The sequence below is a fragment of the Salvia miltiorrhiza genome, chromosome 6 (assembly GCF_028751815.1).
Source record: "Salvia miltiorrhiza cultivar Shanhuang (shh) chromosome 6, IMPLAD_Smil_shh, whole genome shotgun sequence".
Classification (NCBI taxonomy): Eukaryota; Viridiplantae; Streptophyta; class Magnoliopsida; order Lamiales; family Lamiaceae; genus Salvia; species Salvia miltiorrhiza.
This window is the reverse complement of record NC_080392.1, coordinates 11,109,353-11,181,441: the sequence shown is the minus strand read 5'-3', so window position 1 is coordinate 11,181,441 and position 72,089 is coordinate 11,109,353. Positions and strand designations below refer to the sequence as shown.

The window sequence follows — 72,089 nt, the reverse complement described above, 5'->3', positions numbered from 1 at the left end:
TTAGAATAAACTACAAGACTATAATTTTTTTATTGCGCTATATTTGTGGGACGAATGGAATATGTTGGGTCCCGGAAGGTCTGGAATAAGTGTATGGGGGGAGGAATACACATATAGGCTATTTTTATAAAAAACAAACCAACACAACCTATGAACAGTGAAAAAGTCAAGAAAAACTTCGGTTGATGATTGATACTGAATTTCTCTTCAGTAAAGAGATATCAGTTAAGTCCAAGACTTTAACTGATATGCGTTAGGCTTCAGTCAGGTTTGTAAAACAGATGAGTGTTATAAATCTTACTAACTATCCGAAGATTTATCAGCTAGACTAATAACACTGGCAGCGGAAAACTTTTCTTTTGAAATAGCCTTTGTGATAAAACACGTTGTCAAGATTTAGTTTCACTTTGCAGTTAATCAATTTCAGTTAAGAAAGAGTTTGCGCACATATAAGAAAGTAAAGACTGAAAGCGATAAACGACAAAGGGATTTTTACGTGGTTCGGAATCCAATTACTACATCCACGGTCAGTTGATCACACTGACAAACACTTTGGGCTTGTGTTTACGGGTGCACAACAAACCTTAACAACTGAAAATCTAATCTTCAGTACCAACACACTGGGTTGGATTTCTCACTCACTCTTAGCTTCGCTGAGACAAAACTATGTCTACCCTGCGACTGCTAATATCTCTTGGAGTCAGAACACTGGTCTGAACTCCTCTCGGCTCAAACACTATTTTAGGTCAGTTGAAAGGAGGTTCGAAAACTTGCCAACTAGATCACAGAGAACAGGCTCTCTATAATCAGTTACTGTGGCTTTAGATATACAATATTTGCCTAAGGTTCTAAGAGAATATATGTAATTGTAGTAGACTGATTTAGGCTTTGGTATTCTCTTCTTCGATTCAAACTTTGGAAGGTTTTGATTTGCTAAATATCGATTTCGGTAGCGTTTCAGCTTGTGTATTTGAATCGGTGAAGATCGAAGTGTTCCTCGAGCTCTATTTATAGGAGAGGTCTTGAATAGATCCATTGGCGGAGATGGTCTTCAAGAATTCATCCGTTGGAGAGGAATTCAAAGTTTGCTGAGGCTTCAATCTTCGAAGTTCCTTGTTTGGTGAGAAATGGCTACTCAGGTACAGGAGGTATGACATCTCTGAAAAGGTAATCACCAAAAATGAATGCTCTGCAGAGAAAAGACGATCCTCAAAATCTCTGCATTTAATACGGTTGTACTTTAGGGTGCGTGGCTTCCTTTAAGCTTTTGGAGTATCAGTCCGAGGAAGAAGTTTAACTGATACCTGACTTTAGTATCAGTCCGCTAAATCCACGTGGCCTGCATTAATGAATCAGTCGTAACTGATCTTTTAGTTGAGAAACTCGATCAGTCAAACATCAGTGTTTGACGCTGCCCTTAAATGCAACTTCAGTCGAGCTCTTCAGTCTTCAGTCTTCAATCCTCCGGTCTTCAGTCTTTAGTCTTCAGAACACTAGCTAAACTAGAAAAAGAACTCCAACACTTGAGTTCAAAAAGTTCTAGTCTATTACAAAGAAAACCTAACGATTTTGGTATCATCAAAACTAGGGTAATGATATTTCACTAAGTTCCCAACAGAATAGAATGACATATTTGTACAATTCGTCCCAAGTGTTGGCACGGCAGACTTTGACATGAATAGCATGAAATAACATATTTGCACCATTCGTCACAAGTGCTGGCGCAACAGACTTTGACATAGATGGTGTGAAATCTAATATTCATACCATTTGTGCTAATTGCTAGTACAAACTACAAGGCTATAGTTTTTTTGTTGAAAAAGTTGCGCTATTTTTGTAGGACAAATGGTACAAAATGATCTATTCGTGCCAACACTTGCGCGACAGACCTTGGGACAAAAGATACAACATGGCTTATTCGTACCATTCGTCCCAACATTTAGCACGACAAACCTTGGAACGAATGGTACGAATATGCCATTAAGTATCATTCGTCTCAGGTGATGTTGAGACAATTGTTGGAACGAGTTGTATGAAACAACAGAAAATAACACGAAATACCACAAATTTGAAATAACACAAATTCGAAACAACATTTATTCATCTTATTCATTTTACAACAAATATAAATTCATCTTATTCATTCGAAACAACATTTTATTCATCTTATTCATTCGAAATAAGCCTAAATGCCTAGACTAAATCTACAATTGTTTAAAATGGATTCCATCGGTTGCGCGCGCCAGCGAATCCTTATTTCTGGGCATGTATTACAGGATAGGCTGGACAGTATCCGCCAATGTAAACATCTCTGAACGGTGCTAATGAAATACTCCCTCCGTCCATCAATTCATGTCCTACTTGTTCGTCCACCAATTCATATCCTACCCATTTTTAGTAACTATTTTATACATTTTTTAATTGGTGGGTCTCAATGAACAATACACTTTTTCTCCACTCAACTAATAAACAATACACTTTGTGGGTCCCTTTCTACACTCAACTAATAAACAATACACTTTGTGAGTTCCTTTTTTCACTCAACTAATAAACAATACACTTTTTTTAAAACCCGTATTTCCTCGCCTAGGTCATGAAATAGTGGATGGAGGGAGTACTTCATACCATTCATGCCACAACATATGTGCGCAGATCTATGAACGAACGGAATGGATGGTGCCAATGGGTCCATTTAGGCCATCCATTTCTCTGGCTGAAACTACAGATTTTGAAATGGATCGTACGAATATGTACCATTTCATTCCATGCATTTGCATCTCATAAGTTTTGTAGATCTGGAACTACTGTAACTCTTGGAAAGTTCATCGAATTCTGTAGAAGAGGTTGTCGGGTATAGAGAGAGAAGCTTATCAGAAATCAGAAATAATAAAAGAGAGCAATTCAGTGGCGCAGCTCGACAACGCGATGGGAGGATTAGGGATTCAACGATGCAAAGATGTTGACGACTTCAGAGTGGTGGCTGCACAGTAAAATAATTGAGGTTTAAGAAAAACACTGAGAACAAAGAAGAAAGAGAGAGCTCATTTTATTTGTACGTACAAGAGAAAAGGGCAAGGACGTGGATAATTTCGTATATTGTATGACATAAAAATTTTGATACTAGTATAATATTAATAAATAATTAACTTTAAATATAAAAAATTCTTTAAAATAATTATTTTTTAATAAAGATTAAATTTTAAATATAAAAAATACTTTAAAATAGCTTTTGTTTTAATAAAAATTACTATGTCTTAGGTGCATCGCGTGGGGGCAAAAGTAGTTGTTTAAAAGTGTTGTTAGAATTCATAAATTTATTTGGGTCTTTTGGTAATATATAGAAAGTTCATTGGCGAAATATGAAATGAAAACAAAAAGCGTGACGGCCGGGAACAAACACGAAGGGGAAGTGCGTCAAGTGTAGACTCGAAAGATCTATAATCCCACTTCTCATTTACCTTGAAGGAGCAACAAACAAACTATTACCGGCTTCAGACAAGATGGGTGGCGGAGATGGAGAGGATCCGCAGAAGTTGAAGCGGATTGCGGCGGCGGCCTACGATTACGACAACGACTCACGCTGGGCGGATTATTGGTCGAATATTCTCTTTCCGCCGCACTTGGCCTCCCGCAACGACGTCGTCAACCACTACAAGCGCAAGTTCTACCAGCGTTACATCGTAAGATCTCTTTTCGATGTGATTTTGCGCCAGGGTTTTATCGGGATTTAATTGTTTTTTCGCCGATTGAACCTTGTTGATTATATTCAAGACTAATCAGGATTTATTTTCGGGCTTAATTTTCGTTGTTTTTTCTTTACTTTCTTACTTGATGCTTTCTTCTAGCGTGGGAATTGAAAAGATATTTAAGATCCTTGCACTGTTCAAGTTATATTTTTCGGTTTTTTTTTTTTTTTGAATATGGTGTGGACTTAATTCCGATGCAGAAATTTTTGGAAATTGAACTATTTTCTTGCTGTATAGCTTGTGAGGTTCCGGTTGTTATCATTTTCGAGCTTCATATTTGCGTCCTCAACTTCCTTCACTGTTTTGATGAGTGTGAAAATGCCCATTTGAGTGTAGTTCGAAGTTATTATTGTCACTAGACTCTAGACATAAATGGTGCCAGAATTGCCTTTTGTGTTGAGTGATAAGTGGGATAATAGAATTATTGCTTGATGTATTTCTATCATGTATGTAAGGCATTGGATTGAGTATTTGAAGGATAAGATGGACAAACAAGTTCAAAATTAATCAATTCATCAATGTAAATGGTAGATTAGCTTAGATTATGTTTATTTATCCATCCTATCACTCAAAGTAAACAACCCATGGGAGTCTTATTTCTCTATGGTCATTTGAGGAGGGAGGGATTTGATATGTAGGGTGCGTTTACTTTGATGGATAAATTTATCATGAGAAGAGGAGAGATAACAAAAATTTATGCCTTCAAATGCCTCCTTTCTTTTCCCACATTTTATACAAAAGAGAAGTTCACCATTTTTCCTTCCTTATTTTCTAGTTCTACTTGATGTTTTTACGCCATGTTTCTTATTTATCTGTTTTTTAATGTTCAGGATCCTGATCTAGTTGTAGAGCCAATGACGACCAGCAGCTCATCCCAGTCGGCAACAACATCAAACCCAACACAGCAATCCTCATCATCAACTGCTCACACCAGTGATACTCGCCAAAGGAGTTCAGGTCTCAGACTCTCAGTCATAATTTCCACCTTTTACCTAGGACGGGATTGAACTTTCACTTTATTTAGTGTTATCAGTCTTATGTTTTTTTGTAGAAGCTAATTATTCTTTGATGTGAAACCTATGGAAAATCATCTTGTAGGGTCCTCTAGTAGAACATCAGGGACCTCAACTACTCCACCTACCAGTTCTACATCGTTGCGTTGGGATCAGCAAACAATTCAATTTTCTGTCAATGCTTGGGTATGTTAGATTCCTTGGTATTGAGATGTGAAAGACTTCATCATCTTTAAGCTGATGGGGTTTGCTGCTAGTTTTGGGGTGGAGTATTGTTTTAGTATTTCATGTTGATTTACATGTTTTATTGGCAGGTCTTAGCCGTGGCAGTCCTTTCAATTTTTCCAATTGTTCCGAGGAATCTCTCAAATCGGGCATACCGGCTTTCCTTTTTTGGGACTGCATGCTCTTCCTTGTATTCATTGTATTCTCTATACGGGGTAATGTTCTAGATTAGCCCATTTCCCAAATATGTAATTGCTAATGCTCTAGATTGTAGACAATTTGTAAGTGCACCATTTGTGCTTGGTATAACTAATCAATGTTTGCAGAAACCTAGAGCATGGAACTTGCAGGCTTTGCAAGTGTGGTTCCAGTCGGTGGTAGTCACCAAAGATTTTATGTACTCAATCTACTGCCTTACCTTCGTCAGTTCACATCTGTGTCTCAAATGTTAGTCTTACCTACTACTTATTTCTGGTATTTCTGTCTTGTGTTGCTTGATATATGATGCTTCTATTCAAGGTAAATAAGTTGGCTATTTAATTCTTGGCAGTTGCTTTACTTCCTATAATGTGCCGGGCCCTTGAATATGTTGCAAAGTTCCTGAGGAGTAACTTTAGTAGATCAACCTTATACAGGTAAGAAAGCCTGTACTTGTCTTGCAGTTGCTCCAAATACACTTTCTTAGCTATAATTGTCCTGTGTCCTGCTTTGCAATGCGAACTTTGAAATAGGATTGGGTAGCTAAATTGTCCTGTGTCCTGACACCTCTTGTAATGAACCATAAATATGATTAAAATGGGCTAGCTATGGGTTGGGTAGTAATATATGGAGGTTATTGTCGGAAAATACCTGAAGTTTGTCAATTTTTTGGTTAATATCATAACGTTTTTTTTATTGCCAGAAAATACATGAATTTAAGATTGATATCGTCCCACGGACGACAATTTCGCCCAAGTTTAAGCAACGCTGCGGACTAGTAATAGGGCAGAATAGGGCAATTTCGCCCAAATTCAATCTGAATAGTTCCATGACTTGTCATTCCTCATTGCGACATTAGATTGAATTTGGATGAAATTGCCCACCGTGGGACGATTCAGAATCAATCTTAAATTCATGTATTTTTTGGCAAAAAAGAAGGTCATGATATAAACTAGAAAATTGGCAAACTCTGGGTATTTTCCAGCAATAACCCCTAATATATTCTTTGTGATAAATACATTAGTGGATGTTTGATTGTCTCGTGAATTGTCTAGTATAGGGAGAAGAAAGGAAAATGTTGGAAAAGCTTAGGTGAATTATATCACATGTTATTTGTTCCTATCCTCAAAGCTTTTACAAGCTAGGATTATGGGGGTTTGTACTCACTAGATTTTAATGAAACTGTAGAGAGTCCTGGCTTTCTAAGTCTCTTGGGTAGCCCTCCCAGCTCTTTGAGCTGTATCCCTAGGGTTATGCCTTAATACCTTGTATATTCTCTTCTGTTTATTTATTTTTTGTTTATCCACCGAAAAAATGGTACAACATTGATGCATGGCACACACTTGTCATTTTGGAAGGCCGTTTCTTGGACATGTTTGTGACTTATTTGGTGGGACTTTTACAGGAAATACTTGGAAGATGCTTGCATTTGGGTAGAATCCAATGCAACTACCCTTAACATCCTCTCCTCACAGGCTGAAATTGGACTTGGGTTCCTTCTGATTATATCTCTGTTATCGTCAGTACTTCTAGTTGCCATTCATTATACATTTACTTCAATTCATATTTGTTTCATAGTTTTTCTCTAAAAATGATAATAAAAACTCCCATTGCTTGCTGTGATATGTTCTTGCTCACCACAAATTTTATCTACAGGTGGCAGCGTAACATTATACAAGCATTTATGTACTGGCAGGTGATAATCTCCCTTTATATTTTATTTCTTTGGGTTTAAGAACTTGTTTTACTACTGGTCAACTTGCAGCTACCAACAGTTTGTATTAAATTTCTCTCCTTTCAAGTCCATGGGTTCTCTGGGTATTGGTGGGACAGATACGTAGGCTCCAGTTCTTATGGTTTTGAGTTTCTAGTAATAGTATATAATGGTTCAATTTATTTCTCTCTTTTTGTCATCCTCATTTAGGAGGCTTTATATAGACTGGCTTTCGGGTTGGTGGTACCTATAGCTGATCTTTGTCGGAGAGATACCGTAATAGTATTCTACTCTGCTATAAAGTGCTAATGTTGTTAACAGGATAGACGGGTTTTTTTTATATATTTTATTCTCGAATGATACTCTGTTAAATCAAAATTGTAAAGAAGCTTTTATAATGTTTGGGATATCTTTCTTTGGCAGCTCCTGAAGCTTATGTACCATGCTCCTGCCACTGCTAGTTACCACCGAAGTGTATGGTCTAACATTTGGCGAACAACGAATCCATTAATCCAGCGCTACGCCCCGTTTTTGAACACTCCAATGGCAACCGTTCAGAAATGGTGGTTAAGGTGAAGTCTTGAGAGGAAGAGATCACTGGGAAAGAAGTAATCTTGAGAAGGCTGATGGCTGTAACAGCCACTCAGACATAGCGATTTGATTCGATAATGTCCACTATTTTGTATTTTTGACTAAAGCAGTACTAAATCTTACTCATCAATGTCAACTAATAATCACTTGAGACTTGGCTTCTTCTATAGTTCCCAGTTACTGATGAATTGACCAGAAGGGATTTTATTCCACTTGGTTCTGTAGCTTTATTTTTACAATCAGTCCTTACATATGGTTTATCGTATCTTTTTTCTTACAGATGGTCACAATTCCTTTGTTCATTTACTGTGACTTGCATTATATTATTAGGGAATTTAGGGGACTTTACTTTGCATGACCATATGATGATATTTTAGCTTGAATTTAAAAAAAAAATAAAAAAATATAACTCGTGTCAGATTTTTTAGTTCGTGTCAGATTTTTTAGTTCGTGTCAGATTTTTTGGGTAGCTAAAATTGATGTGGATCGCCCGAAAGCTGATCTTTATATGTTTAATTTTTTTAAAAATAAATAATCATATTCTTGTAATAAAAATTTATCATATTTTTTAAATCATGACATTTCGCCTTAATTTGGATACAAAAATTAGTGTTATTTTAACGTACGTTTGCATAAAATCTAACTTTAACATTGTTTCCTATATAAATTGTATATAGATTTAATATAAATGACTATCTTTCTTTCACTTTTATATAACAAATGTTTGTTATTAACTGTTGAAAAAATTAAAAACATATTCTACAAGTATCAAAATGTTATTATCGAATTAAAAAGTAAAATATTAAAATGTAAAAATCAATTATTAAGAAAATGTTCAGTTAATCGGGCCAACCCACTCGATTTTCGGGCCAACCCACTCGGGCTCGGACTATTTTCGGTTCGGGCCATTCGGGTTAAAAAATTTTCGGGCTAAAGATTTTCAGCCCTAACTCACCTTTTTTCGGGCTAAAGATTCGGGTCGACCCGTCGGTTTTGGGCTTTTTTGACATCCCTATGTATTATCGTATTATCGATGAGAAAAAGAAAATGAAAATAAAACTAACAACCCTTGCAAACACAAGACGCAAATTAGAGGCCGAGCCTCATCATCAAAATCTCTACAGAGAAAAATCTAGTGAGAAAAATTTTATAAGAGAGAAAAAGATACTCGTCTATTACAACGGGAAATTCAAAAAACAAAAAGTTTTGCCGAATAAAATCCAAATACAAAACACAATAGACACCAAAGGAGCTAGACTCCCCATGGATCCAAACCTCAGCGCACCAAGTATTTGTGAAAAATCGATCGAGCCTGGGCCCCCAATCCATCCTCCAAAATCGCAACATAGTAAAAGCAAAACCAATGCAAAGCTAAAAGGATGAAATAGTTGTTCAAATGCGTCATAAAATAGATGAGGAACAACAACCATTTCTTCTGAAACCAAGCATGTAAACGTTCCATAATCTGCTCGGTAAAATGTCCAAAGTATGTTCAAAACTTATGGAACATCTACAATTGATTCATCACTTTTTTAAATAAATTTAAGGTTCTGAGTTAAATTTTTAATTTTTAAAATTCCGACATTTACAGAGCAAATTCAGGCGAATTGGTCGGGGTGGTCAGTGAATAATCCATCTACATGGTGAGACTACCCACAGTCGTGGTGACACTCATCCAACTCAATCTTATTAAACTTTTTAATAAAATATTTATTTCCCTCTCATCCACCTACACAACCCAACCTATATATTTTTTCTTTTCACTTTATTTTTAATTATCTAATATCTAAAATAAAATATAAATCAAAATCACATATTTATTTATTATATTTAAGAAAATAAAATAAATATTTATTTATTTTTTAAAAAAAATTATAATCATATTATAATTAAACATTGTCATATTACTATAATTGAATGTGAAATTATTAGGAAGAGATGAATTTAATTTGTGTGTGGGAATATAATAAAACTAAGCTACATTTATAGAGTTAAAATTAATAAGAATTTTAATATTTTATTTATAAAAAAATTGTAATTAAATTATATTTATAAAAGAAATTAAACACCAATGAAAATATGCCATGTGGCACAACATAAATTTGGATGGCAGGATGACCTTGGGGCGGCTGAGCTCCCAGGTCACACATTTTTCTTGACTTTCCATTTAATTTATTTTTTTTCATAAAATTTGTCTTTTCTTGGTGACCCCCAACGAGTGTCACCGTTGTGGGTCGTCTGAGGAGGGATGCATAGGAGTTTTTTTGCGTTTTTTGTATAGGTAAATAGGTTATATTTAGAGTAAATATATACCGTTTATCGTTCTAACGTTCAGGTCTTTTTACAATAATGTCTTAAATTGGTATGGAACGTTTCAAACATATTTACAATTAACTCATGACAATCTAAAAAAAATGATTTATTTTCCTTTCCAATTTCTCACAATAGATTCAATTGTTTGTTTTTGTTTTAATCTTTAAACTTTATCTATGCGAACTATATATTTTTCCATATTTCTTGCGTTTCACCCAATTATGCATGTTCACTGGAAATTCAATAAGGAGGATGACTCCGTATGTGTGCTTTTCTTTTTCGGTGATGTTAGTTTATTTAATGAGTTTGCCACCAATATGTAGTTGACATTATAATTTATTTGATGAGTTGCCTAAATGAAAAAAAAAAAAAAATTGTTTTTGAGATTTTCGTTATTTCTATAATTCCACATGAGTAATTGGCTTGGATTTCAGGCTTGCCAGCTTGCAAAATGGGCCCAAATCTGGTAGTCGGAACATAATAGTGAGCTCGTTTGAAAAGCTAGGTACCAATTTGTCAATATAATTTATCTTAGGACATGATTGTAAAAAGGTTCAATTATCTGGATGACAAGTGATATTTACCAAAATATTTAATACTATGATAGATAGTTGGATGATAAGTGCTATTTACCGAAACTAGTAGAGACTAATGTGTATTCACACGGAAAAATAAATTATTTTAATACATAATTTTCTATGAGTGTAAGTTATATTTATTTTATTTTATAATAAATTTATTATTTTAGTATATTTTTTGAACAAATTACTGAATAACGTTTGAAAATAGAAAAAAAGTAATCTAAATTTAATACATAAAAAATAATTTTAATTAATTCAACATCACCTAATTTTGTCGTCATCAGACAAAAAAATGACCAAAAAGAAAAAAAAATTGATATACAATTCATGTTTATTTTCTAGGTTTCATATTTACATAAATAATTTTAATTCCAAGGATTCTAGTAATTTAAACTTCTAATAAAACTAATAAATAAATCTTAAATCATAATATATTTTTAGATTTAATATATTTATAATATATTAAATTATACAATTAACCTTGAATTAAGTATATATGAAAAAATATATAGACAAATAAAAATTTATAAAACAAGGCTCTTTTATAATTGCTATAGATATTTAATATGACATGGCCTCCATTCGAGACATATTTTATGTGTAATGAATGGTTGTGATTGTGTTTTTCAGTTTAAGACTATACGTGTAAAGAGAGAACTTTTTAGTCTGTTCTGGTCTGGATAAAAATTTATTATTAATTGTGGTTGTGTTTTTCAGTTTAAGACTATACGTTTAAAGAGAGAACTTTTTATTCTGTTCTAGTCTGGATAAAAATTTATATTAATTTGATTTGGGTCGATTTACTTTGATGAAATATGAGATAAAATATATATTTTTATTATTTCTCCACCAGTTTTACATATTTATTATAATAATAATAATAAAATCGGAGCAACGTGAAATATTTTTTTGAGCAACTCATTTTCCTCCAATATTGAACAATATTATCTTTCGATAGTGATGTGAAATAATTTCTCATTTTTTCATCTCTATTAAATATAAATTAAAAATTAAAAAAATAATATTTTCTCATTTTTTTTCATTCATAATTTTTCAAGGTAAAATTTTATAATCAAGCTAAACGCACCCTTATTTTTATAATCAATTTCTCCTAGCTAGCATCATCAGACAATTACTCTTGGAAACCAATCTAGATTGACGTGGCAGTTTGTGCATCGAGTATTGCCCAAATTATGGTTAATGCACGCATTATCAAAAATGACATCCTATTTTCCCATGTGCTTTTTTTGGCCTATAAAAGAACCTCTACTTTATACCATAATAAACTCAAAGCTAAAACCTAAACCCTCCTATCAAAAACAAAATGACGACTAAAATCCCTCACCAATTGGAGCCATGGTCTCAACTCAAGGGCAAAATCGTCATGATCACCGGCGCCTCCTCCGGTATTGGCCTCGAGTTCTGCGTTGACCTCGCCAAGGCCGGCTATAGAATCGTCGCCGCCGCACGTAGAATCAACAATCTCAACTCTCTTTGTGATCAAATAAACAAAATAGACGTCCCGACTGACGTTTCGTGTCGAGCTCTCGCGGTGGAGCTCGATGTCACGGCCGGCGGCCCGACCATCTGCGAGTGCGTGGACAAAGCTTGGGATGCGTTTGGGCGCATAGATGTTTTGATCAACAATGCTGGTGTTAATGGTAGGTCTTTCTTTTTTTAAATTATACGTTTGAAAATTTAGATAATGATATATTTTACATCCTGAATACTATAATAAACCTCTAGTGCTTTTTGCGTCAAACTATATATAGGGATTAAGGCAACATCAATAGAGATGTCGGAGGAGGAATGGGAAAATGTGGTGAAAACAAACTTTAAAGGCTCTTGGTTGCTCTCCAAGTACGTCGGAGCACGGATGCGAGATAGCGGCCGCGGCGGCTCAATCATCAACATCTCATCAGTTTTTGGCCTAAATCGCACACAATATCGCGGTAGTCTTGCCTATAGTTCCTCGAAATCTGGCCTTGATTCTATGACCAAGGTAGGTTTCAATGCTCTTATCGAGGTGTTGGTCACATATACTCTCTGTGTCCCATAAAAACATGCATATTTTTTCCTTTTCGTCGTCCCATAAAAATATGCATAGCCCATTTATAGTAATAATTCTCCCACTAAACATCACAATCAATGTAGGACCCTTTCTCCACTCACACTACATTTGATAGGATTTCTTAAAATCCGTGCAGTCTAATACTATACATGTTTTCATAATTTTATTAAACAGAGGAAGTATGATATATCATTGTTTTATTATGTATATATCTGAATAGGTTATGGCACTCGAGCTTGGTGATTACAATATTAGGGTGAATTCAATCGCACCATCATTGTTCAGATCCGCGATGACTGAAAGTTTATTTCGACAGAGTAATTATAAGTTGGTAAAAAATATGGTGGAAAATTCAGTTCCACTGAGAACACATGGAACCATTAATCCAGCATTGACATCTGTGGTTCGTTATTTGATTCATGATTCTTCCAGCTACATCTCGGGCAATATCTTCATCGTTGATGCCGGTGGATCTCTCCCAGCTTTTCCCATTTTTTCTTCACTTTGATATTTGATCATTAGTCATAGGTTTTCCGGTGTTTAAGATTATGAAATAACACTCACTATTTGATACCGTCGTTTAAGTTAATACTGTTCGTCATGTAATGATTTAATTGAAATTTGTTCCACATTAGATGCAGTGCTACTAAGTTGATATGTATTTCATTTCCTACAAACTATGATACTATATCTCAAGTAATATTTTTTTTATTCGACCCAAACCTAACCAGAACCCAAACCAATGACCTGTTATTTGGGGTGGAGCCATTAATTAAGAGCATCTCCAATGGTAATTCTATAATATAGAGTCCTTCACTCTATTGTAAATGTTAAGTATGACAACAGAATAAAGCGTGTTTACGACTTCTATTAATGGTGTTTTAATACTAACTGTTTTTAGTTAGTTAATATAGCCGTTGGAGGCCGTTTTGAGTGCTGCATCTGTTCCAAGCTGGATCAGTTTATAGGGAGTTTTTTACTTTCTTTTGTAACACACGACACATGTGTAAGAGCAGAGACGTATGCACGTTTCCCAGTATGGGGGCACGTGCCCCCACAACTATTTTTTTTAATTATTATTAATTATATATGTATATATATATATATATATTTATATAAGTTTTATTATATCACAATCCTAAATCCCAAACCAATATGTGCCCCCAATTCTTTATTATTTTTATTAATTAACTATGTTTATTTATATGATTATATCTCAAATTCTCCCAAATTTTATTATTCTCTCCGTCTCATAATAAATATATACATTTTTTTTGTTCCATAATGATGAGGAGTAAATACTTATCAGTGCATGTTATTATTTTACACCTCCATTTATTTATTAACTAACATTTCCTTATTGTATAGAACCAAGAAGGACTGTGCAGATTGTTGGAAATTTAAAGGCATGCGTAGACTTAGCTGGCGCCAAAGAGTTCCTTCCTGCGCAGACTTAGTTGACATTGAAGAGTTGTTCCTGCGCAGACTCAGTTGGCATCGAAGAGTCCTTCCTACGCGGATTCAACAGATATCAAGAAGATTTTAATTTATCTCTGCTGGTAGTTGGAAAAGCTGCAAATCCGTTAGTGAAAGGACGAATCGCAAGAGATAACGACGGCCACCAACTTTTCTGCACGAGGAGTACGTGAGATATCAAAAAGACTAGTGTACCCTTCTTCTTTGTAAACTTTATAAATACTCGTGTAGTTCATTGTAAAGAGGGGAATTTTGGAGAAATAAAAAGTATAAGTATTCCTCGTGTTCTTCAAGGCTCTTTACTTCCTGAATCGTCTTGGTGCTCCTGAGTTTTGACTATTCAGGTTATTACGATATGGTAGAGGTTTTTGTTTCACCACATAGCAAATGTATACTTTCTAAAAAAAGAAAGTGAGTTCCATAAATTTTTTTAATCTTTTTACCCTTTAATCATATACATCTCATCTCACAAGATAAAAGTGGGCTCTACTACTACTTTTTATTTATTTTTTTTAATTATCTCCATCTAAATTCTCGTACCGAGAAAAAAGTAGACACTTATTATGGGACGAATGTAGTATATCCTACTATTCCTAACCCAAACCCCAAATCAACGTAATTTTTTTCAACATATTTTATATATATAGTTTTGTGCCCCTGTAACAAAAAAATTATGAATCTGTCCCTGCGTGAGAGAGCTTAAGATTAAGAGAGATTGAAAAAGAGAAGAAAAGTTCTTCGAGAGTTTTTCAGTATTGATTTCTTGAGTGTTCTAGTATCTGAGTGAATTCATCCATAATCAATAAACGTTCGGTTGACTCTCCGTGGATGTAGATTCGAAAGAATCAAACCACGTAATTCTCCGGTGTTCATTTTTAGTTTTCTTCGATTTCAGTTGCTCGATCTGTTCTTGGTTGATCTCGACCGAAGTTGAATTTGTTCTTCACAGATTGGCGCTGTCTGTGGAAAATGAGATCCATGACATCATGCCTTCGGAAAATATGGGGGCGGAGAAGTTCTCCGGCGAGAACGACTTTGGGCTTTGGCGTATAAAGATGAAAGCATTGCTGGTGCAGCAAGGTTTGGGCGCAGCTCTTAGAGGTGTTAAGGATTTTGTTGCTGATGTAACAAATGAGAAGAAGGAGAAGATTATGGAGAGAGCCCATAGCACCATAATTCTCTGTCTATCGGATAAAGTTCTCCAAGAAGTTTTAAAAGAAACAAATGCAGCTGGTGTATGAAAGAAATTGGAGCAGCTCTACATGACAAAGTCTTTTACCAATAAGCTCTATATGAAACAACGGTTGTATTCATATAGATTCTCTGAAGAAATGAACATTGGTGAATAGCTTGATGATTTCAACAAGTCTTTGGATGATTTGGAAAATATAGATGTGAAATTGGCAGATGAGGATAAGCTTATCATCCTCCTCAATGCTCTGCCAAAATCTTTGGAAAACTTGAAAGATACAATGATTTTTGGTCGAGAGAATACAATATCTCTTGAGGAGGTGCAATCGGCACTAAGAGCAAAGGAACTCCAAAGGCTGTATGATGAAAAACCAGACTCACTCGCAGAGGGTCTGAACATCAAGAATGCCAAGTTTGGCAAATGAAAGAAAAATGGATCAACAACAAAGGCTTCAGGGAAAGAAAAATGAAAGGATGGTGATGCAAAAGAAACTAGAAAGTGATGAGGAGTAAAATATGCACTAGCGTTGTGCACCCGAGGGGGCGCTCTTGGGACAGTTTAGCTCAGAAGCCCACTTTGACAGCTATGTCAAAGTCTAGCTATGACAGATTCCACCAGTGGCCTCCATCTATGACAGATTCCACCGATGGCTTCCAGCTATGACAGATTCCACCGATGGCCTCCAGCTATGCCAAATTCCACTGGTGATCTCCAGCTATGACGACTCTAGCCATGTCAATGATTTGGGCCTTATCACACTGTTTTATGGGCTTTAGGGCTAGGCCCAGCTAGTCATCTATAAATAGGGCTCTTATGCATAGAAATGGGGGATGGATTCTAGCTCTTCACTTGTACTTGTAACTTTTCTCCAATAATGAAAACTTTATCATTTTACCGCTTTATCTAATTTTATTTGTGAAAATTATTTATGAACTCATCAGAAAGTGCCATCACTACAAGAAACTGGGGCATCTTAAAAATAATTGCTATGCATGGAAGAGGAAACAATCTGAAAATGATCAGAAACAACCTAACACTGCAGATTGCACAGAGAATCTAGGAGAAGTAGAGATGCTAAATGTTGTTGATAAGCATATGGATAATTCATGGATAATGGATTCTGGTTGTAGTTTCCATATGTGCCCCTACACATAATGGTTTACAAACCTTGAGTAGCAAGAACTTGGATCAGTTTTGCTGGGTAACAACCAAGTTTGTAAATGAAGGGGATAGGAAGCATTAGATTGAACCTACATGGCAACACTATCAAGGTGAGACATATCCCTCAACTGAAAAGAAACTTGATATCTCTGGCAATGCTGGAATCCAATGAATATAGTTTTCAGTCAAAAGATGGTTGTATGAATGTTCTAAAGGGATCAACACTTGTTTTGAAGGGCATAAGAAAGAATAACATGTACCATCTTCTTGCTGAGACAGTGATAGGGAATTCTGATGTAATCAGTAATGGTAATACTGTCATTTGGCATAAAAAATTGCGACATGTGGGTCAGAAGGGTCTCACTGAATTGGCAAAGCAAGGTTGTCCAACTGTGAGCAATGCATCCTCAGCAAATCAAAGAAGTCACCATTCTCAATTGGGAAGCACACATCAAAAGCACCATTGGAATATGCCCATTCAGACCTATGAGGTCCTACAAGATCATAAACCAATGGTGGAGGCAGGTGTTTCTGAAAAGATTGGATAAGAAATAAGAGTGATACTTTTAATAAATTCAAAGATTGGTGCCAAGAAGTAGAACTTGAAAATGAATCTATTTTAAAGTGTTTAAGGACAAATGATGGACTTGAGTTTTTATCTGTAAATTTTCAAAAAATTTGTAGATAAAGGCATCCGAAGACATAGAACAGTGCCTGGTACACCACAACAAAATGGTGTGGCCAAATGCATAAATAGAACTATACTTGAGAGAATTAGATGCATGTTGTTTGAATCTGGTTTCCCTAAGAGATTTTGAGGTGAAACAGCTAGCACTGCTGCTTATTTGATTAATAAATGTCAATCATCTGCTACTGGTTTCAAAACCCCAGATGATATGTGGTATAATTCTATAGGAAATTACTCTCATCTAAAAGTTTTTGGATGTATGGCCTATGCCCACATCAAGCAAGATAAGCTTGATCCTAGAGCAATCAAGTGTGTGATGTTTGGTTATCAAAAGAGAGTTAAAGGCTATAGGTTATAGTGTATTGAACCAGGAAACAATAAGATTGTCATAAGTAGGGATGTGACCTTTGATGAAAGTAACATGCCATTTCTGAATACCTCGAGCAAGATGAGAAATTCTGCAAACAAGGAAAATATGGAAACACGGGTTAAGGTGGAGCTTGATGTCAAAATTCAAGAAGATGATGTTGATATTGATGAAGACTCAAGTGGGGAAATAGATAATTCTGGAAGTCAAAATCTGAGGGGTTATCAACTTGCAAGAAATAGAGTTAGAAGAGCTATAAAGCCACCAACAAGATTTGCAGAAGTTGATCTCATACACTATGCATTCTGCACAGCTGAGGAGCTGGAATACAATGAACCAAAGACATACAATGAAGCTGTGAATGGCCCTGAGAAGGAAGAATGGATTAAGGCTATGAAAGATGAACTGCAATCTCTATGCAACAATAAAACTTGGATCTTAGTAGAAAGACCAAGAAATCAGAAGCTTGTGAGTTACAAGTGGATCTTCAAGAAGAAGATTGAAGTTACAGCTAAAGGATAACATATCATATTCAAAGCTCATTTAGTTGCTAGAGGATTTACACAAAGGAGTGGGATTGATTACAATAAAATCTTCTCACATGTGGTAAAACATTGTTCTATAAGACTTGTTTTAGCTTTTGTTGCACAAAAGAATATGGAGCTGGAACAACTTGATGTCAAAACAACTTTCCTCCATGGGGATCTTGAGGAGACAATTTACACGCAGCAACCTGAGGGATTCATAACACCAGGTGATGAAACAAGGTTTGTTTACTCAAAAAATCCTTATATGTCCTGAAACAAACATCTAGACAATGGTATCTTAAATTTGATGAATATATGCATGACATATGCTATGTGAAATCTCAATATGATAGTTGTGTATATATGAAGAAAATGGGAGAATCCGATATGTCTTATCTGTTGTTATATGTTGATGATATGCTCATTGCTAGTAATGACATAAATGAGATTCAAAATCTAAAATCCAAACTACAAGATAGGTTTGAGATGAAGTTCTTAGGAGAGGCTAGGAGAATCCTATGTATTGATATCAGGAGAGATAGGGTAGAGGTTTGCTATGGCTAACACAAAGTGATTTTATTCATAAGGTATTAAAAAAGTTTAATATGCATGAATCCAGAACTGTATCAATCCTCTAGGACAACACCTGAAACTCTCAGATACTCAAAAACCACAGAATGATGATGACAGAATAGAAATGATTAAAATTCCTTATGTTAATGTAGTATGGAGTATTATGTACACCATGATATGCACTAGGCCAGATCTATCCTATGCTATAAGTGTTGCAAGCAGGTACATGTCTGATCCAGGGAGATATCACTGGGATGCTCTTAAGCGGATACTCAGGTATATGAAAGAAGCCATGAATATGGGAATTATGTTAAAGAATAATGACAAATTTCAAGGAGATCCATTGATAGGGTATGTAGATGCTGATTATGCAACCAGTCTAGACTCCAGGAAGTCACAAACGGGGTATGTTTTCACACTTTATGGCACAACAATCAATTGGAAATCTACATTGCAATCATTGGTAGCTTTGTCCACCACCGAAGCTGAATAAATGACCATGACTGAGGTTGTGAAGGAAGAAAAATGGCTTAAGGGAATTATCTCTAAACTGGGAATATTTCAAGAGTCAGTTGAAGTGAGGTGTGATAATCAAAGCGCAATACATTTGGTGAAGCATCAAGTGTTCATGAATGCTCAAAACACATTGACATGAGACTTCATTTTGTAAGAGATGAAGTCAATAAGGGTGCTGTAAAAGTTGTGAAGCTATCTACAGAAGAAAACGCTGCAGACATGTTGACAAAATCATTACCTGTTGCAAAGTTCAAACATAACCTTGATTTGGTGTTTGTTGTGAATTGCTGATCATTTCTTGTGGGAAGCTCTGTAGTGGAGATGGATTGAGGAGAAGTCATATGATTGTTTGTTGGTTTTGATTCTGGTGTCAAGATGGAGATTGTTAAGAATGACAACAGAATAAAGCGTGTTTACGACTTCTATTAATGGCGTTTTAATACTAACTGTTTTCAATTAGTTAATATAACCGTTAGAGGCTGTTTTGAGTGTTGCTAGCCTGCTGCATTTGTTCCCGGCTGAGTCAATTTATAGGAGGTTTTCTACTTTCTTTTGTAACACATAACACATGCGTGAGAGAGCTTAAGATCAAGAGAGACTGAAAATGAGAAGAAAAGTTTTTGAGAATTTTTCAGTATTTATTGCTTGATTGTTCTTGTATCTGAGTGAATTCATCCATAATCAATAAACGATCGATTGACCCTCCATGGACATAGATTCGAAAGAATCGAACCACGTAATTCTCTGGTGTTCATTTTTAGTTTTCTTCGATTTCAATTGCTCGATCTGTTCTTGGTTGATCTCGAGCAAAGTTGAATTTGTTCTTCACAAATTGGCGCCGTCTGTGGGAAGTGAGATCCATGACATCATGCCTTCGGCAAATATGGGGGCGGAGAAGTTCTCCGGCAAGAACGACTTTGGGCTTTCGCATATAAAGATGAAAGCATTGCTGGTGCAGCAAGGTTTGGGCGCAGCTCTTAGAGGTGATAAGGGTTTCGCTGCTGATGTAACAAAGGAGAAGAATGAGGAGATTATGGAGAGAGCGCATAGCACCATAATTCTCTGTCTATCAGATAAAGTTTTCCGAAAAGTTTCAAAAGAAACAAATGCAGCTGGTGTATGGGAGAAATTGGAGCAGCTCTACATGACAAAGTCTTTTGCCAATAGGCTCTATATGAAACAACGGTTGTATTCATATAGATTCTCTGAAGAAAGGAGCATTGGTGAACATCTTGATAATTTCTGATGGGACGGGCGGAAATGGAAAGTGTGATACTTTCTTATGGAACGGAGTGAGTACTCTTTTATATAATATTTATTTATTTTGTGTGTTTTTAAGAAAAAATAAGTTGATACCATGTTTTGTGTTTTACATATTTTTTTAATTATAATACTTTAGTGTGTAGTATAAATGTGCAGAAAAATCCGTCTAAAAAAAGGCGAAGACAAATATTTTGATTCATTTTATAACCTTTTAAAAATAACAAAAAATTATGTTAATTTTAAGATAATTTTATAGATGAATAACTAGTTATATATAGTAAAATTAAAATTTCAAATGTGGCTTTTTAATTATGTTTGTGTATGAAAATATTTATTTATTTATTATAATGCGTAATACTCTATAATAATAATAATACGTAATTTTTATTATCAAATAATTTTTAATTGTTTAATAAGAATAATTATCATTACATTTTATATAAAGTTGAACATTTATATTTTTAAATTAAAATTTTTATTTTATAAATAATGTTGATTATTTTATTTTATTTTTAAAACATATTTTACATTTAATTAAAATTTAATTCGATATAATATTTATACTCCTTATTTATTTAAGGGTTAATTACGCCAAAACTCATGAACTATACCCCAATTTCCAAACTTTTCATGAACTTTTTTTTTTATCAGTAATTCTTTGAATTTAAGGGGTTGAACAAATTTTCCATACTTTTTTCTTCGGTGAAGCTCTGACTTGACCTGTCGTCTATGTGGTAATACCGAGCTTACATGGCGCCTACTTGGACTAAAAATTTGACATTTGAAAAAAAGTACAAAAAATAAAATAAAATATCATTCTCTTCCCCACCAGAGGATCGCCGGCAACCATGGCTCCCTCCAGCCATTACAGCCGCCACCACAAGTGGCTGCTCCTCCATCGCCGTCGTCCTCACGCCGTCGACCTTCGCTACATCATCCACTGCCGCCTCTCTTCCCCACCACACCTCTCTCTGTGCCGCCTCTGAGAAGCTTCGCCGTCGTAGTTTTATTCACCCACCACCATCACCAGATCCGCCACCTTGCTCTTTCCCTAATCACCCCCGTAGACCCTCCATAGTTGCCGCTTCCCAAGAGCTTTGCCGTCATCGTTTTACCTACCATGTCATCACCAGATCTGCCGTCTTCATTTTCCTCAACTACTCCCGCAAGTACCGTCGCATCAAGCCCCCTCTACCACCCCCTCTCTCTCCACCGTTCTCCCCCACCATCATCATCAGATCCGTCGCCACCAACCACCCTCGCAAGATCCGCCGCCTCCCAGATTGAACAGTGGGGTTTTTTTCATGGATCGAGCAATTAGGGTTTTCTCCCAAATTATCGAGCCCTTCTGATAACACTCACTTTTTCATGGTTTTTAGTGTTTATATGATGTCAATTCTATAGGAAATTGAGTGTTTGATGATTGTTTTGTGCTTATATTGCACTATCTTGTGAAATATGATACTTGCTTGAACTTTGAAGGAATTTACAGGAATATTGAGTTTGAATTTGGAAAAATGGTCTGAAATAGAAGTTGTATTTCGTCTCGATATGAGTTCGTGAGAGCAAATGGATTGCAAATTGGAGTTCAGATGAGGGAGATATGACCGAAACAAGAAAGTCGCGTGCAGCAGCGAAACAACGACAATCACCGCGGCGACCGCCGCCAATAGGTGGATTTCTGTGAAGATGGCGGCGACCGCCGGGCAAACCGCCGAGTATTCAGCGTTGGTGGCACCCTCGCGGCGCCCGCCGTGGTGACCGTCGCTCCATGAAGGAAATTACAAAGGACGTGGTGACCGCCGTGAGACCGCCGCGTGTCCGAAATTTTATTATTTTTTTTATGTTTTTCAGTGTTTTTCGAGCTCTGGATTGTATTTTTCTCCTGTGCCTATACGTAGGTCTTTTATTTGACCTATTGAGGGTTCCCAACTTTTTATTTCAGTTCTATAGCTTTTAGTTTTCATTGTTTTCCAGTTTTTAGAGCTTGGATTGGATTTTTGCAAGGATTGAAGATTCAAGATCGTTCTTTCGATTTTATATAATACAGTTCTTTCAATTGTTGTCTTTTTAGTTATGTTTATGTTTTCTTTTGTTATGTCTGGCTAGTTTCTTTATCTGATTCTAGGGTTTGTAAATAGTTAACTGAATTCATGTGATTCATTTGTTAAGGCATTTTTGCCTTCTAGTTTATGATTCATAATTCCTGGTGATTGAATTCTTATGAATTATCTGATCAATAGTTTGCATGTGTAGATATTCAGTTTGAGACTTGACAGAGATAATTGTTTAACGAATTTAGGAATGAATGATATGATTTTAACCTTGAGACCTGACGGAAATAGGTGGATCATATGGAACTATTGGGAGTTAGTAGATTGTCTTGAGACCTGACGAAGATAGATAATATACTAATCTACTATCATTGCTGCTCTAACGAGAGTAATTGATTAAATGTGTGATATCTCATCATAACTTGATTAATAGATTGATTGTGTGAATTTAGTTAATGAATTTACTTCCTTAAAATCAGTCGTTTTATCATTTGATTTTCTACTTGAATTTTGATTCGCTTTGTTTTAAGATTAGTTGTTTATTAAACTTTTCATCTATAGGCTTTGTCTGAATATTGCTAGAGTTTTCTTTAGAATTATTTAGAGTAATTCGTTATTTCAGTCCCTGTGGATATGATACTGTGCTTACTTTTTCGTGCTACAATTACACTATTTTGTTGCAGTTTTTTGTCGCTAATAAAATAGTGATCACCTTCATCAAGGAATAGCTTTACCAACCTGATGTCTTGGAGGCTGGGAATCTAGAAGGAATGGTTATGCTTGCAAGAGCTTGAGCTCGACTGCCAACGAGCTCGACTTCCAACGAGCTCGATCCCCAACTGAGATAGAGGTTTTTCTGGCGAGCTCGACCCTCAATTGAGAGAGAGGAGTTTGGGCTCAAAACGACGTCGTTTTATCCCCTCCAACTAAACGATGTCGTTTTGGTTTCTGTCCGGCAATGCCATGTCATATTTCAGGTCACTTAAAAATGCCATGTTAGCTATGAATTTGGAGATTTTTAAAAAGCATGGAAAAATTGTTAAATCCCTTAAATTCAGGGAATTGCTGATAAAAAAATAAAATAAAAAATAAAGCTCATGAAAAATTTGAAAATTTGGGTATAGTTCATGAGTTTTGACATAATTAACCATTTATTTAAAGAGGTGGTCTTGGGTACACCCGGATGTATCGTACATCTGACTTGACCCATATATAGATCCAAACCCGCATCCTGACTCAAATCGTGTAAATGACACTATTCATATACAAATGACACTGTTTGTAATTGACACTATTCTGTTATATAAATAACACTGCGTATAAATGACACTATAACATTGTAAATTACACTGTGTATAATTGACACTACTCACAAATAGGGCTGTGATCGGTTCGGGTTCGGTCACCCATACCCGAAATTGCCATATTTCACTAACCGTTCCCGAACCGTTTTAGGTGTTCGGTTACCCAATAACCGCTTCGGTTACCCGATTCGGTTATTTGGGTATCCGAAATACCCATTTAAAAAATTAAAATTAATAATTAATACTAATTTGCTAGATAAAGGATTTGAACCATAGTCTCCAGAAAATACACAAAGCAACTTATCCACTAGAGTAAGTCCATTCTTATATTTTAAATATGTCATAATTTTATTTTACCTAAGAATCGATTTTTTTATTTAAAAATAAATAAATTAATGAATTAATAATTAAAATGTATATAAAATATATATTAAATAATTTATTAAATAATTTTCGGTTATTTCGGTTAACCCGTTTCGATTATTGGGTTAACCGATACCCGAAATTTTTCTAAAAATGATACCCGAAACCGAACCGATAACCAAAAAATTCGGTTATTGGATACCCAAACCCGAGAATTTCGGTTCGATTAACGGATTATCCAAAACCCGACAACCAATTAGACAGCCCTACTCACAAATATAAATGACACTACTTGTAATTGACACTATAAGATTGTAAATGACACTATAACATTTTAAAATATTGACACTATTATATTTTAAATAACACTATAAAATTGAAAATGATATTATAACATTTTAAAATATTATAGTGTCATTTATGTAACTTAATAATATCAATTATAAGCAGTGTCATTTACACGATTTGAAGTAGGATGCAGGTTTGGAGTAGCATGCGAATCAGGATCTGGATTAAGATCAACCCGAATGTACGATACACCCGATTGTACAAGAAATTTTGTGTTATTTAAACATGTCGTTCAATTTGGATACTCGCCGCCGTAGACGTTACCAGTAATTGGAAAACCATGGTTTCAATTGTTGCCTATTCTCAGCGTGGGACGTGGCTTGTGGTTCTTCTGAAGTCAAAATCGGCTCCGCCACCAAGCTCAGCCTAATCTTCTCTCTCCGCCACCTCTTTGGCGGCGGCGGTTCAAATCTTAGCATTTTTTTTCTGAGAATCCAAACTACCAAAACCCCCACTTCCACTGGCCTATTTGCATCAGAAACCTTCTTGATTCGCTCGATCCGTCCCTCCAGAATCTTCTAATGGCGACCCCGGTTGTGCGGTTCCCTATCTTTGCGGTGGTGAGAATACTCGGCGTCGCCCTTGCCGCATTGGTATTGATATGGAACGTTCATTTCAGAGGCGGATTGGCTCTCGTCTCCGATGATAGAAACCAAATTTTCAATGTAAAACTCCCTCTCTTAATTATTTGTTTCCGAATTCATTTACGAATCGAGGATAAATCTTGTTATGTGTTTCCTAGATTGAAATCTGAGTGTGGTAAGTTATATGTTTGTCTGTTCAGGTTCATCCTGTAGTGCTGGTGATTGGCCTTGTGGTTCTCAACGGCGAAGGTATAATCAATATTTTTGAGTAATTTATCAAAGATCTATGTCTTAAATGCGAAATGCCTAAGCTATGGACCCATATATATCATATATGAGAGATTGGAACATAGTTTGTCTTTGTAGAGAGACCAAACATACATCCTAGGACATGCTTGGTATGATGGAATTGAGGAGGGAATGAAATGGTGATTCTACCTCCATTTCATTCATTTGCTTGGTATAATATTCTTAGGAATCAACATTCATTTGGAATCAACATTCCCATTAAATTAGAAATAGACATTCCTTCCGCAACCCATGGAAATAGTCATTCAATTCCTCTCTCCATTCCATCACATCAAGTATGTTCTTGGGTTGGTAGAGATCTGATTAAGTAATCATATGTGGAAACACTGCATATGAATTGAATAGAAGAATATCAAGTAATAGGATGCTTTGATGATGATGTTATATTCATAAGTTTCTTTTAGAATCAAGGTAGCTCCTTCGATTCTGCCATCTCGGGAAAGGGGTTAAACTTTTGATTTATGTTATATTCATAAGTTTCTTTGAGAATCATGATAACTTATGTACTTTTCTAATTATGATTATAATCCTCTAAGTTGGTGTTTACTTTTGAATATTAACCTAGATAAATAAAAAATACTCCCTCCGTCCCATTACAAATGGGCACGAAGATTAAGGAATGTGTAATTAGTAAAGAAAGTGAGTTGATGAAAATTGTTTAAATATTATTTTGAAAGTAGGTATAGAGAGATAATATAGTGGGCGAGCCCATTAAATTCCTTTAGTTATTTGCCAAAAAGGGAATGAGACATTTGTAATGGGACATCTCATTATGGAAAGTGGCACATCTGTAATGGGACGGGGGGAGTAATACTATATGTTAATCCTTTGTTTACTAAGATGGATTAGAACTTTGAGACATCTTAAGGCGCTTGATAATTTCTATTAGTTGAGCTAATTTTGCTTGATGCATATCACATTGAAAGAGTAGGATTGGAGAAATCCTAGTAATGAGGATAAAAAATACTCATCTTGTCAATCATGAAAAGAAACGGCCCCTTAGTATTGTGCTGCTGGGGAGCTTTTTGTTATCTTTCAGAACTGCATCCAATTCATTGAAACACTATAGGGATTGTCATGGTGAATTATCTTCCACATTATCTGTGACTTAGTTTTTGTATTGATCAATAAACAGTTTTCACAGATTCACCTCTAGAAACTAGTCTGCATGCTCTAGTTTATTCCCTACCTCGTGAGGAAAAAGCATTTCAAGGAGTCCCTATCTTAGTTTCGCCTATTTAGTGCTTTGTAATTGCATTTTGTTTGGAAAAAAGGACGTTGCCTTTGTACATAAATAGATATACTTATCTGTCTTCAACTTTAAGAATTATGTTTTTGAGTGATTTTCATAGATTTTTTCCAGCCATGCTAGCATACAAGACGTTGTCAGGAACAAAAAATTTCAAGAAATTGGTTCATCTGTCCTTGCAATTGCTGGTCTTCTTCTTGAGCATTATCGGAGTGGTGGTTGTGTGGAAGAATCGTATTGAGAGGCGCAAAGAGAATTTCTATAGCCTCCACTCATGGCTGGGCCTTCTCTCGCTTTTCTTGTTTGGAATCCAGGTACTCCCATTCACAAATCACAATATACTTTAATGGCTGGTCTAGAACCTTTGAATTTCATTCACAACCTGGCGCTTAGACTTTTGTCGATTTTGTGGTTCCACAATCTGAATAATTGTGTTGCAGTGGACTTTGGGATTTCTAACCTTCTGTTATCCTGGCGGATCAAGAAACGGGCGAGCTAGCTTGCTACCATGGCATGGATATTTGGGTCATTACATCTATGGTCTGTCTGTTATTACCTGCGCCACAGGCTTCCTAGAGAGGGCAACATCTCTTCAAACGCATCAGATAATATCTCGCTATTCAACTGAAGCGATTCTAATAAATTCCATGGGTGTTTTAACTGTTGTTTTAGCTGGTTTGGTGATCCTTGGACTTGTATCCCCTGTTTACAGATATGGTGATAAACTCAACGGCACAGGAAAGCCAGTTTTCGAGGTTTGACTTGGAGTAGAGTAGCCTATATACAATTCATGGAAACAGCTCTGTTTTTTTGTTATAGAAATTACAAGGCTATGTGAGCCTCTCGAGATGTTATTTCTTTTTTCAGATTTTAATATCAACTGGTTGCAATCCGACTGTTGTGTAATTGAATCGATCCACATTCATGTAAAAGCAGCCACAACAAACATAATAGTAATCGGGTGATGGGATGTTATATTTGTTATAAAACTCCCAAAAATGAATTATCACCAACGAACTCAACACTATAATCCACAAGAACAAGCAAGCATTCCTAGACGAAACAATCATAACCAGTTCACCATCTGCAACTTCTAAAAACTGCCCGGAGAGGCGGAATATTCGCGCTCTTCACAGTCAGGGTCAGATCAAAAACTGAAAGCAGATTGAATGGGTATAAATGTATAACTTTATTCCAATGTGGGGATAACTAAGTCATAGTGAGTGATAAGAACAGGAGGTTCAACATGGGCTTTTCATCGGCTGTCCAGATTCTAGTGCAACATGACTTGGATTCCTCTATACCCACAAGTACAGCTCTATATCAACAAATACTCTCTGCCATATTCTCGGACGATAACCGGTACACTTGTAGGTGGTATCTAAAACACATAACATACGTCAGTCAGCAGAGTTGCATCAAATGCCACTCAAATACGAACAAAACAAACATACAATAAGCATGCTAAGCAAACAGTGTTGGACATAATCAATGTCATGGAAAAATCACATGAAATAGTCATATCAATGAACCAACTCCTTTGTGTGCATCTGGAAACTCCAGACTAAGCACTTGCATGCATTCTCCAACAGAATTATTTTGTGAAAATAAAGAGCGGATGTAATTATGCAACTCTAGGCAATTCATTGACACTTGTCCACTTGAGCAATTTTCTAATGAACTATAATGGAAAATTTATATCTTCAACACTGTTTTATATGCAGTCTCAGCACTACTTAAAAAATGAAATCTGTTCCAGTTGCAGCAGTATGAAATAACTTTCTTCCAACTTACCATGCCATAGTCTGTTATGATCATTGATACATAATCAGAAGGTGTTGCATCATAACTGGTAAGAAAAACCAAAAGTAAGCTATCAGAATAACATTCTATTTTTTATAAAAATGACAAGTCAACAATAACCATACTTACAGCAGGTTCAAGGGTTGTAGGTTCTCGCTGCTAGTCCAACCATCTAAAGAATCGATATCCTCCCTACCTGAAACCTTTGAAACCATTTCAGCATCACCTGAAATAGTACGGCGTATTAAATGCATAATTAGATGCAAATTACACTGCCTTCTCTTACATAAACAACCTGATCCGAAAGTAACAGTTTATACCAAGTTCATTACAGCAAATAGAATCAAGTTGAACCCTCTCGTGAAACTTGTATGCTTCACAACATATCAGAACTGGGACACGGAACTGATGGGCAACCATAGCAACACATGCTGTGCCAACTCTTGAGTAAACAGTTCCATTTGCCAACACCGAACTTGCACCCAGAAAAACTCTTGTTACTTCATGCATGATATAAGAAACAGCATTTATATGAGTGTATGTACAACTAATTCCTTTCCCCACAAGCCTGCGAAGCAGCATTTTTCCTTCAAGCTTGGGACGTGAATCAACTATCACCACTCGAAATTGTTTCCCAAGCTCATGGGCATGTAATAGTAGCATTTCAACAGCAGAAGACGATGCGTATGTCAGAAGAACATCACCATCTCTAATTTTAGTTACAGCATGCTTCACGATAACCTTATCTGCTAGAATTATCTTCTCATTTATAAAACGATCAATATCAGAGAGAAGACTGGTAATTGCTTCTGATTCAGAGAGGCTTAAGGGCAAGCTTGTTATTCGTCTCTTAAGAAACCTAATTGCATTGCCCATGCTGATTGAAAGGGGCCTACATTCTATCAGAAAAGAAACATAACAGTTTATTTTAGAAGTCAAGTCCCTGATAAGGGTTTTTTCAGGCGGTGTAGAGTAATCCTTGATTGATTCTTGGAATGCTTGCAGCATTGCAATGCACCGGGCATTCCCACCAGAAATATCCCCGGCTAGGAATCGGAAACCAACCTGCCGAGTAAAAAGTTCATATTACCATAACCATTATGCATAGAGTTAAAATTAATTTTACCTTGGTTCAATACAGAAGAAAGACTTTTTTTTGTTATGAATAGTGAAAACATGACAACAAACCTCATAACTTGAGTACCCTTGACCCTTTAAACCAAGATTCTTCCAATCAAGAGTGTTTGTACCAGGGTAAGATATAGCACATCAAAATACCTTGTAGACAGCAGGGTGAACGGGACCTAATTGGAAGAACTTTGATTCCAGGTCAGTGAGCCTTGCTCCATGTTCATACTGAGGTAGATGCCTAAAGAGTTCAACTCTGTTCCGGGCTTCTGCTTGTTTTACTACAGACCGCTTCTTTGCCTTCTCAACTCTGTTTTCGTCATCAAACTGCATCCGTGGATGAGGGACATCTTTCTTCCTATCTTTATCTGCTTGACGGTCACCACTTTTTTTCTCAGAAGCTGCAACTGAAGAGTTGTCTTTTTTTTGTGGAGTTGGCTTTACAGACTTCCCTACATTAGCCGAATTGACCCCAGCACTCTTGCTTCCTTCACCTGGAAGATGCAATTCACAAACCCAGTGAAATGTGTTTATGTTCAAAGAGAGCATAAACTAGAGCCTCACACCAACAAAAGATTGGAGCTGACACAAAAGATGTGAATAACTAAAATGAGGCACGAAAAATGACAAGACAAAGTTCTGGACCATGATTACGCATGACATATCCTAAATAGAACAGTCTATTGCAGGAATTCTTTATATTATTGGATTGTGTAATATGAAAGACAGATTACCATGCATAGATGCCAGAATTAGATGCATGACGTAATCTTGAGCATGTAATAAGGATTAAATAGACAAAGTGGCTCATTGTTGCAACATAAAAATGACATGACCTCTAGAAAGATAATCAAAAGCACTATGATGAGCTTTCAATACAGTCGTGAATCACAGAAACATCTGATTCTCTATATTCAAAAGCAGCCATCATCTTGGTTTTAAAAAGCGCGCTTAAGCCCCAAAAAGCGCTCGCTTTTGGTGAAGCGCAGGTCTGCGCTTTTTTTTTAGCGAAGCGCACCTGCCTACAGGAAGCGCGGCGAGGCGCACAAAAGCCCACCGAAGCGCGCCTAGGCGAGAAGCCCCAAAGCGCGGGCTTTTAGTATTTTAGGGTTGGGTTTTTAAATTTTTTAAAAAAACTAGGTTTTAGTTTCATTAAAACAAATCGTGCCTCCCCCCTTCTCCCATCCCTCTCGCGACCCTCACCTGTACTGCCCACCGTCCGGCGCCGCCAGCCGTCGCGCGCCGCCTCCAGCCGTCCGCCGCCGCTGCCAGCCGTCCGATGAAGACAAATATGATGAAGGAGATGGGGATGATGCACTTAATGATGATGATTTTTGATTAGTTGCTTGAGATTTGATTGAACTTTTAGACTTGCGTACTTTAAAACTTAAGTATTTGTGTGTTTTAACTTTTAAATTAAGTATTTGTGTGTTTAAGTATTTGTGGTTTTAAGTATTTGTATTTTTTGGTATATATTGTAGGTAAATATATTAGAATTTTTTAGGTTTTAGCGCATCTCGCCTACGAAAAGCCCACGCTTTCACCAAAAGCCCAGCGCCTAGGCCCCGGGGCAGTTTGCGCTTCGCACTTTTTTAAACCAAGGGCCAAGGCCATCATTCAATATTTCTCCAACCCAACCCAATTGCATGTTTGCACTATGATAAGTAAAATGAGACTCAACATTTGCAACAGCACACTCATTGCTATTTATTTCTGTAAAAATATATACTAATCCACATACCACAGAACATGGACAATAAACTGAGGTCATTTATGTTATGTTAGATATATAGGTTGCTAAAATAATAGTAGTGAAATTTGAGATCAAAGTTGCTTCATGAGTCTATCTTTTACAAGAATCTTCAAAGCAAAATAACATCTGGAACGTCACAAAGAATTTAACCTAACGATCAATCCATCCATAACACGGTACATCATTCTTTTATCCCCTGCTAATCAAAAAACTCTACAACTATACAGCAACAAGCTAATATCCAGAATAATACAGATTACATTGTGTTTTAAAAGCTAATTAGGAACCTATGTATATAACAATCAACTCGAAAGATCCCAACTAGAAAGAAGCACGAGATATTTACCTTTCGTAGCAGCCTTGGCAGCACGCTGTGCTTCTTGCATTGCCCGCCGTTCAGCTTTCGTGGTCTTCTCTTTCAAAGGCTTCCCGGCAGCTGCGCCCTTCTCCTTCTGCACTTCCACATTTGCCCCTCCATCTGTTCCACGATGGAATGAAGCTCATCAAAATCACAAATCTCAGTCGAAACGAAACATAGAAAAAAAGACCTCAAAGTTCAACCTGCCACGCCAGGTTTCGAATCCGCGATACTAGTCTGCTTAGCAGCCGCCATACGGAATCCACCCGACGGCAACGACGTAGCGAATTTCCCAGAACTACTCTTCCGCCCCCACCGCGGAGACAGCTGATCCTCCGAGAAATCTGTGATACCTGAAGGGGTGGAGAACTCCGAAGGGTTGTAACTACCGACCGGAATCGAAGTGTCATTGGCGCGGGTGGCGCGGAGCGGGGAGAGCGGCGGCGGTGGGTGAGGGAAGTGGCGGGGGAGGTCGGTGGAGAGGTGGCGAGGAGGCGGGATCATGACGGGGGACAAGGAGTTGCCGGAGGGGGAAATGTCGGAAACAGGCGGCGGCGGCGAGGTGGGGTCGGGGGGACCGGACTGAGAGCGGTCGGGCGGAGCCGCCGGAGCAAAGAATCCGACCTGGCGGACCTTGGGGTCGCTGACGGTGCGGGGGACGCGGCGGGATTCCATGTGGGGTTGGGGTTAGGTTAGGGTTTGGGGTTTAGACGGAGACGAGGAATTGGGATTGGGATTGGATTCGATTGGGAATGCGATGAGGGTAGGGTGCAGAGGGTTAAGGTGGGCGAGAGTTGCAGGCAATAAGGTTGCGCAACGTAGTGGTGGGCTCATCACAGGATGCCGCTCCATTTTGGCCGTACCCGAAATTAATTTTGTTCTACAATAAGCCTAAGAGCACCTTTAATGAGGCTTGGCGAGCGAGCACGCGCCCGGCTCGTACGAGCCTCTCACCGGTGCCGAGCCGGGGAGGTGCGTATTGGGCGCGGTTTTGCGCAGCGAGCGCGAAGCAAGGACAGAGAAGCTACGTGTGACGCACGCATCAATCACAAATTTTAAAAAATAAAATTAAAATTTTTAGTCTCGTGACTAGGTGGCGACGTCCAACACCATATTTTCTTTTTGAGTTCGCGATTAGAGACGCAACTCCATGTGGGATCGATCATAACTTATCACTGACATTACAACTATCTTAAACAAAAAGTATTATAAATTTATTTGTACGAACGTTAAAACGACTGCTTCATTCACTTGAAAGCACAACTTCATCACCTATCAAATTTAATCTGTTTACTTTTTTGTTTTGACCATATTTTTTTGAAATTTTAATAAAAGGTGCCAACGAGTATCAATACCTAAAAGAATGGAAATTAAACATAAACTCGAATCAAAATGATTTTTTAAACCAAATACAACATAATTATTCCTTAAAATATGTAAATAATTCATGATTTTCATATACACTATGACGATGTTGGTAAGGTATGTACCATACCAATTCACCTCTAAATGCAATGTGTCAAAAATGGTGTTAAAATTACAAAATGAATAAAAGTTCATGAATTAATTGATAATTAACCTTGTTATTACAACGAAGCATAGCCCAATTAATAAATGTTTCCCCTTGAAGGCTTGAACCAATAGGTCGACGTTCGAATCATCAAAGAAAAAAAAATAAAGAACTATTATTGATCTTAAACACCAAAAAAGAAGGGGAAAAAAAAAAGACTTGCTATTACAATGATGAAGAAATTATATTATACATAAAAGGAGGATTATTTTTTCAATTTCTAATTTTCGAATATTGGGGATATAAGGACAAGTGTCTATTCAATAAAATGTTCACATTTAATAAAATAGGGGTGGTCTTGCGTACACTCAAGTATATCATACAATCAGATTACATTTGACCTGGTCCGATCCATATAATACATACTAAATCTTTGCACTATTTACCAATTGAGCATTTAGCTCATATGGTTTGAATCTGCACCTTACAAGTGAAGGTTTTATACTAAAATGCATGTAATAATATAATATGTATATGCATTGACATAATTTGGGCCTTGGGCTAATTGGGTAAACTAATTTTATTTTATGCATTTTCATTTTCTAGATTAAGGCTTTATATTGGATTAATTTTATTTTATTTTCAAATTTGACTTTTCATTGAATCATTTTTTTCTTTTTTTTTAATTGGACCAATTTTAGGTGATTAAAATTGACAACAAAAGATACGTATAGCATTATAAATGATACTCCATCCGTCAAGTGTCTTGTTACTTTTTGGCACGGTAATTTAAGAAAAAGTTCATTAAAGTAGTGTAGTGTAAAGTTGAAAAGGTAATGTGGGCCTCAAAGATTCTCACTTTTTGGGATTAACTTTTTTCCATAAAGGGAAACAAGATATTTGAAGTGGGACGGAGGGAGAGTATTATTTTTCTTAGTTTACGACACTTTTAATATATCTAAAAATGACACTATTTTTCTTAATAAACGACACTTTTAATATATCTAAAATTGACACTATTTTTTTTTGTACACTATTTTTCTTAGTAAATAACACTATATGTATTAATAAATGATACTCCCTCCGTCCGCCAAGAGTATGTCACAATTGTCATTTTGGGTGTCTGCAAAGAGTATGCCACTTTCTTTTTTAGGACACGGTCCCACATCTTTTCCTTATCATTATTCCTTACAAATACCCCTTATATTTACAAAAAAAAACCCACATCTTCTTCAATTTCAACCATTCATTTCAAATAATGGTGGAACTATTTCTCCACTATATAAAAATCACCAACCATTTTATTAAATCTCGTGCCATGTTAAAGTGTCATATTCTTAGCGGACGGAGGGAGTACTATATTTATATTTAAATGACACTTTTAATTTAGCTAAACGATACTATTTTTCTTAGCTAAATGACACTATTTTTTTAGTAAACAACGCTTTTAATATATCTAAAAATGACACTATTTTTCTTTGTAAATGAAATTATTTTTTTAGTAAACAACACTTGAAAGAAACGATTTAGGATTCAGTTACTGTAAGTATTTGTGCCTAATAATTGTAATGTCTTATGCTATTTGTGATAAGTAACCACTAAGACATTGTTTCTTCAATTTGCAGTTGGTGTTTAATGTGGATGAGAGTTTCAAAAATAGATGCATGAAATCTGCAAATGCAAAGTGGCGTCAATGGAAGTCAGAGCTATGCTCCAAACACATTCGTCCACACGAGGGAGATCCTGAAAATGCTCTATGATCTTCCACCGGGTTATGGAATCCTCAAAGAAGATTGGAATGAGTTTGTCAATAGTCGTATGTCTGAAGTATCTCGGGTAAGATAGTTAATATTAATTTTTCAATACATAAAAATCAATTGCTAAACGATTTTGATTTTATTGTATTCTTTAGAAAAAAAAGTATTGAGCTGAAGAAGCGGCGAGCAATGCATATGTACCCCCATCGTGTTTCACGCAAAGGATATGCAGGCTTACGTCAAGAAATGGTGATCTTTCAATATTTTTATATGTTTAGAATTTGAAAATATGTAACTAACAAATATTATTTTTTAGAAGGATCAATTGACTGAAGATGAAGTTGTGAATAGAGCACTCTTGTGGAAACAAGCACAAGCAAATAAAAAAAGGGAGTTTAATGGTGAATGGTTAGCCCAAACAGTTATGAAAATTGTAAGATTAATTATTAGTATTAAATTAATAATAACTCAGGATTCATTTTTTTGTGATATACTTCATCAATGTGCATTGTAGGATAACTTCATACGACAAAAGGAAGAGGGTGTGTTTAACAAAAGTCATCCAATAGACAATATCCTTACACAAGCACTTGAGACATCTGAGCATGCTGGTCGTGTTAGAGGTGTTGGTGGTTATGTTACTCCAACATTTTATTTCAATCTCAACAAAGATGTGAGATTGGGAGTTGGAAAAACTGTGTCAGAAATGAGATCGGAGTTTGGGAAACAAATAGCCGAACTGAATGCTAAGATCAATCCACTCCAGTAACAAATGGGGAATAAAGATACCTAAGAGAAATGTAGTTGTTCAGTAATGATGCAAAAGTCATCCAATCATGTTGAAAACGAGCAAGAAGTTGAATGTGTAGAAGTCTCCCCGAAAGTCATCGAAAAGAAAAAAAAAAAGGTATACAACTTAGTATTATTTATATTTTGTTATTTACTTTTTCAAATAAATGTTCTTTTAGGCAAAACGTGAACCACGCAAGCTACCCAAGTTGAAAGCAAAGAATATACCTTTGACATTGAAGATGTTACACACCTATGCTGGGGTTGCTCTCGCTGGTGGATTTAGTATTGAAATCACAATGGATTGTAGTGTGTTTGGTCATGAGAAAAACACCAAAGTGTTAATCTTCCTTGATAACATTCGACACATGTGTGAGTTGGAGGCACTCGAGGCATGTTGTATATGTGTCTACATATGGTGAGTATTACTAAAATTAATTAGTTTGAATTATTTTGAATAATTAATATGCTAATTTTTTCTTTGTGGCGAGAATTTGTAGGCGCTTATATAAGCAATGCAAGAAGACAAGCCTTCTTAAAAAATTCAAATTTGTTGATCTGTATAGCATGTCACACAATCCGAAGGTTGATTCAGCAAAAAAGACAAGAATTTTGGGGAGTAAGATGTGTGGTACATTGACTAATCAATTTCTTTTGATGCCGTGCAACGTGGGGTACGTAAAAATTGTTATATTTTAGTTTAGAATGAACATGTGTTGTTTTTTATTAAACATGTTTATCTTGTTAGTTGGCATTGGATCCTTCTTGTTATTGACCCGCATAATGATACTACATACGTGTTGGATCCATTGAAGGAAGATCGTCATTTTACGGAGATAAAGATCGTCACAGAAACGTAAGTTCTATCATTTTAAATATGTCATTTATGTATTTTAGTTTAGATTTATATTTTAATATGCGTAGAGCTATAAAAATGTTCAATAAGAACATAGGAAAAAGAGGAAGACAAAGTCATGTGTGGGAAGTGATAAAGGTAAGAAATTACTTATATTCAATGTTTATTGAAGATTATATGTTAGCTTTATTGTCATATTATGTCTTTTTGTGTAGTGTCATCAACAACCTCACGGGTCATTACAATGTGGATTCTATGTAATGCGTTACATGAAAGACATTATTGAAAATTATGGATGTGACCGCCCCAAACCAATATCTTCATTGGTAATTGTAAATTAGGATTTTATTTCAATATAATTTAATGATTAATTATTTAAAATATTTGGCTCATCGCTTATTATCTTATTTTTATTAGTTTGCTGAAGGATTTTACTCTGAAGAAAAAAACAATGAAGTTCGGGAAGAGTGTGCTAAGTGTGTATATCGTTTTGTTGATAAGAATGATGATGAAGGTAACGTTGATATATATTTATTTTGGTTTATTTATATATATTTAGTGATTTAGATGATTTTATATTCTTAAAGTTGTCCTATTTTATTTTGTTCATGTAGATTCAAGCTAGTTGGATGATTGATTTGTTGGACGATTGCTGGTGAATGAAGGCATAATTAGTTGGAGATTTTATTAGAATTTTTTTAGTAGATAAATATAGGCGTAACTAGAGACGATACAATTGGGGATGTAAATATTTGATTATGAGTTTTAGTGGTTTATAAGTATTGTTTGTTATTTATTAGTGGTTTATGAGTATTGTTTGATTATTTGATGTTTAAGTATTTTAATTTTGTTATATATATTAGTATTATAAAATAGGGATGCAAATATATATTAGATATATATATATATATAATTTTATCATAGAATAGACAACATATATTACATGTTGTCTATCATTATATAGACAACGGCTAATATTAGTTGTCTATAACCACTAACTCTGTTGTCTATGTTTAAATAGACAACAGATAATATTTGTTGTCTATTACCTTCCGTCTGTTGTTGTCACAGCCCGCCCTAACTAAGGATAGTTAAGCCGAGTGATCTACGACTAGGGATGGGGTTAAAGAAGAAGGGGAAGAAAAGGGGCGTCATTTATAGCCGTAACACTTACTCATCTTAATAAAACTCGTCATTTTTATTCATGAATACTCAATTGAAAATAGTCTATGAAAGACAGCATAAAACTTAATTAATATCATTAATCAAGTTATACATCATATGAAACCATTCTCTTAAGACTCAAAGTATGACATAACATACTATAACATCAACAACATCTTGCAGCGGAAAGTAGCTAGACATATGTATGAAGACATATTCTAGACAGGTTAACTATTTATTAACAACCCTGGAGACTCCGCTCATTGCAGCACCATCATCACATCAGCTCAACCTGCACATTTAGAAAACATATGCAGGGCTGAGTACAAAAGCACTCAGTGGGCACGTATGCCTAGGTATAAAAATACATGCTTCAAAACTGTAAATTGTCATGCCATCATAAACAGTACAGCAAGGGAGTTTTTCGCTAAAAAGGCCCAAGCTTACTAAGTTCATTTGTGATTCTTAAAGTTCGTCTGCAGACTAAGTTCTCTTGTAATCTATCATATCTGGAACTTTGTGCCGGAGAGGTGGCCACCTCTCACGGTCACTTGACCGGCCAACCCGCTAGATGACTCACGGTCACTGGTGTACACTAGTCCTGGCAGGATAGCTATCAACTGCTCAGGACCCGAATTCGATTGCATCATTGGCAAAGCCAAAGCAGATAGATATCATACTAAAATTGAAACATTTTATGGCAAGACAATACTTGAAATAACTTTAACTCAAAGATTTTGTCATGAAATAACTTGCTTGAATGTATCATTTAAACTCATTTGATATATATGAAACTGAAATTAACAGTTAGATCATCTCATGCATTCATTCGTATAAGAGGCCTACGATACGTAGGGGATCTCTATATACGTATAGTAAAAGTAATGCCCACCTGATTGCAGTGTTTTGCTACTTAAGACAATGATTCTCTTTCCTTAGCGCGATAGGTTACTCAGACGCTTTTGTTTATTTGAACCTTTAATAACACGAAAACATGTGTTCGAGTGAATAATAGAAAAGATAACAACAAATGCAGTGAATCACTATTCACTCATTTCTCTAACTACCCATATTTCCTTAAACGACTATATCTAACTCATATACAATCGTTCTTCCTTTATCAAAATACTTCATGTACCTTTGAGGATGTAGGAAATTCCATTTTATATTATTAATTTATTTATCTATTATAAATAAAGAATAATTCTATAAACATAAAACGTTTTCCTTTTCCCCATTTAATAATGCCAATCACCAATATATATATATACACATCAATAGCTCATTTATAAACTAAAAGTGATATTTTATCAACAATAAAACTTTAAAATCCTTAATAGGAATTATTTTGAATCATTTCCATCTCAACAAAACTGTATAGATTCAACTTCAACTAATAAACTGCTTTTACTCCGAACTCGTATGGAGTCGAATTTTATATCAATAGAAACCTCTTTGAGTCTAGTTTAATTGAAAAAAAAGTATGTTGAAAAACTCCAAGTAGTTTAAGAGATATAGCGATTTTCCCATCGCCTACCAGATTCGGCAGTTTCTGCCAACTGAAAGTCCAGATTTTTGAAAAAATAGTAAACGTTACCTGAATGAGCTCAAATTTTATATGTAGATAGCTAACACATATATCTTCATAGAATAAAAATTTGAGAGCTAAATATCAACATATGGTTACTGAAATAATTAACCTAATCATCTGCCTCACGACAGTTTTAGCAGATACGGCAGTAGACTTCTCGAATTTTAAAAGGGTAGTAAACGAAGTTCAAATGATATGAAACTTTGTACGAATATTTACCACACTCCCATCTATACCCCAGAAATTTCCCATAATATAATAGAAACGGGAATGCATCGAAATAAGGGCGTCAACTTACCCTTGTCCAAGTGAGCACTAATGGAAGTTGTTCGCCGGGGGTTTTTCTGGTCGTCGTTCCGCGATGGGGTTTAGCCGCGAAGGTCTACGACTTAGTTTTCCTCGTGCGAGATAGATCAGGCTACACAACGGTGGTTTCTTGATCCTTTTTCGTCGTAAGGATAGTGAGAAACGAAGGCCGTAAGTTGGCCGATGGCTAAGTCGGGAATTCGACGTTGGCCTCCGAAGGATATTGTGGCCTTTGGTCGGGAAAATATAGAGAAGGTTTCGGCCTTTCGATTGTTGGGTTTGGTAACCTGAAGATGGAGGAACGAGTACACGTTCTCGGTTCAGAGCCTAGTGACCGGTCGGCGAATAAACGGTCCGGCGAAGGGAGCTCACTTGAGCTCTTGCAATGAAGAAATTAAGGTTTTCACTACAATGCTTTTGCGGGAGTGATGAGTACTGAAATGATAATTGAAGTTTTTTGATTTGAAGCTGAATCAATCGAGTGAATTTATAGATGAATTTATGCGACAATTGGGGTAATGATAATGGAATTTTTGGCGTAGGAGTTGGAAGGAAAGTCAGCTGCAAATCTACACTTTTGAAAAAAATAAGATTTGCTAGAAATCTGCAAATCTTTGAAGTCAGAAATCTTGAATTGGAGGGGAAGGTTGAGCATGCCATCTTTGAAAATTTTGTTTCTTTCGTGATCTTCTTTTCCTCATATCTTGGCTTTTTGGATTGCATGGAAGATATTGAGACCTTGAAAAACTTGTTGCAGTATGATGTTGCGTTGAAGGAGAAGGTGGAATAGTGTAGGAATTGATGTGTTGGATGAAAAATCGAGACATACGTGTAGTAGGATTTTGATTTTCCGTGGTCTAGTTTCTCCTAGTTCTTATTCGTTTCTGTAATAATTTTCCAATTCCTGCTAATTAAATACTTGTCGTATTTATATAAATTAAATCCTCAATCTTGAGATTTAATACGTGAAAGTCGGAATTAATTCGCGACTTAATACCTTAACACATATAACGCGAAATAATAAAATTATTATGCATATGATCTCAAGTTATAATTCTAGCAATTTGATTTAAATAACACGATTTATAAAATCGGTTATAAATCTAAATTTTCTAATAATATTGATTAAATCAATAAACTGGTAAAACAAAGTCTCAAACGTATAGTTAAACCAATAAATTTAATTATTGGTTTCATTCATGACTGAATATTAAATCGCAGCTCTGTATCTCTTATACAGACTTTTGCTGAAATAATATTATCTGAACAAAATAATCACCATAAATAATTAAAAGAATTTTATAACTAATGCACATATTTAATCTAATATGTATTTAAAAGAGCGGGGCATTACATACTACCCCCCTTAAAATAAATTTCGTCCCGAAATTTGCACACCTGGTATTCTAGCTTGTGATACTAGTCATTCGTTTCATTCATCTCTTTTGTAGCCTTTTCCATCCTGTGATGGTTCCACTACATGACGAGAACAGCATTATTGCCTCGTAACACTTGAACCTTACAATCTAGTCACTAAACTGATTTCTCTTCATAACTTACGCCTTGAGCTTGGACTATCTCATATTTCTTAATCACATACTTTCTTAACTGCGAGACTTAATATTCAGTGTATACATCCACAATCCTCCACTAACCATTAGTGCACTATTCCTGACTTTCGTGAATCCTTTCGTTTTTCTTATTCTTGAGGCGAGACACATTTTCTCACCAATATCCATTTTCATTTCGTGCTTTCATAATCCTTTCTTGCAATTCACACTTAACTCTTGATGCAACTACACAGCTTGATATTGTCTCCGGATGGTGAACAATTACTAAACCGAATAAGGCAATCACCAATCAGTACTTCATATTTAGTGGTGAAACATCTTATCTTAATTTCCAATTGATGGTACCATCATAAATCTTCACTAATTCGAATCGTCTCTGTTGTCTTACATTGAAATCTCTTTGCTCGAAAAAAGCACTTCAAATTCTTGTCAGCTATAAGGACCTCACACTTAACTCCGTAGAGATAGTATCTCCAAATTTCCAACACGTGCACAACCACAACGAGTTCTAAGTCATAAGTCAAGTAATTCAACTTTGGGGCTAATGAGACATAGTGCTCAAGTTCTCTGAAGTTTAAAACAAATACTTGCTTCCTATTGATGGAGCTTTTGACACTTTAGCCGAAACAATCACCCTTCTAGTGTGAGGTTGTTGGCTTTGAGGTTGGGTTGGATCTTAAGTCTTATTCTAAAGTTCTTTTTCTATTCTCGAATTTTTCTGTTGTTTTCTTCATTCCATTTTCTTTCCTTCACCACATCTTGAGGTGGTGTATATCCAGATTGTGTCGGAGTCTTCCCATTCTCCCTTGGTAGCAGTGATTCGATGGTGAGAGTCTTGCTCGTTGGTTGCTCCTACGTAATATTTCTTTGGCTTGGTAGGGGAATTGAATATCTCATGACGCCATTCGTTTGCGAACTCCTTCACGCGTTTCTCATAAGTGTCCACCACATTTGGAGCACGTCCTGAAATTTTGTTGAAAACTCTATCATACTAGTTATCTGTCCTGGTTCTCCACTTGGGATTCCAGAAGTTGCTTTGTTTCTACCGACTATCGGTCAAAAGATAGGTTGATGCTTAGTGTATCTTTCTAACTGTGAGAATATCACCTTCTAGTACTTCGAGAACTGACAGCAAACTAAGTCATTCTAGTCATTACTGTGCTTATCGTGGTAAAATAAGATCTTATTGTGACAACTACATAGTGTGAGTCTATACATTGGGATGACGCCCTACTCAAGGTCAAAATCCTAATTGACAATCACCGAGATCTTAGTTATATGGGCTGACCAGACCCAGCACAATGAATCACTCAGTCAAATGGGAGCTTCGCCCCCAATCATGTCAACTTCTTATCTCTTATAAAGCTCTAAGTCAACTTCTAACTTAAAGCACTTACTAATAAGTGTTTCATCATAAGTTATTGATACCATGAAAGTCCATTCTATGTTGTTCTAGCCAAGCTATCATGACTAACATCATAATCATAAGCAACATAAGTTCTTATGTGAAAAACTTAATCTCACCGCTATTGAAATAGCTCAAGTGAATCCTTAGTCTTAAAGCATTGCCTCTATGTTGTAACATCTCTATGTTAAACATTTCTATCTTACCAGTCTTTACTTAAATCGATCAAGCGGTGCTATCACGATTAACATTCTCAAAGCATTCTTGGGTGGTACTCAAACGGTTTGTAAGAGGACCCATTATTCTAATCGTATAGGCAGCTAGCCTAAAACAACAACATAAAGCTTTTTCATTCATTCATACATACATACTTCTGTTTCTTTTGAAACCTTAACATATATGGACATTTAATGTCCCTTTCATGAAAACTTTGCTTATGCCGGAAAGATTCAAGGAATCTAACTCGACCATACATACATACATACATTGATTCGTTAAGGGCTCGGGTTGTCCCAAACACGAAATACATTCATTGAGTCGTTATGGGTTCGGGTAGTCCCAAACACGACAAAAAGCATTCACATAGCATCGTAAACATAAGGCGCACATTTTCTTGAAAAACTTTCATAACATCTGAATTACATATATGTATATTTTTGAAACTATTATCGTACCTTTGTTGCGGCAGTGTGACGGCGAGCTGAGGGTTACTGACATTCTTAGAAGTCTAGAGATACTATTCTAGACTCGACATCAAAACTTATGATTATCAGAGACATGAAAGGAAACTTATGCTCTATCTCATATTCTATCTCCTTACTCAACTCTATATAAACTCTCCACTCATCTCAAATCCTTAAGTTCAAGGATAGGTTTCAAGAAAATCATGGTTCCAAGTCTCGATTTGTCTCTCATATAAGGCTCGTCTAATCTCATTCAAACACATAGACAACACAATCACCTAAGGCCCATAAGAAAAACACAATCAAACATTATCAAAACATGCTTTGTTTTTACATTGACTCAACTTCAAAATCTAACCTGTTCTGACTCCGACACCTCCTGGACTCGAGACTCATACCAAAAGAAAGATCTTCGAGTCTAGTTTCATATAAAAAAGTAGAGTCAAAAACTCCAAGTATTGTACGAGATATGACTGTTTTACTACAGTCTACCATATTCGGTAGTTTTGAGCAATCGAAAACTTGGATTTTTGAAAAAATAGTAAACGTTGTCAAACTGGGCTCAACTTTGGTGGATATCTATCTAACACTATAAGGTTAATACCATAAAAATTTTGAAATCTAGATCACACAGGAAGCTACTGAAATGAATGACTCTTTCTTCTGTTCTCTGAAATTCTCGGTAGTAATGTGCAGTTTAGGTTTTGTATTTTATAAAAAATAGTAAACGAAGTCCAAATGACTTGAAATTTTACCGGTGTGCTTAAGACTCATGTAGGGATTTGCTATAAAATTTTCAAAGCTATTAGACATCTAAAAACCGTCGATAACAGTAGGTCCGTAGGCCTACGAAATTCACCAAAATCTCATCTCAAACTCTTAAATGCTCAACTCAACATCCCTTCAAAGAAAACCAATCAAAGCTCATTTTAAACACATATAGCACTTGAAAACATTCAAGCACATTATAATACTCATCATACTCAATCTTGACTCTCTTCTTACATCATAACCTCAAATCTCAAGTAAAACATTTCAACGAACGCATCATTAAAATTCTCTTCTCATTTTCGTGCTCAAAATTACTCAAATACTCAAACATGATCTCATTCATCATATAAATCATTATACACATATAGATTCCCTTTTATCATGTAAACTAAACTCTAATGAAACTTCATGTATCATCATAAAACTCTTAATAAAACATGACAAACTTTCACATAATGGTCATAAAGCAATTAGACCTCATTTTATCAATCATCGACTTCTCAAAATATGAAAACTCAAAAACTCATACAAACTAAACTAAGTCAAAAATTTCTTAGCCAACAAAAGACTTACTCAAACATAATTATACACTAATATCATGCTCAAATACATATATCTTAAGCCAAAATCACTTAAATAACACATAGGCAAAAAGTCCTGATTTTTATTAAAGTAAACTCTTTGAAATTTAATAAACACACATGATACTTTAATCCATTCATAGATCTATCAATCTTAGCCAATTAATCTCACATATAACCCATCAATTTACAAATTAGAGCATAGATACACATATCCCTAATTTTATTAAACTAACTCATATCAAAATCATCAATTGACATCATATACTCAATTTACTCAATCCTTAGAATAATGTCTATGTTCCACATAGGCATTAAGTGCAAGGTTCTTGTTTTCATCTTTAGTGGTCCTAACTCAAATTCTAATTTAGAAATCATGTGAGAAACTGTAGTAGCTCTTCCTACAGGAGTGATTACTCTCAACTTGGGACTAGCTCGTTTTGGTTCGAGTTTGAAGGTAACATGCTTCAAACACTTAAAGAATGCAAGGCTCCTGTATTAAACAGGATTCTAACTGGTGCATCCAATATCTTGCCCATACTACCTTAAAGTCCTGCCTTAAACCAGCACTTAAAACTCAAACATCTCTTCATCAGTATCCATCTTCTGATGAGCGAACGTGATAGCTCACAGAGTTCTCAATTATACTCTACAATCGATTTCTTTCCTTGAATCAAACTTCGATAATAAGTCTCTCGCTGCTTACTGTACTCCTCGGTACATATTTCTCAAGAGTAGCCTTGAATTGTTCTCAGGTGTAGTTTACCAGTTGCTCGGGTGTTAAAGTCCTCTGACGTGCCTCTCACTAGTCTTATACATCAAGAGAATCTACTAGGATAACTCAAAAGTTGTAAGAGTTCAACCCTAGAATGACATCAAAACAAATTGTTTCAAGAGACTCAAATGAATGACCAGAGGGTAGAATGAAGTAACTACCAGGTCGAACAAAAATGACCTAGAGTAAGAACCCATCTGGCTTTTCAACCGAAAGTTGAAACACATGGGTTTATAAACCCAAAACACGTCTACTGAGATTTGGATCATGCGGACTGGCCAGGTCCAACATAATCACTCCCCAGTCACACGGGATATACTATCCCGAACTTGGAAATTCTGTGTCTTCTAAACCCTCATAATACTATACATAACAAAACTTAAGTTGATACCAGCAAGCTAAAAGCATTAAACTCAGGGTCCTATGTTCTAGACTCTTGTTTCGAAAGTTCAATATTTTTCGACTCTCCTCTCATGTTGCGGTGGTGGTGGCGGAGTATTATCCCGCCTATCCTTCACATCACACTCTTGATGATATCTTTGAGGCATTTTTTTGAAATCACAAAAGGAAAACTCAACTCAACCAACGCTCTAAGCATCCTCGAAACTCAAGTTCAATTTACTAACTCAACTTTAAGGAAACCTTCACGGTCACCTTAACATTCATCTGTAAGGCAATAAGCACTCACGAAATGCTAACAAAAAGACCACTCTGGTCAACCTAATATATCCATCAGTAGAATGCCTCTTTTTAGAGGACTTACATAAAGGGGTTATATAAACCCTACAAAAACCATAGTATCTATCGTAATGTCCCTTCTAAACCGACACCATTAATGGTGCTATGTCTCGGTTTGGACTTCCTACGGTAATTGTTACCAGTTAACTCATCTAGTTGCTACTTTAGCACACTAGGAACATCCATCTATTTAACATCAGTAGGGTACTATATTCGCATGCTTATCTATCAGCATGTCAAAAGCTCAAGTATCAATATCTCCTAAGTAAGTTATATACATCGCAATATAATTGAAACTAATCAAAAACAAGGGTGTACTGCTCATACTCTCAAGATCATCCTTAGCTCTAGCCTACATCGGCTTCTCTTCTCATTCTCATCAACTCTAGCCCTCCTTGGCTACTTCTCATCCTTTCAACCCTAGCCTTCCTTGGCTCTTTCTCATCCTTTCATAGTCTATGAACATGTGTTTGAAAATCTGCTAGGGTATCTCTGTACCACATACTGTACGCCTCGTCCTCGTATCCGATCTTTCCTGAGTTCGATCTCACAACAGTCCACTTTCGTGCAGTGCCAACAGTCCTGGCCAACCTATAAGGAGAACTTAAAGGTGACTCTAGGAACTAACTCTACTTGGCTCCAGCAACAGAAATAAACAAAACATAACTTAGCAAAACTCCTACTAAGTAGTACTGTTATCTTAAAACTCAAGCTCAAAACATCTAAATTCTCATCTCGTCCCATCTTTACTCAGTAGGGAATCTCTCTAAACAATGATATTAGATCCCTTAATCTAAATCATCGTGACTCAGTAAGACAACTCAACAATTTTCTCTCAAAGCCATCTCCAAAGACTATGGCTCATGATACCTCCTCAAGTACCATTAAGGTTGCGTGAGCAAAACTCGCGTCACAAAACAACTCAACATATCGTACAATATCTCATTGCAACATGCTAATAACTCATCATTAATCATGCTATTATACTTCAAGCTCATAACTCAAACTCATAACTCAAACCAACAAGTACTTAAAGCAATTGCTAATTCTCTCAAGCTTTAGCTCTAAGTTCTCATTTCATCCTTCTACTTAGTAAAAAAAAAATCTCTCTTAACAATGACATTAGATTCCTTCATCTAAATCATCGTGACTTATCACAACTGCTCAAACAATTCTCATCACAAAATATCTCAAATACATCACATCATAACTCATAATTATGCATCCTCAATCATATAACATCATATGATATAAACGCTCTCATGATTCATCATGTAACGTCAACATATGCTCTTACAACATAATAACTCATTATTAATCATGTTGTCATCCTCAAACTCAAACTATGCACCTTCAAAGTGTAACATCATAACTCATCATATAACCTCAACATCATGCTCTTCAAAATTTAATGTCAAATAAACTTTGAAATTTTACATACCTCGTTGAGTCTGGTGTGATGGTGCGCTGAGCTCACGGTTGTTAATAACTATTAGTCTAGTGACTCATTCTAGACTAAACTCAAGACTTATAATTCAGAGCTTTCCTTCGCTCTGATACCACTTTGTCACAGCCCGCCCTAACTAAGGATAGTTAAGCCGAGTGATCTACGACTAGGGATGGGGTTAAAGAAGAAGGGGAAGAAAAGGGGCGTCATTTATAGCCGTAACACTTACTCATCTTAATAAAACTCGTCATTTTATTCATGAATACTCAATTGAAAATAGTCTATGAAAGACAGCATAAAACTTAATTAATATCATTAATCAAGTTATACATCATATGAAACCATTCTCTTAAGACTCAAAGTATGACATAACATACTATAACATCAACAACATCTTGCAGCGGAAAGTAGCTAGACATATGTATGAAGACATATTCTAGACAGGTTAACTATTTATTAACAACCCTGGAGACTCCGCTCATTGCAGCACCATCATCACATCAGCTCAACCTGCACATTTAGAAAACATATGCAGGGCTGAGTACAAAAGCACTCAGTGGGCACGTATGCCTAGGTATAAAAATACATGCTTCAAAACTGTAAATTGTCATGCCATCATAAACAGTACAGCAAGGGAGTTTTTCGCTAAAAAGGCCCAAGCTTACTAAGTTCATTTGTGATTCTTAAAGTTCGTCTGCAGACTAAGTTCTCTTGTAATCTATCATATCTGGAACTTTGTGCCGGAGAGGTGGCCACCTCTCACGGTCACTTGACCGGCCAACCCGCTAGATGACTCACGGTCACTGGTGTACACTAGTCCTGGCAGGATAGCTATCAACTGCTCAGGACCCGAATTCGATTGCATCATTGGCAAAGCCAAAGCAGATAGATATCATACTAAAATTGAAACATTTTATGGCAAGACAATACTTGAAATAACTTTAACTCAAAGATTTTGTCATGAAATAACTTGCTTGAATGTATCATTTAAACTCATTTGATATATATGAAACTGAAATTAACAGTTAGATCATCTCATGCATTCATTCGTATAAGAGGCCTACGATACGTAGGGGATCTCTATATACGTATAGTAAAAGTAATGCCCACCTGATTGCAGTGTTTTGCTACTTAAGACAATGATTCTCTTTCCTTAGCGCGATAGGTTACTCAGACGCTTTTGTTTATTTGAACCTTTAATAACACGAAAACATGTGTTCGAGTGAATAATAGAAAAGATAACAACAAATGCAGTGAATCACTATTCACTCATTTCTCTAACTACCCATATTTCCTTAAACGACTATATCTAACTCATATACAATCGTTCTTCCTTTATCAAAATACTTCATGTACCTTTGAGGATGTAGGAAATTCCATTTTATATTATTATTTATTTATCTATTATAAATAAAGAATAATTCTATAAACATAAAACGTTTTCCTTTTCCCCATTTAATAATGCCAATCACCAATATATATATATACACATCAATAGCTCATTTATAAACTAAAAGTGATATTTTATCAACAATAAAACTTTAAAATCCTTAATAGGAATTATTTTGAATCATTTCCATCTCAACAAAACTGTATAGATTCAACTTCAACTAATAAACTGCTTTTACTCCGAACTCGTATGGAGTCGAATTTTATATCAATAGAAACCTCTTTGAGTCTAGTTTAATTGAAAAAAAAGTATGTTGAAAAACTCCAAGTAGTTTAAGAGATATAGCGATTTTCCCATCGCCTACCAGATTCGGCAGTTTCTGCCAACTGAAAGTCCAGATTTTTGAAAAATAGTAAACGTTACCTGAATGAGCTCAAATTTTATATGTAGATAGCTAACACATATAATCTTCATAGAATAAAAATTTGAGAGCTAAATATCAACATATGGTTACTGAAATAGTTAACCTAATCATCTGCCTCACGACAGTTTAACAGATACGGCAGTAGACTTCTCGAATTTTAAAAGGGTAGTAAACGAAGTTCAAATAATATGAAACTTTGTACGAAATATTTCACCACACTCCCATCTATACCCCAGAAATTTCCCATAATATAATAGAAACGGGAATGCATCGAAATAAGGGCGTCAACTTACCCTTGTCCAAGTGAGCACTAATGGAAGTTGTTCGCCGGGGGTTTTTCTGGTCGTCGTTCCGCGATGGTGTTTAGCCGCGAAGGTCTACGACTTAGTTTTCCTCGTGCGAGGATAGATCAGGCTACACAACGGTGGTTTCTCTGATCCTTTTTCGTCGTAAGGATAGTGAGAAACGAAGGCCGTAAGTTGGCCGGATGGCTAAGTCGGGAATTCGACGTTGGCCTCCGAAGGATATTGTGGCCTTTGGTCGGGAAAATATAGAGAAGGTTTCGGCCTTTCGATTGTTGGGTTTGGTAACCTGAAGATGGAGGAACGAGTACACGTTCTCGGTTCAGAGCCTAGTGACCGGTCGGCGAATAAACGGTCCGGCGAAGGGAGCTCACTTGAGCTCTTGCAATGAAGAAATTAAGGTTTTCACTACAATGCTTTTGCGGGAGTGATGAGTACTGAAATGATAATTGAAGTTTTTTGATTTGAAGCTGAATCAATCGAGTGAATTTATAGATGAATTTATGCGACAATTGGGGTAATGATAATGGAATTTTTGGCGTAGGAGTTGGAAGGAAAGTCAGCTGCAAATCTACACTTTTGAAAAAAATAAGATTTGCTAGAAATCTGCAAATCTTTGAAGTCAGAAATCTTGAATTGGAGGGGAAGGTTGAGCATGCCATCTTTGAAAATTTTGTTTCTTTCGTGATCTTCTTTTCCTCATATCTTGGCTTTTTGGATTGCATGGAAGATATTGAGACCTTGAAAAACTTGTTGCAGTATGATGTTGCGTTGAAGGAGAAGGTGGAATAGTGTAGGAATTGATGTGTTGGATGAAAAATCGAGACATACGTGTAGTAGGATTTTGATTTTCCGTGGATCTAGTTTCTCCTAGTTCTTATTCGTTTCTGTAATAATTTTCCAATTCCTGCTAATTAAATACTTGTCGTATTTATATAAATTAAATCCTCAATCTTGAGATTTAATACGTGAAAGTCGGAATTAATTCGCGACTTAATACCTTAACACATATAACGCGAAATAATAAAATTATTATGCATATGATCTCAAGTTATAATTCTAGCAATTTGATTTAAATAACACGATTTATAAAATCGGTTATAAATCTAAATTTTCTAATAATATTGATTAAATCAATAAACTGGTAAAACAAAGTCTCAAACGTATAGTTAAACCAATAAATTTAATTATTGGTTTCATTCATGACTGAATATTAAATCGCAGCTCTGTATCTCTTATACAGACTTTTGCTGAAATAATATTATCTGAACAAAATAATCACCATAAATAATTAAAAGAATTTTATAACTAATGCACATATTTAATCTAATATGTATTTAAAAGAGCGGGGCATTACATACTACCCCCCTTAAAATAAATTTCGTCCCGAAATTTGCACACCTGGTATTCTAGCTTGTGATACTAGTCATTCGTTTCATTCATCTCTTTTGTAGCCTTTTCCATCCTGTGATGGTTCCACTACATGACGAGAACAAGCATTATTGCCTCGTAACACTTGAACCTTACAATCTAGTCACTAAACTGATTTCTCTTCATAACTTACGCCTTGAGCTTGGACTATCTCATATTTCTTAATCACATACTTTCTTAACTGCGAGACGTAATATTCAGTGTATACATCCACAATCCTCCACTAACCATTAGTGCACTATTCCTGACTTTCGTGAATCCTTTCGTTTTTCTTATTCTTGAGGCGAGACACATTTTCTCACCAATATCCATTTTCATTTCGTGCTTTCATAATCCTTTCTTGCAATTCACACTTAACTCTTGATGCAACTACACAGCTTGATATTGTCTCCGGATGGTGAACAATTACTAAACCGAATAAGGCAATCACCAATCAGTACTTCATATTTAGTGGTGAAACATCTTATCTTAATTTCCAATTGATAGGTACCATCATAAATCTTCACTAATTCGAATCGTCTCTGTTGTCTTACATTGAAATCTCTTTGCTCGAAAAAAGCACTTCAAATTCTTGTCAGCTATAAGGACCTCACACTTAACTCCGTAGAGATAGTATCTCCAAATTTCCAACACGTGCACAACCACAACGAGTTCTAAGTCATAAGTCAAGTAATTCAACTTTGGGGCTAATGAGACATAGTGCTCAAGTTCTCTGAAGTTTAAAACAAATACTTGCTTCCTATTGATGGAGCTTTTGATACTATAGCCGAAACAATCACCCTTCTAGTGTGAGGTTGTTGGCTTTGAGGCTGGGTTGGATCTTAAGTCTTATTCTAAAGTTCTTTTTCTATTCTCGAATTTTCTGTTGTTTTCTTCATTCCATTTTCTTTCCTTCACCACATCTTGAGGTGGTGTATATCCAGATTGTGTCGGAGTCTTCCCATTCTCCCTTGGTAGCAGTGATTCGATGGTGAGAGTCTTGCTCGTTGGTTGCTCCTACGTAATATTTCTTTGGCTTGGTAGGGGAATTGAATATCTCATGACGCCATTCGTTTGCGAACTCCTTCACGCGTTTCTATAAGTGTCCACCACATTTGGAGCACGTCCTGAAATTTTGTTGAAAACTCTATCATACTAGTTATCTGTCCCTGGTTCTCCACTTGGGATTCCAGAAGTTGCTTTGTTTCTACCGACTATCGGTCAAAAGATAGGTTGATGCTTAGTGTATCTTTCTAACTGTGAGAATATCACCTTCTAGTACTTCGAGAACTGACAGCAAACTAAGTCATTCTAGTCATTACTGTGCTTATCGTGGTAAAATAAGATCTTATTGTGACAACTACATAGTGTGAGTCTATACATTGGGATGACGCCCTACTCAAGGTCAAAATCCTAATTGACAATCACCGAGATCTTAGTTATATGGGCTGACCAGACCCAGCACAATGAATCACTCAGTCAAATGGGAGCTTCGCCCCCAATCATGTCAACTTCTTATCTCTTATAAAGCTCTAAGTCAACTTCTAACTTAAAGCACTTACTAATAAGTGTTTCATCATAAGTTATTGATACCATGAAAGTCCATTCTATGTTGTTCTAGCCAAGCTATCATGACTAACATCATAATCATAAGCAACATAAGTTCTTATGTGAAAAAATTTAATCTCACCGCTATTGAAATAGCTCAAGTGAATCCTTAGTCTTAAGGTATTGCCTCTATGTTGTAACATCTCTATGTTAAACATTTCTATCTTACCAGTCTTTACTTAAATCGATCAAGCGGTGCTATCACGATTAACATTCTCAAAGCATTCTTGGGTGGTACTCAAACGGTTTGTAAGAGGACCCATATTCTAATCGTATAGGCAGCTAGCCTAAAACGACAACATAAAGCTTTTCATTCATTCATACATACATACTTCTGTTTCTTTTGAAACCTTAACATATATGGACATTTAATGTCCCTTTCATGAAAACTTTGCTTATGCCGGAAAGATTCAAGGAATCTAACTCGACCATACATACATACATACATTGATTCATTAAGGGCTCGGGTTGTCCCAAACACGAAATACATTCATTGAGTCGTTATGGGTTCGGGTAGTCCCAAACACGACAAAAAAGCATTCACATAGCATCGTAAACATAAGGCGCACATTTTCTTGAAAAACTTTCATAACATCTGAATTACATATATGTATATTTTTGAAACTATTATCGTACCTTTGTTGCGGCAGTGTGACGGCGAGCTGAGGGTTACTGACATTCTTAGAAGTCTAGAGATACTATTCTAGACTCGACATCAAAACTTATGATTATCAGAGACATGAAAGGAAACTTATGCTCTATCTCATATTCTATCTCCTTACTCAACTCTATATAAACTCTCCACTCATCTCAAATCCTTAAGTTCAAGGATAGGTTTCAAGAAAATCATGGTTCCAAGTCTCGATTTGTCTCTCATATAAGGCTCGTCTAATCTCATTCAAACACATAGACAACACAATCACCTAAGGCCCATAAGAAAAACACAATCAAACATTATCAAAACATGCTTTGTTTTTACATTGACTCAACTTCAAAATCTAACCTGTTCTGACTCCGACACCTCCTGGACTCGAGACTCATACCAAAAGAAAGATCTTCGAGTCTAGTTTCATATAAAAAAAGTAGAAGTCAAAAACTCCAAGTATTGTACGAGAATATGACTGTTTTACTACAGTCTACCATATTCGGTAGTTTTGAGCAATCGAAAACTTGGATTTTTGAAAAATAGTAAACGTTGTCAAACTGGGCTCAACTTTGGTGGATATCTATCTAACACTATAAGGTTAATACCATAAAAATTTTGAAATCTAGATCACACAGGAAGCTACTGAAATGAATGACTCTTTCTTCTGTTCTCTGAAATTCTCGGTAGTAATGTGCAGTTTAGGTTTTGTATTTTATAAAAAATAGTAAACGAAGTCCAAATGACTTGAAATTTTACCGGTGTGCTTAAGACTCATGTAGGGATTTGCTATAAAATTTTCAAAGCTATTAGACATCTAAAAACCGTCGATAACAGTAGGTCCGTAGGCCTACGAAATTCACCAAAATCTCATCTCAAACTCTTAAATGCTCAACTCAACATCCCTTCAAATGAAAACCAATCAAAGCTCATTTTAAACACATATAGCACTTGAAAACATTCAAGCACATTATAATACTCATCATACTCAATCTTGACTCTCTTCTTACATCATAACCTCAAATCTCAAGTAAAACATTTCAACGAACGCATCATTAAAATTCTCTTCTCATTTTCGTGCTCAAAATTACTCAAATACTCAAACATGATCTCATTCATCATATAAATCATTATACACATATAGATTCCCTTTTATCATGTAAACTAAACTCTAATGAAACTTCATGTATCATCATAAAACTCTTAATAAAACATGACAAACTTTCACATAATGGTCATAAAGCAATTAGACCTCATTTTATCAATCATCGACTTCTCAAAATATGAAAACTCAAAAACTCATACAAACTAAACTAAGTCAAAAAATTTCTTAGCCAACAAAAGACTTACTCAAACATAATTATACACTAATATCATGCTCAAATACATATATCTTAAGCCAAAATCACTTAAATAACACATAGGCAAAAAGTCCTGATTTTTATTAAAGTAAACTCTTTGAAATTTAATAAACACACATGATACTTTAATCCATTCATAGATCTATCAATCTTAGCCAATTAATCTCACATATAACCCATCAATTTACAAATTAGAGCATAGATACACATATCCCTAATTTTATTAAACTAACTCATATCAAAATCATCAATTGACATCATATACTCAATTTACTCAATCCTTAGAATAATGTCTATGTTCCACATAGGCATTAAGTGCAAGGTTCTTGTTTTCATCTTTAGTGGTCCTAACTCAAATTCTAATTTAGAAATCATGTGAGAAACTGTAGTAGCTCTTCCTACAGGAGTGATTACTCTCAACTTGGGACTAGCTCGTTTTGGTTCGAGTTTGAAGGTAACATGCTTCAAACACTTAAAGAATGCAAGGCTCCTGTATTAAACAGGATTCTAACTGGTGCATCCAATATCTTGCCCATACTACCTTAAAGTCCTGCCTTAAACCAGCACTTAAAACTCAAACATCTCTTCATCAGTATCCATCTTCTGATGAGCGAACGTGATAGCTCACAGAGTTCTCAATTATACTCTACAATCGATTTCTTTCCTTGAATCAAACTTCGATAATAAGTCTCTCGCTGCTTACTGTACTCCTCGGTACATATTTCTCAAGAGTAGCCTTGAATTGTTCTCAGGTGTAGTTTACCAGTTGCTCGGGTGTTAAAGTCCTCTGACGTGCCTCTCACTAGTCTTATACATCAAGAGAATCTACTAGGATAACTCAAAAGTTGTAAGAGTTCAACCCTAGAATGACATCAAAACAAATTGTTTCAAGAGACTCAAATGAATGACCAGAGGGTAGAATGAAGTAACTACCAGGTCGAACAAAAATGACCTAGAGTAAGAACCCATCTGGCTTTTCAACCGAAAGTTGAAACACATGGGTTTATAAACCCAAAACACGTCTACTGAGATTTGGATCATGCGGACTGGCCAGGTCCAACATAATCACTCCCCAGTCACACGGGATATACTATCCCGAACTTGGAAATTCTGTGTCTTCTAAACCCTCATAATACTATACATAACAAAACTTAAGTTGATACCAGCAAGCTAAAAGCATAAACTCAGGGTCCTATGTTCTAGACTCTTGTTTCGAAAGTTCAATATTTTTCGACTCTCCTCTCATGTTGCGGTGGTGGTGGCGGAGTATTATCCCGCCTATCCTTCACATCACACTCTTGATGATATCTTTGAGGCATTTTTTTTGAAATCACAAAAGGAAAACTCAACTCGACCAACGCTCTAAGCATCCTCGAAACTCAAGTTCAATTTACTAACTCAACTTTAAGGAAACCTTCACGGTCACCTTAACATTCATCTGTAAGGCAATAAGCACTCACGAAATGCTAACAAAAAGACCACTCTGGTCAACCTAATATATATCCATCAGTAGAATGCCTCTTTTTAGAGGACTTACATAAAGGGGTTATATAAACCCTACAAAAACCATAGTATCTATCGTAATGTCCCTTCTAAACCGACACCATTAATGGTGCTATGTCTCGGTTTGGACTTCCTACGGTAATTGTTACCAGTTAACTCATCTAGTTGCTACTTTAGCACACTAGGAACATCCATCTATTTAACATCAGTAGGGTACTATATTCGCATGCTTATCTATCAGCATGTCAAAAGCTCAAGTATCAATATCTCCTAAGTAAGTTATATACATCGCAATATAATTGAAACTAATCAAAAACAAGGGTGTACTGCTCATACTCTCAAGATCATCCTTAGCTCTAGCCTACATCGGCTTCTCTTCTCATTCTCATCAACTCTAGCCCTCCTTGGCTACTTCTCATCCTTTCAACCCTAGCCTTCCTTGGCTCTTTCTCATCCTTTCATAGTCTATGAACATGTGTTTGAAAATCTGCTAGGGTATCTCTGTACCACATACTGTACGCCTCGTCCTCGTATCCGATCTTTCCTGAGTTCGATCTCACAACAGTCCACTTTCGTGCAGTGCCAACAGTCCTGGCCAACCTATAAGGAGAACTTAAAGGTGACTCTAGGAACTAACTCTACTTGGCTCCAGCAACAGAAATAAACAAAACATAACTTAGCAAAACTCCTACTAAGTAGTACTGTTATCTTAAAACTCAAGCTCAAAACATCTAAATTCTCATCTCGTCCCATCTTTACTCAGTAGGGAATCTCTCTAAACAATGATATTAGATCCCTTAATCTAAATCATCGTGACTCAGTAAGACAACTCAACAATTTTCTCTCAAAGCCATCTCCAAAGACTATGGCTCATGATACCTCCTCAAGTACCATTAAGGTTGCGTGAGCAAAACTCGCGTCACAAAACAACTCAACATATCGTACAATATCTCATTGCAACATGCTAATAACTCATCATTAATCATGCTATTATATTCAAGCTCATAACTCAAACTCATAACTCAAACCAACAAGTACTTAAAGCAATTGCTAATTCTCTCAAGCTTTAGCTCTAAGTTCTCATTTCATCCTTCTACTTAGAAAAAAAAAATCTCTCTTAACAATGACATTAGATTCCTTCATCTAAATCATCGTGACTTATCACAATTGCTCAAACAATTCTCATCACAAAACATCTCAAATACATCACATCATAACTCATAATTATGCATCCTCAATCATATAACATCATATGATATAAACGCTCTCATGATTCATCATGTAACGTCAACATATGCTCTTACAACATAATAACTCATTATTAATCATGTTGTCATCCTCAAACTCAAACTATGCACCTTCAAAGTGTAACATCATAACTCATCATATAACCTCAACATCATGCTCTTCAAAATTTAATGTCAAATAAACTTTGAAATTTTACATACCTCGTTGAGTCTGGTGTGATGGTGCGCTGAGCTCACGGTTGTTAATAACTATTAGTCTAGTGACTCATTCTAGACTAAACTCAAGACTTATAATTCAGAGCTTTCCTTCGCTCTGATACCACTTTGTCACAGCCCGCCCTAACTAAGGATAGTTAAGCCGAGTGATCTACGACTAGGGATGGGGTTAAAGAAGAAGGGGAAGAAAAGGGGCGTCATTTATAGCCGTAACACTTACTCATCTTAATAAAACTCGTCATTTTTATTCATGAATACTCAATTGAAAATAGTCTATGAAAGACAGCATAAAACTTAATTAATATCATTAATCAAGTTATACATCATATGAAACCATTCTCTTAAGACTCAAAGTATGACATAACATACTATAACATCAACAACATCTTGCAGCGGAAAGTAGCTAGACATATGTATGAAGACATATTCTAGACAGGTTAACTATTTATTAACAACCCTGGAGACTCCGCTCATTGCAGCACCATCATCACATCAGCTCAACCTGCACATTTAGAAAACATATGCAGGGCTGAGTACAAAAGCACTCAGTGGGCACGTATGCCTAGGTATAAAAATACATGCTTCAAAACTGTAAATTGTCATGCCATCATAAACAGTACAGCAAGGGAGTTTTTCGCTAAAAAGGCCCAAGCTTACTAAGTTCATTTGTGATTCTTAAAGTTCGTCTGCAGACTAAGTTCTCTTGTAATATATCATATCTGGAACTTTGTGCCGGAGAGGTGGCCACCTCTCACGGTCACTTGACCGGCCAACCCGCTAGATGACTCACGGTCACTGGTGTACACTAGTCCTGGCAGGATAGCTATCAACTGCTCAGGACCCGAATTCGATTGCATCATTGGCAAAGCCAAAGCAGATAGATATCATACTAAAATTGAAACATTTTATGGCAAGACAATACTTGAAATAACTTTAACTCAAAGATTTTGTCATGAAATAACTTGCTTGAATGTATCATTTAAACTCATTTGATATATATGAAACTGAAATTAACAGTTAGATCATCTCATGCATTCATTCGTATAAGAGGCCTACGATACGTAGGGGATCTCTATATACGTATAGTAAAAGTAATGCCCACCTGATTGCAGTGTTTTGCTACTTAAGACAATGATTCTCTTTCCTTAGCGCGATAGGTTACTCAGACGCTTTTGTTTATTTGAACCTTTAATAACACGAAAACATGTGTTCGAGTGAATAATAGAAAAGATAACAACAAATGCAGTGAATCACTATTCACTCATTTCTCTAACTACCCATATTTCCTTAAACGACTATATCTAACTCATATACAATCGTTCTTCCTTTATCAAAATACTTCATGTACCTTTGAGGATGTAGGAAATTCCATTTTATATTATTAATTTATTTATCTATTATAAATAAAGAATAATTCTATAAACATAAAACGTTTTCCTTTTCCCCATTTAATAATGCCAATCACCAATATATATATATACACATCAATAGCTCATTTATAAACTAAAAGTGATATTTTATCAACAATAAAACTTTAAAATCCTTAATAGGAATTATTTTGAATCATTTCCATCTCAACAAAACTGTATAGATTCAACTTCAACTAATAAACTGCTTTTACTCCGAACTCGTATGGAGTCGAATTTTATATCAATAGAAACCTCTTTGAGTCTAGTTTAATTGAAAAAAAAGTATGTTGAAAAACTCCAAGTAGTTTAAGAGATATAGCGATTTTCCCATCGCCTACCAGATTCGGCAGTTTCTGCCAACTGAAAGTCCAGATTTTTGAAAAAATAGTAAACGTTACCTGAATGAGCTCAAATTTTATATGTAGATAGCTAACACATATATCTTCATAGAATAAAAATTTGAGAGCTAAATATCAACATATGGTTACTGAAATAATTAACCTAATCATCTGCCTCACGACAGTTTTAGCAGATACGGCAGTAGACTTCTCGAATTTTAAAAGTGTAGTAAACGAAGTTCAAATGATATGAAACTTTGTACGAATATTTACCACACTCCCATCTATACCCCAGAAATTTCCCATAATATAATAGAAACGGGAATGCATCGAAATAAGGGCGTCAACTTACCCTTGTCCAAGTGAGCACTAATGGAAGTTGTTCGCCGGGGGTTTTTCTGGTCGTCGTTCCGCGATGGGGTTTAGCCGCGAAGGTCTACGACTTAGTTTTCCTCGTGCGAGATAGATCAGGCTACACAACGGTGGTTTCTTGATCCTTTTTCGTCGTAAGGATAGTGAGAAACGAAGGCCGTAAGTTGGCCGATGGCTAAGTCGGGAATTCGACGTTGGCCTCCGAAGGATATTGTGGCCTTTGGTCGGGAAAATATAGAGAAGGTTTCGGCCTTTCGATTGTTGGGTTTGGTAACCTGAAGATGGAGGAACGAGTACACGTTCTCGGTTCAGAGCCTAGTGACCGGTCGGCGAATAAACGGTCCGGCGAAGGGAGCTCACTTGAGCTCTTGCAATGAAGAAATTAAGGTTTTCACTACAATGCTTTTGCGGGAGTGATGAGTACTGAAATGATAATTGAAGTTTTTTGATTTGAAGCTGAATCAATCGAGTGAATTTATAGATGAATTTATGCGACAATTGGGGTAATGATAATGGAATTTTTGGCGTAGGAGTTGGAAGGAAAGTCAGCTGCAAATCTACACTTTTGAAAAAAATAAGATTTGCTAGAAATCTGCAAATCTTTGAAGTCAGAAATCTTGAATTGGAGGGGAAGGTTGAGCATGCCATCTTTGAAAATTTTGTTTCTTTCGTGATCTTCTTTTCCTCATATCTTGGCTTTTTGGATTGCATGGAAGATATTGAGACCTTGAAAAACTTGTTGCAGTATGATGTTGCGTTGAAGGAGAAGGTGGAATAGTGTAGGAATTGATGTGTTGGATGAAAAATCGAGACATACGTGTAGTAGGATTTTGATTTTCCGTGGTCTAGTTTCTCCTAGTTCTTATTCGTTTCTGTAATAATTTTCCAATTCCTGCTAATTAAATACTTGTCGTATTTATATAAATTAAATCCTCAATCTTGAGATTTAATACGTGAAAGTCGGAAGTAATTCGCGACTTAATACCTTAACACATATAACGCGAAATAATAAAATTATTATGCATATGATCTCAAGTTATAATTCTAGCAATTTGATTTAAATAACACGATTTATAAAATCGGTTATAAATCTAAATTTTCTAATAATATTGATTAAATCAATAAACTGGTAAAACAAAGTCTCAAACGTATAGTTAAACCAATAAATTTAATTATTGGTTTCATTCATGACTGAATATTAAATCGCAGCTCTGTATCTCTTATACAGACTTTTGCTGAAATAATATTATCTGAACAAAATAATCACCATAAATAATTAAAAGAATTTTATAACTAATGCACATATTTAATCTAATATGTATTTAAAAGAGCGGGGCATTACAGTTGTCTATCTTTAAATAGACAACATATAATATCAGTTGTTTATGAGCACCTCAGAATAGACAACACCGACCTCAACAACAAATATTTCCACATAGACAACATATAATATATGTTGTCTATGTGCTAAATTCTTGTAGAGGTACTAGTGTGGGCGTGTGAGTTTAATTCTAGAGATAGAGAATCGAGGGGGGAAAGGTGGAGGCTAAGGGTGGTGCCCTTCAGCAGAATTCCAACAGTGTTGGTGACTGATTCATTTAGCGTGAGGGCGACGTTGGTGGGATTTTTGCAAAAGGAGAGGAGAAAACCAATTCGAATTTCATGATGTTCTTGACTCGGCGAGTCGGGATCTCGAGCTTGTGCAGCTCGTTGATGGAGGTAGGGTTTTCTCTTTCCTCTTGCTCTTGCCATTGAAGGGATGTTTTGCCTGCTGTGACGATGATGGGTGTGACGGAAACCTTGCCGGAAATTAGAAGGAATAGGCGGCTACCCTATGTTTTGAGAGTCAGAGGATTATCGCCGATTCTGATTCCAAGCTCCAGTGTTGATGTTGTGGTGGTTGCCAGTTGGGGATTTGCATTTTGGTTTTTACAGATTTAGCGTTATTTATTTATTTATTTATTAGCTTTTACAAAATGACGTCGTTTTGCATGACCGCCGGTGCATCCACGTCTGCAAGCTTCCGACTGTTTAAATGGCACTCTTCCGGCTGCCACATAGGCGCCACCTTAGCATCAAAATGCCCGGAGCTTAATTTTAAGGAAAATTTGGAACAAATGCAAAGTTCATGATTAAAAATGTAAGTTTCAAAAGTCATGTGCAGAATGGAAAAATGACTAAAGTTGATGTATTTTCATGCAATTAACCCTTTTTCTTTTTATTGTAGATTTATCATAAAAGATAAGCGACAAACAAAATTATCCATTTAAATTTCTTTTTTCTTTTTCCTAAATTTCTATTAAAAAGAATTTCATCATTTCATTTCAAGAAAAGATGATATTATCGCACCAAAATCGTCATTTTCACTCCAAGAATGTATAATATTATTACACTAATTTTGATGTGATAGTGAAATGAAAGAATGAAATATTATTATTATTATTATTATTATTATTATTATTATTATTATTATTATTATTATTATTATTATTATTATTGTAAAAAAATGAATGGAAAGATTATTTTCTTATAATAACCTTACAACTAAGGGCGTGTTTGACTATCTGTTTAAGGCTGGTTAGTGGCGCTACATGGGCTTATATCACCGTTTGATAAGTAAGAAACCCAATATGTGAGGCTCACAAAAAAGCTTGAGCTCGGCGAAAAAACACTGTTACACCACGGTAGGAGATGCTGGGGTGACCCCCGGTTAGCGAGGCTTGGCGTCTACAGTAACCTTGCTTATATTTTTTTTGTCACAAAATTGCCCCTTGGCACCTTTTGTAGATTTCGCCCTGAGGACTCCGAAGACGGTGAAGGTCGTGTAGAGGGTGGTGTTCGCATTGTTGGCGGTGGTGGGGTCCACCTGCCTGCCGACGCCCATGTCGGAGAGGGCGTTGAACATGCCGGGGCAGCAGAAGCACACAAAGCCGATTAACACCACTTTGACTAGCTGAGAGTAACCCGGGCCACCGTTGAGCCAGAGCACAATAGGGTCCTTGGATGGATTCCTTTTGGAGTGACGGGAGAAGCGTCTGGTTCGGTCGGAACGCCCCGGGGGAGGGTAAACGTGTCTGATGTTGAGGGAGTGGGAGTACTGTTGAAACATTTGTTGGGTTGGTTGCGGGGGCTGAGGTGAAGGGGGCACGTGTTTAAGGGAGTGGTGTTGTAGGCAATACCTGACTTTTTTTTAAACTTATTTAAATTGAGATTAAAATGGTAATTTAGTAATTTAATCTAAAGTTATATTGTGTCTACCAAATAAGAATATTATCTATCCTAAGATTATATCTTATTTATCAAATACATATAAACAATAATAATCTCACTTAATTCATATTATTTTATTTAAATTTTACTTATCATGCTTTATCTCAATTTAGATATCAAACGAGACCTAAGGATAACACGCCCTAGATAGAATTGTACACAGTGAATATTATCTTGTTTGGTTGAAGTCCAGCCTACTCAATTTTAATTTGCTCCTTGTGATCGAATGTGCTCACCAATTTTATATTTTTTGATTGGAAACTTTAATTTCCTGAATATGTACGTAATGGTAGATGCAGACAAGGACATCAAACATAGATCACAATTAATGCAATTTATTTTCTGCAAAATATCAACATAGATCAATTGCCATTAATGTAGTAGTAGAGCAGTAGCTATATCTACATATATATATATATATATATGATTAGGTTACAGTAATATTATTATTTTTCGTTAAACGTGAAACTAATAAGCTAGCTAGTAAATAGTATTAATTCTATTGAATAATGATATTTAAAAAATCATTAAAAAATTTATTCTCTCCATAATTTGAACTCAGGTAAAAACTTCTCCCCTCCATATAAATATCAATCATAAGATACATTAAATCAATACCTACCAATCAATTTAAGATTTCACCGTACATGAGGGATCTCATTGGAACCATTCCTTATATATACATATATGGTTAGGTTATAGTGAGAAATGAGTAATGAATAAGTCAATATATAGTATTGCATAAGCCGCTTGTTATAAATGAATAATGGTATTCAATTAATTGATAAAATTTTTGCTCCCTCCAGGATGCGAATCTTGATAATTTTCTGCCCCTATAGGTAAATATCAGCCATCTGATGATTTGAATGTAACGATGATTTTCAAATCTAGACGACGCATTTTGTTTACTTGGCGCCTTAAACACGCGACATGTGGCAGAGCCTTCCGAGGTATAATACACACAAGGCTAAATTAGGAATTAAATTTTCAGAAATTTAAAAAAATAATACTACTAGTTTTTGTCTGTTTTTTTTTTTCGATCTGATTTTTTTCCGCACTACCGCCACCTTAAATATGCATATAATTGAATACAAATATGTATATATATATATATATATATGCATAACGTTGCATACAAATATGCATAGCAGTAGGCGGGTCAAGTGTCACTGTCACAGCCCGCAATCCCTAAGGATGGTTTAACCGGGGTTATGACTCGGGAAGGGGATTAAGAAGCGGGGAAAGAAAGGGGCATTTACTTAACAATCAAACATTTTACGAAAAGAGACATTTATTATATCACACTAGGATCATAACTGATCACTTGGGCAAATACAAGACGTTTGTTCGGGAAGGCCCGTCAAAGTGGATTACCCAACAGAAGAGTATCATACTTGAAATAAAACATTAGCTTAACAGAGTATCTTGCAGCGGAAATACGTGTGAGTTATACATATGAAGATGTATACTCAAGGTTACATTATTATTTTATGTCAAAAGGTACATCCGCTCAACTCCACTCCATTCCATCACCCGCTCAACCTGCACATTAGGGAAAACAACATGCAGGGCTGAGTAAAAATACTCAGTGAACATATGCCGGAAACATAACATTTTATATAATTTATTGTACTGCCAACAGTAACACACAGGGTTTTATTTGAAGGACCCGTGCTTACTAAACATTTTCTTTCATTTCATAAAGTTGGATGCGCATCCCATTTTCGGTCTATATGATCCATATCTGTTCCTTTTACGCGCCGGGAAGGAGGCCTCCTTCCACGGACGCCAAGACCGGTCGCAAGCGACACACAGTCTCCATGGGTGTACACGTTAACCCTTACTAGCAAACCTTCGTCTAGCGTAGGGTCCGAATTCGATTTCCTTTATAGTTGGCGAACCAACACAGATAGGATACATACATAAAACATAAACATTTTTGGCAGACAATCATTTCATAAACATTTCCTTTCCTTTCATAAGAACCATTTAATCATTTCCATAAACATTTCATTTAATAAGAACCATTTACCATTTAAAATATCACAGTTATATCATGTCATTCATTTCATTTCGTATAAGAGGCCTGTATGCAGGGGATCTCTATATACGTGTTTTAAGAAAGCCCACCTCATTCCGTTCCCACTAGGGGCGTAGAGTTACCTCCTTCTTTAGCTTTCACTTCCCGTCTGGACCTTTATTGACGAAGAGTCGATAAGTTCGAGAAGAAAGTCGTGTAAGAAAGGAAGATAGGTCTCTAAACTAAACTATCTCCTTTAATGATTTTAGGGTTCTAGCATCCATATTAATCTTATCTCGTCAAAACCTTAAACTCAAAACATTTATCACATAACTAACATTTAGGTTCGAAACTATTTATTCGAACATCAACATGCGCATTAATCATAACTCGTTCTATTTATGTCATCAAGTCAAATATTCCGTCATTTAAAAACAAATTCTATAATATCACATAGATAAATTATATCATCATAGATCATGCTTTCTCATACTTAAAATAATTTAATCATTTTCAAATAATCCATATTAATAAGTCATTTGAAAAGAATTAATTAAATAAGAGTTTAACTCAAAATATTTTATTTTAAAGTCCATTTGTAAAGATACTTGAAATAAAAGAACTCCATTTAAATAATTAATTTAAAGGTCAATATATAATTAAATTAATCAAGCTCAATTTAAATTAATAATTAAGAGCTCAAATAATTTAAATAGATATAAGCCCAAATTAATTAGATAAATTAAGTCTATTATGTTTTTCTTTGAATAAGGCCCAAACAATTATTAAAATCGACCCAAGTCTCGGCCCAACAGCAAGCCCAACATAATTAAATAAAAAGCCCAACCAATTTAATTAAAAATCGGCCCATCATAGGCCCAATTCTCAAGCCCACTCCCAATACCTAAATAAAACACACACTAAACACACTCAAACACACACATTCAGCCTCACCCTCTCATCTCTCTCTCTCGGACTCCCTCTGTCCGCCTGCCGTTCAACGCGGCTGCCACCGCCGCCGGCGAGCGGCGCGGCTGCTGCCTCTCGCTCCTCCCCTGAACTCTCGTCCTCTCTCACCCTCTCGCCTCTATCACTCATCTCTCGCTCTCAAGACTGTCGGAACAAGGCGGCAGACAGCCACCTTCCACGATGCGCCGCCGCCTGGTTCTCCTCTCCGGCCACACGGCCGCCATCTCCATCTCCATCTCCCTCTCTTCTATCTCTAACTACACGCCCTGTCTCTCTCCATCTCTTTCCTCGATCTGCCGGAACAGGGTACAGCAGACGCAACCACCGCGGTGCGCTGCCACCGCCTGCTTCATCTTTCCCAGCAGAACGGCCCGAGCCACCACCGCCGCCGATTCCGTCATCCAGCAGCCTAAGGTAGGTCCTAATTTCCCTTTTTCCAATTCTGATTTTTCTACCTTCCTCCACTTTTCAATTAAAAGCTTAAAACCTTTCCCTCTCTTCCTCTCTTTGGCAGATCGGAACCACGGCTCCGCCGCCTTCCGTCGACCATCGGCAGCCACCGCGGCTGCCGTCTCTCTCGGATCTCACACAATACAGGGGCTCACCCCAGATTTCATTCAAACACTTAGCATAGGGTTTTTGTGCAAAAACATATACTGCAAAGTCATACACTGTAAATATGAAATTATAAATATCATGTACTGTAATGCTTATAAAATCTGAAATTCTTTTCTTGCAATAAAACACTCAGTGTAGAATTTTCAGTTCATATGTACATATGTAAACTTGTTGTGAAACATCAAACAGGCGTGTATGAATTGGTAATTCCCTGTAAAAGTGAAATAGGGAAAACCTTGGATTGGTGGTGAATGTTGCTTGTCTCTGCAGATTTGGTATATCACATAAGTTAGAATTGTTGTGAAGAAGAATTGAATGGGATGAATTATCTTGCTCTATTACCTTGTAATTTGTTGGGGTGAAACTTGCTGCAGAGGTGGGAAAATTGTGAAGTGGTGGGGTTGGTTTAATAGAAGTAAAATTCTTTTTCAGCATGCGTATGACTGAAATAAATTCTTCAGCATGCGTATGACTGAAATAAATTCTTCAGCATGCGCTATGACTAAAATAATTCTTCAGCATGCGTACGACTGAAATAAATTCTTCAGCATGCGTATGATTGAAATAAATTCTTCAGCATGCGCTATGACTATAATAATTCTTCAGCATGCTTAGGATTTATTCGAATTTAATCATTAAAATATCTAATGGATTAATACATTAATCATATGGTTCCAAACTCAATTAAATAATTTAACACATACAAGACTAATTCTTATTTGAAGTATAAAATCCATTTGGGCTTGTCAATTTAATAATTTAACTAACCACATGGATCAACTTTAGTAATTAATAAAAATTCATATTTAACACTTCAATGTTAAATCCTCATTAATAAATTAATGGACTCAAAATATATTTTGAGTGCATCGTCCACTGAAAATAAAAATAAAAATAAATCATCACGTATATAAATCCTCAAATTCATATAAGTCCGTATTTTATTAATGGATGCCGAACCCTAATTGTCATAATAAATCCTTAATCTGTCATTAGAAGATTTTAAATCTTCAATTAAAAGTCGGGTCATTACATACTATCCCCCTTAAAAGAAATTTCGTCCCGAAATTTGTACCGCAGAAAATAACTCTGAGTACTTCATTTTCCTGTTAGACCCCGAAATTTGTACCGCAGAAAATAACTCTGAGTACTTCATTTTCCTGTTAGACCGTAGTCTATTCTTGACCATGATATATTCATAGGTGCCTTACCATCTGTATTGACTTAGTCCTTAGTTCCCGATGTAAGATAGATTTGGATCTTCCTTCGTAGCTCAAAAATTGACTTGTAACAATGTCGTTCTTATGGATCATATGCTTTGAATCGTAAACATTCTTCTTCAATTGCGACACATGGGATACATTACGCACATTCTCAAAGCTTAGCGCTAACGCCAAACAGTAAGTTATTGGGCCTATCCTTTCTACAATCTCGTATGAGCCTATAAAACGGGTTTAGGTTTACCCTTCACATTGAGTCCAATGATTTCTCTTGATGGAGAAACTTTTATGGAAATTATCTCTCCACTTTCACATCATAGGTCAATTTGTCATTTGTCAACATATGACTCTGTCAATTATGGCCCTCTTTTATTCACTATCAAATTTTGACGGATGATTTCAATCATCTTGTCATTTCATCCCAACAAAGTGGTGATCTATATTTCCTCGCGTATAACGCCTCATTTACCAACCTATCGATAGTCGATTGATAACTGGTATTATATGTCTCACAATGAGTGGCAAAAACATGTTCTCAGCTTTCACCCCGGTTTAGCTCGGTCATCCTCCACATACCTTATATTGCTGGAATTATTCCTTAAGATTTGACTATCTGTCTATGGGTGAAAAACTGTACTAAAACTCAACCTTGTTTTCCTTCTTGTTGTGAGCTTATCCTCAATTTGGATGTAAACTTGAAATATCTATCTGATATAAATGAGCTTGGCACTTCGTGCAAACGTACAATCCTTCTGACCTAAAGTTGGACTAACTTATCGGATCCGTAAGTGATTGAATTTGGTATAAGATACTTACACTTCGTAAGCCAGTCAATAATGACCCATATAGCTGTGTTGCTCATTACGATGTTGATAGTCCTGTAACGTAGTTTGTTTCTATATCATCCAACTTCCATTTATGTATTTCAGAGGTTGTAACTCATCCTAAGGCCTTTGGTACTTCTTAATCACGAGACATTGCTTCTCCATTAGAACACATCTTGTTAAACATTGGTACATTATCAGTCATTTCTATTTTGGTTAAGTGGAACTATAACGACTAATATCTCTAAAGCATTCTTAAGGCAACTTAAACAGTGTGTAAGGAGACCAATCATTTCGAGTATGTAGGCAGTCAGTCTAAAACGCCGTTATAAACTTTTATTCATTCATCGATGGAATCTCGAGTCATGTGGGCATTCACTGCCCCCTTTCGTGACAATCTTTGCTTAAGTCTGAAGGGTTCGAAAAAATCCATCTCGACAAAGAAATCCATTGGTTCGTTAAGGGCTCGGTTTGTCCCAAACACGACATTAAGCTTGACTTTATGAGCTCGAAGACTCAAAGTAACGATATGATATGTTGTAAAACCTTCACTTGCTAGCACGCAAGACATATTTCAACAAATGAGGTTACATCTCGTTTCATTTCTCCTAACTAGAATTTTTCTAGATCTTAATATATCTTAGTACTTCCTGGTGACAGTATATGGGTGCCATGGCTTTATCTTATTCTTAAGTTCATTGTCATGGAGATGCATATCTTCCTTTCAAAGAAGATAGCATTATTTGATTCCTCGTGGTAATTTTTGAAATTTCTTATCCTTATTCTTACTCTTAACTTCTCATCCTTCCTTCGTGCTCCTACCACAATTTTCCTCAAGCTGGGTGGTTTAATCACTTCTATCATCATCTTATCATATCTTAGACGAGGCCTTCCGGCTCACTATATCATCTACTACATTGGTCTTGTCCATGTGATGGTTAATACCAAAATCATAATTCTTTACGGGTTCAACCCATCCTCTTTGTCCCATCAGCTACTACAAATTCCTTATCAGGTTTTAGAATCTCTAGCACTACAATTCAAAATCATCAAAACTCTTTATCATTAAACTATCATTTATACTCGACACCAATTGTTCGAGTGTCAGATACCAACATTTATGTGCGTTAATCATAACTCTCACACTCACTCCATTTAGACACATAATCGATATCAGACTCAAATAATAAATTATATCTTAACAATTTATCATGCTCATAGTTCTCGATTAAATCTCGGACTTTGTAATTAAATACTAAATTCCAACTATAATTAATTAACATGTTTCTCTAATTTATTTATCTCATTTAAACTAATAAATCTCATCCATACTAATTTCTCATACTTAGCCATTTTATATGCATTTCTCATGCAATTCAAAAAGCTCAATAACTTACTAATCATGCTCATCTTATAAATACTCAAATAATTCATATAGTCTTACTAACATAGCATTAACTCATATGCACTGCTAGTTCACTTACATGACTTCACATACTCCACATATCTCAACTTAATAAATCATCGAATAGTTAGAAAATTTGTATTTAATGGAAATAAATTGCAAAAATTTAAATACAAATATTTTTAATTATTCTAAACACATTGGCATGCTCAAAATATCTCAACTAAAATCGAGCATCGCTCGTCTTTGGCCTTTATGACTCACGGCCTTCATCAAATTTGAACCTTGGTGTTCAAATTAATCTAAGTAAATTATACGTGCAATATTTAATAAATATAAACACATATATAAACTCAAATCATTCAATATGTTCCAGAAAATGCCACTTTCTTGAGCAAAACTCACACATACTGATTTGGCATAAATTCGTTCACCCAATAGTACTTGTGTACATGGTCCCTAAATGTTCCTTATGTTCATCTTCATTCTTGAAGTCATTAAGACAAACTTATCCAGGTGAAGGTGGAATACTCTATCAATGATGTCTATGAATATATCTGGTCATTTGTTAGCCTGAATGGCACAACTACAAACTTGTAGTGGTCATAACCCGTTCTAAAAGTTGTCTTGGGTGATGACATCCGATTCTCAATCGATCTTGGAAAACACATCTGCACCTTTGAGTTGGTCAAACAATTCATCTACCCTCAGTAAAGGATATTCATTCTTGAGTATTAATTTGTTCATCGCTCTATTGTCTGTACGCCTTTTCAAAGTGCCATATTTCTTCATAACATACAAAATATGCGCTCCCGGTGGGAATGCACTAGACATGATCTAACTTAGGTCTAGTAGTTTCTGCAATTGGATCTTTAGGTTCTCCCATTCCTTTGGAGTCATCTTGTTCAATGCTTTTGATACACGTGTCGATCCTGGTACTAGGTCGATGGTAAATGCTACTTATCTATTGGGTGGCAGTCTTGGTAAGTTTTCCGAATAATCATAATGGAATTCACGTATAACTTCTACGTCCTCAACTGTCCTTTCTGTTCTAGCTCCTCCGTTTAGGTATATAAGGAAAACTTGGTAATGTTTCTTATTTATCACCTTCATGGCTTGTATGTATGAAATAACTGATATCCGTTCCTTATACTTATCTCGTGAAAACTTAAAGCGTCTATTCTTGGAGGTTTGAAGGAGATTTCCCATTCATTGCATAAATCATAGCATATAGTTCTCAGCTATCCAGTCCATTCTTAGGGTTACATCTACGTTCCATATTGGTATAACATCAAGTTATTCGCTACCACCTTAAGTGATCCTACATTCAATTAAAGGTTCATATAACTACGCGTTACTATCATTGTCCCTTCTACGGGTGAAAAGTTTTTTTTTTCATGTCTTGACCACTTTGTTCAGTTTGAATTTGTGTCGGGTGATCCCCGAGCATAACTACCTTGGCGTTTAGAGTTTTGTTGAGCAATTCAAAGTACGTAAACTCACCGTGGTTGGCGAGTGCCATTCTTATCTCATACTTTAGGCCAAGGCGAAACTTCTTCGGGAGTTTTTTTTTTTTTTCATTGGTGTCCACCTATTGTGGGGCATAACGGACATGCCACAACAAATGTGGTCATACTCGGTCATAGATATCCTGTTTTGCTTTAGATTGAACATTTTCGTTTCTCTCCTCCTATCGCAGATATTGGAAAGGAAAAAAAAAAATATATGTAATATGTGTCCGTCTTAAAGTCTTTCTAAGATAAGTTTGCTAACCACATTCTTGAGTCATTGCTTTTCTTTTGGCCTCCCACCAAAATCTGTAAATCTAGTCAACTGGAACGCAACACATGAAGTCTTTCTTGTGCGGTACAAAGAAAATCAAAGGTTTTCTTCATCGTCTTAATCTAGAGTTTACCCTCAACTGGATTCTTGGTTTCATAGCTATAACAAGCTTTACTCGAGAAAAAGTTCATCCATCTTTCGTAATGGTTCATTTTTGTCCCCATCTCGTTTCTAGCTTCTCATCTACCAGACATTCTATTTTTCAAAGAAAAACGATCATCAATACATTCCTTTTCTCATATCACATGCGTAACACTTTTCCATGATTCCCTCGTGAAATCAGCAT

The 72,089-nt window shown here is 35.9% G+C and overlaps 5 protein-coding genes across 6 annotated transcripts; 4 read left to right on the top strand and 1 right to left on the bottom strand.

Moving 5' to 3' along the window:
• Nucleotides 1-3,337: 3,337 nt before the first annotated feature.
• Nucleotides 3,338-7,699, top strand: LOC130988627 (uncharacterized). The gene is made up of 9 exons (XM_057912514.1): nucleotides 3,338-3,680; nucleotides 4,577-4,703; nucleotides 4,845-4,945; nucleotides 5,074-5,199; nucleotides 5,311-5,431; nucleotides 5,535-5,619; nucleotides 6,588-6,701; nucleotides 6,839-6,878; nucleotides 7,320-7,699. Exons 1-9 carry the CDS (start codon nucleotides 3,501-3,503, stop codon nucleotides 7,470-7,472), a joined length of 1,047 nt encoding a protein of 348 aa, XP_057768497.1. The 5' UTR covers nucleotides 3,338-3,500; the 3' UTR covers nucleotides 7,473-7,699.
• Nucleotides 7,700-11,686: 3,987 nt separating this feature from the next.
• Nucleotides 11,687-13,428, top strand: LOC130988626 (uncharacterized). The gene is made up of 3 exons (XM_057912513.1): nucleotides 11,687-12,042; nucleotides 12,154-12,383; nucleotides 12,673-13,428. Exons 1-3 carry the CDS (start codon nucleotides 11,706-11,708, stop codon nucleotides 12,958-12,960), a joined length of 855 nt encoding a protein of 284 aa, XP_057768496.1. The 5' UTR covers nucleotides 11,687-11,705; the 3' UTR covers nucleotides 12,961-13,428.
• An 11,116-nt stretch (nucleotides 13,429-24,544) lies between these two features.
• On the top strand, nucleotides 24,545-27,218 carry LOC130988625 (transmembrane ascorbate ferrireductase 2-like). Its single transcript, XM_057912512.1, has 4 exons — nucleotides 24,545-24,949; nucleotides 25,069-25,117; nucleotides 26,541-26,740; nucleotides 26,867-27,218. The coding sequence occupies exons 1-4, from the start codon at nucleotides 24,806-24,808 to the stop codon at nucleotides 27,185-27,187; spliced, it is 714 nt and encodes a 237-aa protein (XP_057768495.1). The 5' UTR covers nucleotides 24,545-24,805; the 3' UTR covers nucleotides 27,188-27,218.
• A 373-nt stretch (nucleotides 27,219-27,591) lies between these two features.
• Nucleotides 27,592-32,326, bottom strand: LOC130988624 (uncharacterized). The gene is made up of 7 exons (XM_057912511.1): nucleotides 31,672-32,326; nucleotides 31,457-31,588; nucleotides 29,508-29,851; nucleotides 28,550-29,294; nucleotides 28,359-28,455; nucleotides 28,221-28,275; nucleotides 27,592-27,807 (listed from the first exon to the last, which is right to left on the bottom strand). Exons 1-7 carry the CDS (start codon nucleotides 32,141-32,143, stop codon nucleotides 27,745-27,747), a joined length of 1,908 nt encoding a protein of 635 aa, XP_057768494.1. The 5' UTR covers nucleotides 32,144-32,326; the 3' UTR covers nucleotides 27,592-27,744.
• Nucleotides 32,327-35,808: 3,482 nt separating this feature from the next.
• On the top strand, nucleotides 35,809-37,138 carry LOC130988623 (uncharacterized). 2 transcript variants are annotated; one of them, XR_009090156.1, is made up of 6 exons: nucleotides 35,809-35,942; nucleotides 36,025-36,198; nucleotides 36,273-36,380; nucleotides 36,596-36,706; nucleotides 36,798-36,894; nucleotides 36,995-37,138. XR_009090156.1 is itself a non-coding variant. In XM_057912509.1 (4 exons), the coding sequence occupies exons 1-4, from the start codon at nucleotides 36,402-36,404 to the stop codon at nucleotides 37,003-37,005; spliced, it is 336 nt and encodes a 111-aa protein (XP_057768492.1). In that variant the 5' UTR covers nucleotides 36,387-36,401; the 3' UTR covers nucleotides 37,006-37,138. The 2 variants fall into 2 exon arrangements, 1 of the variants encoding a protein (XP_057768492.1); XM_057912509.1 differs by lacking the exons at nucleotides 35,809-35,942; nucleotides 36,025-36,198; nucleotides 36,273-36,380 and adding an exon at nucleotides 36,387-36,518.
• Nucleotides 37,139-72,089: the final 34,951 nt, after the last annotated feature.

Excerpts from the sequence above, each read along its gene's own strand:
- LOC130988627 (XM_057912514.1), top strand. The coding sequence starts at position 3,501 with ATGGGTGGCGGAGATGGAGAGGATCCGCAGAAGTTGAAGCGGATTGCG. Across the intron at positions 4,946-5,073 it reads AATTTTCTGTCAATGCTTGG|GTCTTAGCCGTGGCAGTCCT; the intron begins GTATGTTAGATT and ends TTTTATTGGCAG. Across the intron at positions 6,702-6,838 it reads CTGATTATATCTCTGTTATC|GTGGCAGCGTAACATTATAC; the intron begins GTCAGTACTTCT and ends TTTTATCTACAG.
- LOC130988626 (XM_057912513.1), top strand. The coding sequence starts at position 11,706 with ATGACGACTAAAATCCCTCACCAATTGGAGCCATGGTCTCAACTCAAG. Across the intron at positions 12,043-12,153 it reads CAACAATGCTGGTGTTAATG|GGATTAAGGCAACATCAATA; the intron begins GTAGGTCTTTCT and ends AACTATATATAG. Across the intron at positions 12,384-12,672 it reads GCCTTGATTCTATGACCAAG|GTTATGGCACTCGAGCTTGG; the intron begins GTAGGTTTCAAT and ends ATATCTGAATAG.
- LOC130988625 (XM_057912512.1), top strand. The coding sequence starts at position 24,806 with ATGGCGACCCCGGTTGTGCGGTTCCCTATCTTTGCGGTGGTGAGAATA. Across the intron at positions 24,950-25,068 it reads ATAGAAACCAAATTTTCAAT|GTTCATCCTGTAGTGCTGGT; the intron begins GTAAAACTCCCT and ends TTGTCTGTTCAG. Across the intron at positions 25,118-26,540 it reads TGTGGTTCTCAACGGCGAAG|CCATGCTAGCATACAAGACG; the intron begins GTATAATCAATA and ends GATTTTTTCCAG.
- LOC130988624 (XM_057912511.1), bottom strand. The coding sequence starts at position 32,143 with ATGGAATCCCGCCGCGTCCCCCGCACCGTCAGCGACCCCAAGGTCCGC. Across the intron at positions 31,589-31,671 it reads TTCGAAACCTGGCGTGGCAG|ATGGAGGGGCAAATGTGGAA; the intron begins GTTGAACTTTGA and ends ATCGTGGAACAG. Across the intron at positions 29,295-29,507 it reads TTCACCCTGCTGTCTACAAG|GTTGGTTTCCGATTCCTAGC; the intron begins GTATTTTGATGT and ends TTTACTCGGCAG.
- LOC130988623 (XM_057912509.1), top strand. The coding sequence starts at position 36,402 with ATGTCATTTATGTATTTTAGTTTAGATTTATATTTTAATATGCGTAGA. Across the intron at positions 36,519-36,595 it reads ATGTGTGGGAAGTGATAAAG|TGTCATCAACAACCTCACGG; the intron begins GTAAGAAATTAC and ends CTTTTTGTGTAG. Across the intron at positions 36,707-36,797 it reads CCAAACCAATATCTTCATTG|TTTGCTGAAGGATTTTACTC; the intron begins GTAATTGTAAAT and ends TATTTTTATTAG.